We start from the raw sequence: 56,081 nt of genomic DNA, 5'->3' as shown, positions 1-56,081 counted from the left end.
AGGTGCCTGGTTCTGATTCTCAATGTCTGTCAATCCATTTCATTAGCACTTTTTCTTTTTTGGGTAATAAGTCAAGACTCGAGACTAATTTCCAAATAAGATAAACAAAATAAAGACAGCTCAAAGGTCTAAAAACAAATCCTTCTAGGAGTGGTCGGCCTAGAGAAAGAAAAGTCCTTTGCAAAGCCCAGTTCAGTTGCTGGGTTACATTATTTTACCTTGTGTTATTGGGCTATTTTAATGAAGTCACTATACAGTACACCTTCAAATATTATATTCTGCATGCCCCAGCTGGGTGGCATATATGGAAAATATCTAGTTTCACACACCTTTTTGCACATATTTTTACACGTGCAAAAGTGCAATTTTTGCATGTAAAATGTGTGCCACAAGTGTGTAATAAATACCACTTGACATATATGGACAGATTCTCATCGATGAGTGTAAATGAATTAAATTGTTTATTTCAGATTTGACTTGTTTACATTCTTTTTTTTAGAAACCCCAAGTTTCAGCCTAAGTTTGCGTTTGATTATTAAAGAAGTTGAGCTCAAACATATTACGTGCTTGTAAATAAGCTCGCGATTTTGAGGCTCAATTAAAGTGTGTGTATATATTGTAAATATGTATAAATATTTAAAATATACTTATAATCTTATATAGAGTGGAGATTGGATTACGTAAGTTTATTAATAAACTTAAAAGATATTAAATTATTATTTGTAATTAATCGATTGTATAAAAAATTCATTTTGTAGTAAAATTATATGTAATTTTTTAGCAATACAAGTTGGTGAATCTAATTCTTATAAGTTCATAAATAAAAATTATTCTATCAAATTAATTCAAATAATATAATTTCAACTACATTATTTTAGAAGCAACTACATTCTAGTTATTTACTTATTAGCATATATTTGTAAATGTGGAAAAATTATAGTTGTATTTACTATATATGGGAAAAGAATTAATTAATCAAGTAACTTGTAGGGATGAGAGCCCCAAATTAATATAGATATTAGGCTGTGAGTCGCGTCCGAGGACGTCAAATAGCTCGAGGACAGATAAGTACTAGCAAAGGCAAATAAATTGTTGGGCCAGGGAGCAATCCCTCTTTGGCTGACAGAGTGGAGACCTAATGTACAACCACCCATCAAGAACTAGGAAGTAGGCAACTGTGCTAGGAAGGATAAGTTTTAGAGAGGGATGAGTCAATAGAAAATTGATAAATATCTAGGTAGAAAGCTATTACCAATGTATTGAATACTCTACATCTAACCTCCTGGCTGCATTAATGTGAAAGTGATATCTTAATAGTAACTTTTAACCTTACAGCTACCCACAAAAATTTCAGGAAGGTGCTGATGGGACAAATATCAAGACTAGCAATCTGATCTATACACGTGGAGGGCTGAGATAATAGAGAGAAGGAAAATATAAAGGGGATGAACTCCCTTATAGGAGGGATCATAAAAAAAAACAGAGAAAGATCATTGTGTAACCAGGAATTGTAATTTTTGTATAAGTCTAAGATAAATATATAAAAATAGACCTTCCTCGAACTTGACCGAGGAGAACTTTTCTTGTTCAAACTGTTTATCTTGTTCATTCCAATGTTAACTAGCCTATTGTGATTAGTATCATCCTAACTCATTGAACGTTCAATATTAGACCCATTCTCTAACAAATTCATTGTTTTGAGCTCATTGGGCCATTGTCCAAACCATTTGGGCTGTGGAGCAAAATACATCCTTACATGACTCATAAGCAAGTTCGAGCTCTCTTGACAAAAAATATGAATACATCTTGAACATGTAATCAATTTGGTAATATTGAAGGACTCCAATGATGCTTCTATACAGAGATGGATTAGGAAATGAAGTAAAAGAGATTGCAGCAATGAGCTCGAAATCAACTCGCGTTAGAAACACAATTAAATGGACATTTCTAAACTTTTCATACTCGGTTTGGCTTGTTTACTTAGCTGCTGGACATTTGGTTGTCTTAAAACAACACGCTTGCTGCTTCCTCATCTATCTTTACAAACAAAATCAGTTCCACCATTACTTTCTTTGATTTCAATTAAACTTGATCATATCTAGTGGTACCCAAACAAATAATTGATCATAATATTAAAATTTTAAGATTCTCATTGCAGAGGATAAGTGCTTTCTGTTTCATCTGTCTTCCCTAATTCCTCTTAGCAAGGCTTGCACCTGCTTGGTTGGCAATATAGCATAGGAAAAGACCAGAAATTTGAACTATCGAATTATTGGGCCTCTGATACTTTTGAACTCTGGAAAGCTAGACACCTCTACTGAAACAAAAATATAGGTGATAGACTTAGTTGAGCCCAATATATGTAATTCTTTTGCTAAAAAGCACCCCCAAAAAAAGGGTAGAATTCAAGTTCTCTCTCTCTCTCTCTCTCTCTCTCTCTCTGTGATCAAATAAAAAAAACTTTTCCTTTTGAGACAACAGTCTGGGTCAAAAAAAAAAAAAAAAACTGGGGAGCACTTGTACCATATCCCATGGTCATTTTGTATTTTTCATTATCTAGTTCGCATGGAGCTTTCAGAAGTTATAATCAGTATATCACATCAATCACAATATTACATGGGCCTAACTTACACTTAATAATTCTTTCGCTTGTGAACCCGCCTTAGTAGGTATCGTAATCTCAAGAAAAATCTTTCTAGGTCCCATGACCATTAGAAAGCACACCTATTTTTTTTTAATAAAAAAATATTTATGAAATTACCTGTTATATTTCCTGCCCTACCCAATAATTTTTTATTTACCAAGATTGTTTCACTCTCTGTGCCCATTTCCTAGCTAAGTTTGGACATCAGTTAAAAAATATGTACACTTGATTTCCATGCTTTGTTGTGAGTGATATGTACGGAATATGAATATTGGAGTGTGAAACTATAATTAAAAAAAAAGATACAGCTTGCCGTACACTACTAATTATATGATAGGATGAAGTGGTGAGGTTGGGATGATAGTCTAAATAATTAAATTTTTACTACTATATTGTTATAATTTACAAGTTGAAATGTATATATTAACATATAAAAAATGTAATATGATAAGCCTAAAATTACATGAGATTTATTGATATATAAGAATTTGATAATTACAATGGTATTTGAAGGTAAGTTGGTAACAATGAGAAAGGAGGATTAAAACCTGATATTTTTTGTAAGTTGATAGTTAGGAAAGGAGAATGATGATTTGAACTACGATATTTCAATTAGAAATATCAGAATGTGCCAAAACCAATTATACTACAAAACTCTTGGGAACCCAAGCACACTTAAGGGTCTAATTGTTTCACAATATCAGGCTTCTTAAGCAATATAACATTTAAAGAAAATGAATGGTGCAAACCATTTTTTATTATTATATGTGCTTAGAAGAACAATGAAGTCGTAGGATCAGCAACATAAAGAGAGGAAAAGAGAGCAGTGTTGTTTTGAAAAATTGTCTTGAAAGCAATGCAGTACGCATTTCTTTCTTTTGGTCTCTTAGCTGCAACTTCAAGATAAAGTTCATGCTATAAAAGTCACCATTAACGACCCACTGGTATATCAACTTTTGAAACTGCCAAGGCAACAATACATGATGTATAATCCTAGAATCTGAAAATTTTAAAAAGAAATTTGCCCTAGATAATAAAAAAACTAAATACATAAAAGTACCCAGTTCGACACATGTTCAATAGCCAAAGAAGAAGGAGGACAAAGTTCCCTATTGTAAAAGAAGAAGAAAAAAAACTAATTATGAACAAAACGGAGAGAGCTAAATTTCCAAATATTGAAGAACGGAGAAATAGTATTTGGGCCAAATAATCTTCAATTGTTAATCTTCTATAGAAGATTGTGGTGGGCCTTTTTGCAACAAAGATCTAGTTGCTTCACATTTCACAATGACCGGTCATTGACTTGGATAAGTCCAAGATTTTAACCTAGCTTACAAAAACTTTTGGACAAAATTCTTCACATCCACCAGATTAAACGGCAATGGTGTTTTTAGGGTTCTTATCTCAATAGCATCTTCAAGCTTGAAATCTTTGAGAAGTCTCATACCTAAAGTTATTTGTTCACATATTTTGGTTTTGTTTGTATGGGAACAATTTATTTCTAGTACCTTATTTGCATAGTGTGAGACAAAAAACTACAAAATAGCTTATTTCGAAAAAAAGGGAATTTAGATTATTTGAAATAAAATTGAGAAAAAAAAATAAAAAAAACCAGAAAAAAAACTATAGCCAAACTCACTAACTTATTTTTTCTTAAAACCACTAAAAAGTAATAAAATATATTCTATCAACCCCAAGCTGCAATTGCTAAATTAGATAATTTAATCATCCTTTATATATATATATATATATATATCATAAAACTACAATAATAACTCATTTTATTACATAAAATCATAGTGTACGACATTTACAATTATTTTCATTGTGTAGATAGATGGAGTTTGCATTTTTTTTAAGAATCTATTTGATTGGAGTGAGAAAGGAGAGGGTGAAAAAATGAGGAGAGAATGGTTTGGGTGATTACCATTTTCCTCTGTTTGCTAAAAAAGAATACTCAACAAAAAGAAAGAGGTGGGGGAGGGTATTTTGACTATTTTCTTTGTAGACCAAATTTTTCCCCCACCTTCAAAAACGGAGAGTTAGGATTCGTTTGAATACAACTTATTTTTGCTGAAACTGAAAATTGAAAATATTGTAGCAAAATAATTTTTAAATGTATGAATAGTGCAGTGAGACCCATTTTTAATATTTTTTTCTGAATAAAGTGGCTGTGGGTCTCATGAACAGTGCGTGAATAGTACTGCTACAGTGCATGAACAGTGATAATTGTCTCTTAAAGCTGAAAACGCATGAAAAAAAAAAGAAAAAAGAAAAGAAAAGCAAAACACAAACGTGACGCAATATAATTCCTATCCAAACACTCACTTAATATTGGAGAAAAGAGTGCAAATTTACAATTTTGCCCCATCTATTAATTTGTTTATTAAACGGAGAGAAAACATTGGAGAAAGCTCCCCCGTTAAGAAAAAGAAATGCACATTTACAACTTTGCCCATCTTTTTAATTTGTTTATTAGGTGCGATTTTAACAAATTTAGTTAGTCAATTTTTTTTTTTTTTTTTTACTTATATAAAATAGATAAATTGAGAAAATAAAATAAAATAATAAATGTAATATGTATTTTTATAAGATATCATATTTACTAATTTTATAATTTATATGTTTATTATATAATAAAATGATTATTTCCTATGTAATAATATTATAATAATTAAAATTTATTGCCTTTCTTTTTTCCAACCAAGCCAATGAAAAATATATTTATTTTCTATTTTCTCTAACAAAACGAACATTTTCTTTCATCTTATTATTCTATTATTTTCATATCTTTCATCACTTCAATTTTGACCTATTCTTAAAGTCTTAACTAAACATACCCCTTGAACAAGTTATTTTTGGACAGAATCATTTAATGAGTTGGACTGACTTAAGATATATATACAGAATATAAAGGTGATGTGAAATGTCATAGGACAACGGATAATTTTTTTTTATAAAATACGACAACGAATAGTGTCAATCCGTACAATTATGCAAGCAAAAGTTTTCGTTTCCGTTTTCATGAATATGAACTCAAAGGAAACTTAATTAGGAGTCAAATAAATTGAATGAAACATAGCTTTCAAGTTGTTATGAGTTTATGACACCAAGCCTTCGATCTTTAATTCACCAGTACGTCGCTTAAATAAGACAGGTGGCGAACAGAAACGGTTCGACTGGTTGGTCCCCTCACTGTTTACCGTTTAGTGTTTACATGCATAGCGCCATTGACACCTTCACCATGGACTCATTCATGTACGAATTAATAGCAACTTCACTGGCTTTCCAAAACTTGAGTACAAAATCATTTGTATATGCCATTGACACGTTCACCATGGACTCGTGTACGAACTAATAGCAGCTTGACTGGTTTTCCAAAACTTAAAGAGTACAAAATCATTTATTTCATATATATATATATATATATATATATATATGTTGAGTTGGCAAGCATTAGCTAGCTATCATTTAGGCTCACTTATATATATATCACTTTTTTACTTACTACTAATAATCAGCCACATTAGCACTTTGTTAAATTTTTTATATCTCTAAACTTTATTTATCATATTAAGTATGTCACAGGTTTTTTTTTTCACAAAATTTTTTACAAGGTGATGAGTTGTAAATGATAACCAATAAAGTGATATTGGTAAAGACCTAAATCAAAATTAATAACCATGGTAGAACTTTATAAATGCAAGTTAAAGAGCCCTATATCTCAATTGCTACCTCTTGATGTTTCTAATATTTGGATTCAAATCCCCTATTACCCACAATTATCAAATTACCAAAAAAAAAAAAAAAAACTTAACAATTATGAAATATATTGTGTACTTTATCATTCTTCTTATGTCATATATCATATGAACATAATTATTCTCACACTTAATTTCAAGACTTGTTAACTTATGCAATTATGAGTGACCAACATAAAGTAGAGAGTTGCACAGGATAGAAAATGTTGACACTTACAATCAAAAAAGTTAAAAATTTATGAAATTAAGTGTGCGTTTGGCATGATGAAATTTGTCAATTTATTTTACTATTTAACTTATTTTTACTACTATTTATGATCCTACTGCACTTTTTAGTATTATTTACAGATCTTATTATACTATTTTAACTAATTTTTATTTTTATTTATAATATTTTTAATAAAAAAATTTTAATTTTAATAAAATAAACGAATTTTGAACAGACCGAAACGTGATTAATTGTCTCTCTTGAATTACACATCACATGCTAGTTCTTCGGATTCGTTTTGGAGGGTTATCTGTCACCCTTAGCTGTAATCCAAAAAAAGTAACTGGGACTACGCAAAATCTCCAATTATTTTTTTTCTTTATAATCTGGTTCTATCAACACTACAGTCACTTCGAAGTGACATGACGGGTTCTGATTGTTATAAAGAAAAGAGTGGTTCTGGTGCTAAAAGGCTTTGGCGAAATAAATCTTTGGTTGATTGTGAGCGGCAGATATGGCAACCGCGTCTAATTATAGCCTACCACATAAAATATTTGTGATAAAATATATATAAAAATATGTGGTATTAAGGTTATTGTTAAAATATTCTAGTATGATTCGAAATGGAGCAGTGACCGTACATACCAAAAAAGTCTAATCCAACCATTAAATGTACAAGTGAGTGGGACTAATACACCTCCAACGTCTAAGCGCATTCACATTAGTTTTACTATAGTTGACGTGAGTGCTGTCAAATTTAACTACTAAGTTTAATTTTTTCTAATATTCTTTGTAACAAGAAATGCTATATAGAATAATTTCATGATATATTTTAGGCAGTTAGTTATTATTGTGGGTAAAAATGTGATATTAGTGTTGAGGTTAAATTAAAATTAATAACGATCTACCATCTAGATTTATCACTTAAATTTGGTGAACGAAAAATTACTCTTTTATAATAATTAGGTATTTTTTTTAACCGGTTCTCATTTAGATTTATCACTTAATTTTTTTATTTGAGAGTAAGAATTTGTCACATTGATATTTTCAAACACAACAATATTTAATACTTACCACTAAATAATTTTTTTTATTTACTAATAATAACTTGACACATTGTTAATAATTCCAAACATAACAATTTTCACTATAGTTAAGTTGACACATTTTTATTGGTCTCATCTAAATCGATTACTAATGTTACTTTTTTTTTTAATCTACTAATAACAACTTATAACAATTTAGTACATGACAATTGTGGATATATATATATATATATATATATTTTAAATTCTGCAAGTGAACCAAATTGTTCTTGAGCTCAACTCAGCAAAACATTTGTTTATATTCGTTTGTTTGGCAAACAAGCCAAGCTCAAATCTAATTTTATGTTTGAATATTAAACAAACTAAATTCAAACATAGTAATGTGTTCATAAATAGTTTGTGAACATGAGGCTTGATTTAATACACACACTTGTCTAAAATTTACTTTAATAAACTTTTTTTTTTCTATAGAAAGTACTTATATAGACTTAAAATTGGATTATGCAAGTTTGTAAATATGTCCATTTGAAATCAAATTAAGAAACAATCCATTCATGGGAAAATTTCATAGATTTGTAAAAAGGTAAATATATATATATATATATTATGGTTTTACTTTTTTTTTTTTTTTTTTGGAGAAGGATATTTATGGTTTTACTTAGTAAAGGAAAAGAATAAGTTAATTAAATAACTCGTGAACAAGCTCAAACTTGTTTTAACATGAACTCAGCGGTGGCCCAAGGATCTGTTTCTAGAGTAGCCATTAAGAAACATAAATTATATAAAATTTAATAAAAAGAGAACTTGAATATATTGACATAATAAAAAAAAAATACATGAATTTTTACAATTTCCTTCTACCAATAAAATTAAAAAGCAAAAAGAGACTGATGAGAGATAAAGTGAGAATTGAAAATATTGAAATGAGAGTAATAAAGTGAGAAAAATCTAAAATAATGATATAAACGAGAGAGAGAGAGAGAGAGAGAGAGAGAGAGAGAGAGAGAGAGAGAGACGAATGATAGTTGCTGCGATTGTGAGCTAAGTCATCAAGGAGAATTCACAATCACAGTATCTCTCCTAATACTTTTTTTTAGTAAAATGAGATTAGAGATTATGTTTTATGGAATGAGTTGAACGAGTTACGAATCTGAATAATTAGGATTTTTTATTTTTTGTTTTTTAATGGGTTTTTTTTGTTAAACATTTTCTTTTTCAATTGTTTTTGTTTGGACTATTTTTGGACTTTTATTTTATTATTATTTTTTTGTTTAAGGGGTTAAGGATTATGTTTGGGAAGCAATATTATTTTTGTAAAAAATGCTATGTCCACAACATATTTAAGTGGCTAGCGGTTATTAATGGTTAAAAAAATTATGTTAGTAGTAGTAGACCTAATTTAAAACCAGTATTAGCTTTTTATCTAGAATTTATTGTGGACTTAGCATTATTATACTTTTGTTGAACCCAAATTTTTGGGATTTTCAAGTCAAAATGTTTAGTAATTTTTTTTTCAATAATACTATAAGTATAAACTATTGATATAACAAATTCTTACTTGTTTTTGTTTGAGCTCGTGGCTAACATGTTTTTTTATTCCCAATAACTACTCAATAGTTGGTAAAATAATGGGAAGGTTTAGCATTTTCTTTAATTTTTGAAAAAGAGAGAAAAAAAAATAAAAAAGGGCATGGAGGGTGGGAGTGGAACCCTACACCACAACCAGTGTCCGTGATCTTTAGAGTAAAAGAAATGATTTATTAGAATGAGGAAAAGCCAAGCCGAGAGAGGGGCATTGATGATGGGGACACAACACCAAGTTCGTGCGATTAACCTTCTTGGAGGTCCCAGTCCTTCCTCATCTAAAGGACGCCACGTGGCATGTCTACGTGGTGGTGGGCTAGTGAGTGAAATGAGGAGTGAAAAAGAAGGACGACCTCTCTCTCTCTCTGTGATATTGACGGAAGTGATGGGACTGTGTGTTTTGGGCATGTCACTGTAGCCGACATATGTGACAGCAGTACACGTGAGGTATTGCACGGTTGTGAGGGCCCATACCCCAGATTGGGTCCCACTTCACTTCTTTTCTTTTCATTTTTATATTATTTTATTGTAATATATTATATCTTTTTTGGTCAAAAATCAAAATGGTACGTCCCGTCAGATTGACCATAGAATGCGGATTTCTCGTACGAGAGATAAGGGCATTCCAACAGTAAACTTAAGTATATCAGTAGTATATGGAGATGCTACCTGTACAGTACTCTGTACTGAGATATTCTAATTCTACTGCACCTAAATCCAACATCAAATATATAATATAATTAATTAAGGACATTCTTTAGATACATTTTAATATTGCACTAAAGTTATTTTTATAAAAAGCCGAGCAATTTTCGAATTATTTTTTTTTTTAAGTGGGTTTCTTCAAAATAATTATAATTAAAATTAAAATTTAGGTGAAAATACAATTTTTGTTCTTATATTTTGAGATTATCAATATAGTTGATAATAGTCAATTTGATCCGTTATTTTCAACTTGCAGATAATTCATTGTTTACCCAATTCACTAACAAAAAAATTGCCGATATGTCAAATGAATTGCACAATTAAGGGTCTATTTTAGATACTATTTATTTTGCTGAAACTAAAAACTTATTGTTAAAAGTACAGTAGATAAAAGTAAAAGTTAACTGAAATAGTGCAGTGGGGCCATGAATAGTAGAAAAAATAAGCTGAATAGTGAAATAATTTTCATTTTTCATTAGTATCCAAACGGAGGCCAAGTTAATCTTTTTAATATCATATGTGTCAACTGTGTAATCTATTTTCCACATAAACATTTTCCGTTTGTAAGTTTACAATAAAGACTAAATTGATTGTAATTGTAAAATGATAAGGACCAAATAAATTGCTACCAAAATAACAAATTGAACTCCTCTCCTTTTATTCTCCCTCCTCGTTCATTTTGCCTCAGATCTCCCATCTCATCAGCTCTCCCATCTCAACTCCAATCATTCTCAGTTGCCTATTCTCTTCACCATAAAGCAAGAATGATCTAAACATAAAATTGACCAAAAATCAATAGAAATTCAAACTAAATTCAATGAAAAATTGCAGTAGCATTTCTCCTCAACCCTGAAAACCCATTTCACATCAACCCAACTTCATCTTGGCACATTTCATCTCAACCCAAAAACCCCATGTTCTGGTCATGTTTGAGATCAAGTAATAAACATAAAGAGAATCCCTGCCGTGGCACAATGCCTCCGTGATTCCTTAGAACTGTTGCCAATCAGATTGACAGAAAGAAGTTGGGTCTTGGCTAGGTTAGATCAAGAAAATGGTAGAGGACAATAGTAGGTTTAATGGTGGGTCAAATTGAAAGAGAGGGAGGACACATAGTCCAAGTGTGCCGTTTGTGTCCAACACTAGGGTGATGTGGATCTAAGTATATATTCATTATCTTCCTATTTTAGACTCATCACCAATTATTATGTTTTCTAGGTGTGATTGGTCACCTATATCTAGTTATTACCTAATTAGTTAAGAATTGCCCTTATGGTTTATAAGCTAAAAGGGTAAGGCAAAAATGTCTTGAAAATGTGAATTAGTGTGTAATTGTAGAGAGAGCTATATTTGTTTTTAGTAACTTTAAAAAATCAATATCTCTTTACGTAGAACCTTAGTCTAAAAGACCAACCATTGACTTAACCATCAATCTTGTATTTTGTTTTTTCCTAATAGTGACAATGCAATGTAAGTTTAAAAGACCACATTTAAAAGATAATTTTATACAAATCCCAAAACTCATTTAAGCATACAATGTTAGTTTGAGGGGAAAAAAGATTGATATCTTTCTTATTAGTATCTAACATCACAGCCCACATAATATATAGAATAACAAAAAAGAGAAATATAAATATAATCTAATATGAAATTCAACTCCTAAAGATATTAGTATTAGGTTCTGAATGCCCCGATTAACATAGCTTTTAAGACCCAAACACAATAGTTAAAAATCGAGTCTTATAATATTTATTACGAAAATTTAAAAAACACACACACACAATTTAAAACATATATGACATTCGAAAATTTCCATATAACAAGTTTGATCTTGGATTGGCCGAGAGTTTCCTCCAGTTGTATCTAAAAGAATAGCACACTAAAAATATGAAACACAAGTTAGAAATTAATTAGATCATATAGAAGAACATAAAAAATATGTTTAGTAAAACTGAAACAAGTGGTCAAATATTTAAAATAATGCTTAATGAACAAAAGGAAAGCAATAAAATGACAGTCGTATAGTCATAGACCATAGTCATCACGTAACTGTGACTGTGAGTACTACAATATTTTCCTTTATACCATATAACTAATGAGATTATTATAAATTATGTAAAATATATATTAAAGTCATTATAAGGCTATAGATTCAAACTATTTTAAATAAGATTGCTTACTTTTTTTTGAGAAACAAGACTTCCAATATTATTTAAACCAAGTTAGCCTTACCGGCATGAAGGATAGGATAAAGAGATGGTGGAACATCCTCCATTCACACAACAAAATTTGGAAAATTAATTGACAATCTCTCTTCATACGAGAGTAGAGCAATTTTGAGAAAAAACCAGAAAATAGATTTGCATCTTTTGCCAGCTACTCATATGAAGACAAACTTGTGTTGATTGCCTATATGCGCATTGCACTAACTTCCATTTCGGAGGGGTGGGTAGTATCCTCTAGACCATCCCTTCTGCTGGGGATGTTACTTTCTTTCTGGTCTTCCCTCTCCTATCCGCCCCCTGTTGGTAGGTGACTACCATTTTGCTCATCGACGTCCTGCTCGTCGCATTGGCCTTCTTGGCATCGCTTGTTCTTTTGGTTTAGCTGTTGCTCCAACTCATAATTGCGCTAGGTAAGTCGCTCTACCGCTACAGCCAAGGTTTGTACCTATCTTTCCAAGGCATTGGACGGATTCTCTGTTTCCTGGTTGATGGTAGCCATCGAACGTGTTTGGACCATGCAAATCTTTTGTCTCAGAGGCGGTGGTATGGCCAATCACAGTCATCCTTCCCCACAGACGGTGCCAATTGATGATGTACTAAAATCATCAGTGAGTTATAGGCCCCAAATCACACCAAACAGAAGGCACCGGTGTGATACCGGCCAAGAATCGTTCAAAGGTCAAGTTAGTGAATGAGAAATCTCTAAGAACTCTATAGTGAGAGAGTTAGAGATTTTTTGCGTACTTGAGGAAAGAGAAGGTCTGGTGCTTATATAGTAGCGAGTAGTGAGCCAAGATCCCTTGAAAGTAGAGATCTTTCCTTGTAGAGAAGATTTGGTATTAGGGTTTTCGAGATCCTAGGGTGTCTTTTTATATAGGGAAGATACGTATGTGATAAGGTCTTTGTGCGTGATGTACAAGGTATTTCCATATATGAGTATTCATGAGGACCAAGCAAGGGCACACAGGACTCGTTAGCTTTCCCACCCCATTGGCCTTATGGTCACCCATCGGTTTATGGTGGCATCATTAGTCGATAGTGTCGTCAGTTTACTAAAGATGTGTTTCCTCCGTCACCTTCTTGTGAAGTTGACGGTCTCACAGAGGTTGTTTGCTTTCCAAGCTTTCTGCTTTTGAGGCAACTTACTTTTGCCCAAAATATCCCTATTAGAAACCTTTAGGAACGCACCAATAGTGCTTTGAAGGTTCCACTCCTCTTAATTTATTAAATTCTTCAATCTTATTTTCAAAGCAAATAGAAAATGGGCGCTGTGTATTATCAAGTTTCAATGGGTGATGAGGAGAGATTTGAAGTGAAGAAGTATGGAAAAAGGTAGAGGTCATACACTATAAGTTTTCTCATACATTTCATAGCCAACGATTTTTTTTACTAGTTTAGAAACTATGTTGTTTTGAAGATAAATTTATAACAATAAGTTGTACTTAAAGATTTATGTCCTATATACATTTGAATGATTAGAAATATTTTAAATAAAGAAATTAATCAATAAATTGATTTATTATTAAAATATTTTTGTTGAATACGTGTTGATTAAGAAGCCTGACTTTTAGTAGTATGAGCATTTTATTTACCAAGTTGCTTTTTGTTTAAGTAATGCCTTCTAGTTAGGGTCGTTGGGTTTCATTAATAGTTTTTAAGTGAATATGTGATTTTTTTTTCAAAAGCCATGTATATTTGTAAGAGTGCAGTAACTTTTAAGTGAACATGTAAAAATGTATGATCCAAAAGCCACAATATCTTCTGTCGAGGTTCCTATTTTAAATGTTTTAAAAGAATATATTAGTTCAAAAGGAAAGATACATATCGTATATAGAGTTCAAATTATCATACTATTCCTTAACTAAAAGACAACATATTGAAAAAGTTATATATTGAAATTACTATTCAAAAACTTATGCTTGTGGAGAAGAACACGTATAAAAAAATGTTTGTTGAAAATTCCGGTAATGACAATTAATTTGAAGCTAGTGAGATAGAAAATATTGAAATATATCACTACAAGTGGCAGTTATCATTGAAACTATTTTACAACATTTCCCTAAGCAAAGTTTTATTTAAATAAAGGAAATGCTAACAAATGCCTTTAGGACATTGATTAACAATTCATTTTAGGAAAGTTTAAACATCACTTTTATAGGGAATAAAAAAGTTGTCAAAACATTAATTGATTTTTTTTCTTTTCTCATAAAAACTTTCTCTAATTGGATTATTAACTAATGCTCTAAGGACACTTGTTAGTATGACCCTAAATAAAAAAGTATGAATGGTGGCGTTTGAGAGAGAGAGAGAGAGGAAACATTTTCCTTAAAATAACGTCTCTTGGTAAGTGTCATAAACTTCTAGAGTAGTTATTATTACATAATTGGTGAATAACTTTTAGAAAAAGCTATCTAAACTCACAAGGCTTCAAGTGGTATCAACATGGATATATGAAGAGTTTCTTTTCAAAAGTTACAATATCTTATCGTTATTGTCGATACCAATTTTAATTTGAGCCCTAAGACAGATATTTGATTGGGATGAAAATCACGAAAAATCAAAGTTGAGCCGAAAGGACGTCAACTTAGTGCATTGACAACGGTCATTTGCCATAATTATATATATTTTTTAAGTCTATGAAGCACGGGTGCGTTTTGGGACTCGGGTGCTGGTGCGGATGCGGGACTCGGCAATTTTTGAAAAAGTAGGGTGCGAGTGTGACGGGACTTGGCGATTAAAAAATTATTAAAAATATTTTTATTTATATTTTCTATATATTTTTACTATTAAAATATTCTTAAAAAACACATTAATATACTTGATTCACAAAATAAAGAAAGAAGAAGGCAAGAAACACATTTGAGGTCAAAATTTCGGCTGCTTCGGTGAGTTTCAAAGCCGATTTCGGCCTATTTTGGCCGTATTGGTCGCCGGCCCATATGACCCGATATGGCCTGATTCTAGCCGAATCAGCCCAGTTCTGCGTGAATCGAGCCGCGTCAGCGCAAATCGAGCCGAGTCGACGTGAACCTGAGGAAAAAAAAAAAAAAAAACTCAGACGCAACACCGAAGCGCGGTCAACCGCGTCAGACTCGGGTGCGGCACCCTCCCAGCCGCATCCGTGCTTTCTAGATTTTAACGGTTTTGCTATTGCTCAACCTTGAACTTTGAGCGCTTGGTTGGAGGCCTTTCCGAACTCCAAATTGACTAATTTTGACGCGATTGGAAAGATCTTATATTGTAGTTTCTAAAGCTTCTAGTCTTGTAGCATTTGGAGTCTGGATGAGAGAGTTATATGTCTTAGAAGTTGGCCTTTCCGAACTCCAAATTGACTAATTTTTTGTGGTTTTTCTTTAAAGAAGAAATGGTTTTTCTTTAAAGAAGAAATGGTTTTCTACATAAAATTTTGTGTCCTTGTATGATTGATATCTTAGCTTAGTAAGTTTGGTGATAATATTTTTGGAAATTGGTTAAGATTTTGAATTGATTTTCTCAATTCACATAATACTAGATTGTGAACTAATAAGTGATATCAAAGCTTGGTTGTTTTAGTGATCAGGTATTTTTTTTATGTGAATTAAGATGGATGATAAGTTTGGTACCATGATTATATTGGTGGGTCCTAATGGAGTGTGAGAGAAGATTATATATTGGTACAAGTTAGCTTTTGTAGGTTCAAGGAAAGATTGCTTTTGTTTAAGGTGGAATTACCCCAAAAGGAAAGAACACCACTTAATGAAATGTGAGTCAATGTAGAGTTTGTTGGGAAATTACCACAAATTCCAATAATGACCTAGTTATTTAAGTCTTTTTGGTGAATAAGGAAATGAACTTGGTTATTTTTTGGGGTTACTTTTTGTGGGAAAAAAAGGCTATTCCTTAGAGTGGAAGGAAGTCTATTGATTTTTTTTTTTTAATTTTATTCATTGTCCACTATGCAAAAGGATTTTAGTTCTTATATATAGACAATGCTGTAAAGGATTTGGGCCAAGGGACTTCCATGTAGGGAGAGAAAAATAATCATAAGATCGATCAAGTGTAAAACCAGGAGAGAAGATAGTGGAATTTTGGTTTGGTTGGTAGCAAGAAGAGAGACAAGTTTTAGGTTTACTTTGAGGATTATTTAAAGTACCCAAATGAAGGATAATTTGTGACACTTGAATTAATCCAGAGAAATATGTAAAAAAAGGACCATGCGTGTGTGTGAGAGCAAAAAAATAATTGTCTTAGTGTATCGTGTAAATTCAAAAAAAAAAAAAAAAAAAAAAAGAAGAGTAGAATTTCTTTTGTAGTGAGACATATACAAATGAGAGAAAAATTGGGGTTTTCTCTATGGAAAGATTTTTGGGTGCTAAAATTACAAAGTTGTTATATTTAAAGTGAGTATTCTCATATGAGTACTTCATATGAATTTAAGATAAAAGATATTATTGTATATTTGGTATAAATCTTAATTAGGTATTAACTTGAGAAGATGTTGTGATTGATTTTATAATAGTGAATTTATTTGGAATTTGCCTCATGATTTTTTTTTTTCAACAAGAAATGGCTTTCCATGTAAATATTTGTGTTTTTGTATATGATTGATATGTTGGCTTCATAATTTTGGTGGATAATATTTTTTTTGAGATGTTAAAAATTTTATTTGATGTTTTTTTTTTTTAATTCACATCGAACTAGATTGTTACCCGCCAGATTTTGAATTCTTCCTCGTTTTTATAATGCCAATTCTTTGGGGTTCGATCTTCAAGCTAGAACCTAATTCTTTTTTCCTTAGCTATTCATTTTTATTGTCATAGCCTCCTTTGCCAATGAGTGCAGCATGCACTGAGAATATATGCAAGGTATTCCCTAAGCTTATTTGTAAAAAACACCTCAATCCCTCAAAATTCATGCTTGAACCTTCTGCATGAGATTAAAGCTTATTTTAGAGGCCTTTCCAATCCACTAATAATGGAACTTGTCAACGAATATAACTTCTTAAACAATAATGAGACTCTATTTTTTGCTGAATAAAAAAATGAGATCACTCATCACTATATATATAAATGGCACATGCATCCCACCTCTTATATTTTTCTTTTTCTTTTTTCTTCCTATTTTCCTCATTGGATCATTCAGAAGTGAGTTCAGAACTTAACAAAATCTTCCCACTAATTTAAAAAAAAAAAAAAAAAAACACGTTTAAACAATAGACATGTGTCTATGCCATTGAGAGAGTGAGAGTTTAATTTTTGCTGCAACATTTATTGTGAAGTTATAGACTGTATTTTGCAAGTACTGCAAATAACGTGGGAGGGGACAGTAGCTAGTCCTTTGGAGTAAACTTTTCTTCAGAGAAATTGCAGGCATAAGCTTAAATCATGCACTCATGGGGAAGGTAAATCTTTGCCAGCCTTTCTGCCAATTTTGGCTTCTATTGCCCGATTTATTCTGCTGCTCTGGAAGACACACGAAACAGTGAAAAAACGAAAAAGAAAACAGAAGAAGAAAAACATTATATATATATATATATATATATATATATATATATATGGAGTATGGACACAATCGATATATAGTTCAGATAAACTTTATAACTACATTTGTTTCTCAAAAAGTACGAGCGAATGAGAGAGGAGAGGAAAAGACCAAAAGACTTAACTTTTTTTTTTCTTTTTCTTTTTTTTGAATTATGCTTTTTTTTTTTTTTTAAGAAAAATGTTATATATATAACATTTCCACAACAAATCTTAAGTAGCAGATTATCATTTATTATTATTGGTAAGTAAGAAAATAATTTCAGTAGTGAATTTAAATTAAAAACCTGTAACAACTTGCCATCTAAAATTTTTTGTGAAAGTATTATAAAAATACTGTAAATATAACACTTTTTGTTTTTTAATAATAAGTTTTGAAGGCAAATTTTTATATAAAAAAAACCTACTTTTCCTAAGCCTTTTTTTTAAACATATTCAAAGTAAATTCCTTTTCACTAAATCACTTTTGTTCATGACTCATGTGGCAAAAGGGTCGGCTGAGGTAGGATAGTTTTGTAGTCTGAATACGAAAAAAGAAAAAGAAAAAGAAAGAAAGCATTTTTCTCTTCTATTTTCTTTGTTGCAAATTTCTCAATCCAATCATAGAATTAGATATATTCGGCATGAAAGATGATTTGAAATTTGTTTTAATTTTGGAAATTTGAACATGCATGTGTGAAGAACATTACTTTTTTTTTTTTTCAAATAAAAAAAATGTATGAATAAATGCCTATCAACCAATCATATTAATGCATATTTACCTTGCAACAAAATAAGGAATAAGAAAGTGTTAAAAGGTATTATATATCATTTAATATGCTGATTATTCTGATCAGTGGCTATCAACGCCATATTAAATACATTTTTTTAAGACATTTTTTAGTGATATTAGTAATACTACATATTTATTTCACATTAGTCTTACAAACTTTTTGGTTTGAGTGATGTTATCAAACGTATATATAAGTCACAAAACCTTAGATAAATACCAATAATTTTTAAAATTTAACATCACATAAAACCCGCCAAAGCCTTGTAGCTGAATTGGCACTTCCTTATGCACATAGTGCGGGGGGGTCTAGGGGGGAAAGGGTTCGAGTTGCGGAGTTAGTAACATGTTGTAATTATTTCTCAAAAAAAAAAAAAAAACATCACATAAAACCCTAGAACATTCTTGGTATGATAGAGGTAAGACCATGCCTATGACTTAATGGTTTGATTCGTTAAAAAAAAAAAAATTATTTGTATCATCTAGTGTATGTTTGGATAGTGCTGAAAAACATTTTTCAGCTGCATCTCATGTTTTCCAGTGGGTCCCATGCACTGTTCACAGGACCCGCAAGTACTTTTTTTCAACAAAAATATCTTCAAAACTAGGTCATACGATACTATTTACACATTTAAAAATTATGTTGTAATTATTTCTTCAAAAAAAAAAAAAAACATCACGTAAAACCCTAGAACATTCTTGGTATGGTAGAGGTAAGACCATGCCTATCATTTAATGGTTTGATTCGTTAAAAAAAAAAAATTATTTGTATCATCTAGTGTATGCTTGGATAGTGCTGAAAAACATTTTTCAGCTGCGTCTCATGTTTTCCTGTGGGTCCCATGCACTGTTCATAGGACCCGCAAGTACTTTTTTTCAACAAAAATATCTTCAAAACTGGGTCATACGATACTATTTACACATTTAAAAATTATGTTGTAATTATTTCTCCAAAAAAAAAAAAAAAATCACCTAAAACCCTAGAACATTCTTGGTATGGTAGAGGTAAGACCATGCCTATGATTTAATGGTTTGATTTGTAAAAAAAAAAAATTGTATCATCTAGTGTATGTTTGGATAGTGTTGAAAAACACTTTTTAGTTGTGTCTCATGTTTTCCAGTGGGTCCCATGCACTGTTTACAAGAGCCGCAAGTACTTTTTTTCAACAAAAATAACTTCAAAATTAGGTTCTACGATACTATTCACACATTTAAAAATTATTTTGCTACAACGTTTTTAGTTTTCAGTTTTCAGCAATAAGTGATATTCAAACACACTTCTAATATACTTTTGGAGCTTGTAGTGACTTTTTTCTTTAGCTAGGTTAATACTTATCTACTTGAGGGGATTCAAGCCCCCACCATACCCTCACCCACGTCCCATATACTTATGGGTATAGTTGAATCGTATGTGCAATTAAACTTTGATAAAAATTAAGAATATTGATTAAAAAAATTAAAAATTTATCATAGATACGTTCAATTTAAAATGTAAAAGAAAAAAAAAAAGCAAAATAGTCAATATTTAAGATAAAAGCATATTATTGTTCACAATATTAATTATTGAGCTCTCTTTGTACAAGATAAACATAAAGAGATCTCAAAATAATTTTACAAAAATGCTCAGCGATCAAATTCATAAATCATAGTATATAAATATATGATTTTAATGCTCAAACAATACATGTACAGGACAGTCAAATAATAAGATTGAGATTAACTTATTAAGTAATTAAGAATTAAGTCAAAATACATATTTTTCAATTACTTCAAAATAGTGCATACTAATTAGATTGGTTATATGATAAATTTTTTTTAATAATTAAAATATAAATAATAACTATTGGGGGTAAGTGTCATTTTTTTAGAAATAGGAGGACAGTTTTGACATTTCCTCACACTAACCTTAAAGGAAGTTGGTGTAATTTACCCAAAATATAATTATGAAAGAAATATTGGGCATATAGTAGGAAGTCCAATACAAATTGAAGTAGGAACAATTACTTTGTGGAAAAATATTATGAAAAATTTCAAAATTTTGAAATTAAAATAAGTGAAACAATTTTCAAACTTTTACAATTTTTTCAATAATAACTTCATATATATTAAGGGGTACTTTTGTGGAAAAAATTACAAATAAATCAAGGAAGATAGTGTGTCCTCAATTTCTTCCCTTAATATTAGGAATGACAACGAGTTGGGTTTGGGGTGGGTTTCTTTATCCCTGAACCCGCCCCTCAAAACCCAAACTCACCCGGTTAACTAAACGGATTTTTTTATATCCCTGCCCCGTCAAGCCCTACCCCACCATGCCAATTTAGGGCCCAATCTAAAGGCTCCTAAACCGTGGCTCAATCTAAAAATATATATATATATATATATATATATATATATATATATGTTTTCTAGAGAAGAAAGAAAAATCCGTAAATATTGAGAAAAAAGAATCACACTTTCAATATAAAGCAATTGGGTAACCCAAAAGATTGAGAAAAAAGAAAAATGATTCATTGATAAATAAATCTCCATTAGATAAGTATCTTATAGCCCAAACCATGCCTTACACACATAGCAACACAAACAACAAATCCAAGGAAATCTCAAATTAAATCCACCATACCCATTCAAATTTCTTATTCACAGAAACCAAATACATTTGAAATCAAAATCTAGACAAGCACATGCAAGGAACATCAAATCTTAACAACCAAAGCTAAATTCCCAAACCCACAGGTTAAACAAAGAGAATCTAAATCCCCAAACCCACTGATCAAATAAAGAGAAAATAGAAGAAGAACGTCAATAACCATTGCCGTAAATCACCTCGGTTGTGGTCATTGGGTTTAGCTATTACTAAACTTAGTGCAAAGCAAATAAAGGGAACAAGATTGAATGAAAGTGGGTGAGATTGGAGAGGCTTTGTAGTGAGGAATGAAGAAAACCACAGTGGAAGTGAAAGGGCATATGCCTACAGAAGAGAACCTTATTATAACACCCCCAAAAAAAAAAAAAAACAAATAGAAGAGAACCTTAGATTGTCATTTTCGTCTTCTTCAGCGGAGAGAGTGAGACTGAGAGGCTGAAAGCTTGAGAGAAGGGCAGCTGAGCTTGGGTGGCTAACAGCAAAGAGAGTGAGAGTGTGGGTGAAAGCTTGCCAATGATGAGTGAGAGTGGAAATGGGCTTGACGGCGATGTGGAGGGAGGGCTTAAGGGTGGTTGACGGTGGACTGAGATAGTGAAAGTGTGGGTGGGTTAGTGAGCATATAAGAGTAAGAGTGAGGGTTCGAGGCAGTTGAATGGCTGAGAGAAGAATTGATAGGGTTGGGATTAGAGTTTGATATAAGTGGTATATATATAGTTAGGTTTTTTTTTTTTTTTTGGTAATTTTAGTCTACCTAGGTTAGGTTCAGGGCGAGCATTACCCAACCCGATCCCACTTCAAGTTGGACAATAAAACCTAAACCTGGCCCTACCATTTCACAGGTCGAGTCGGGTACACTTGGGTTGGGGCATTTTGTCATCCCTACTTAATATAGAGAAACATTGGCAAATAGATAATTTGAAATACGTGAAAATACTTGGATGATTTTATACAGGAAAATACTATGATCACAACTTTTACTACAACTTGCTCATGTGACAAGTTGTATCTAGTGAAGTAAAAGTGATGAGTTTATATAGGTCTACGACTCTATCACTCATAACTAATCATGTTATAAGTTGGGACAAAAGTTGTGATTGTAACAAAAGTTGTGGTTCTGACATTACTTAAACGATTTAGTTAAAGATTTGGAGTGGCCTAGGCATCAATCCGACTGGCTAAATTGGTGTAAGTGTAAGAATTATACTTGTGGGATGTGGATGTGACATTTGACCACAAGGCCATTGGCTGTTAAAAAAAAAAAAAAGACTTAAAATGACCTTTAGTGCATGTCTAGCATGGCCATAAGAAGTAGAATTTGGAGTAGAGCATTTGTGATATATGGTTTTATGGTTTTAACAGATAAACTTTTCCATGTTTGAGAAATTATAATAAATAGTTCTTTAAAGTACTATATTTATAAAGGGTTTGGTTGATGTGTGCCTTAAGGGCATACATTAAACTATCCATTTTTAGAAACATTTTTTCGAGAATTGAAAAACCTGTCAATACTTTTTCAATTCTTGAGAAAATTTTTTTCAAAAATGATTTATTATTGTGTGCCCTTAGGGCACACATTAACAAAATCCATTTATAAAACATAAACAATGAATTGTAGAGCGTGTTCATGTAATTTCTTAATTTTAAGATTTAGCCTTAAAGCTGATTTCACCTTTATGGGATTCACTTTAAACACTATAGCAATAAAAGAATTATATGACTCTTTAAGAGCTATTTTAAGAATTCTAGTAGACTTACCCTTAATGTACAATGCTTCAATCAGAATTGACCATAGCTAGAATTCTCTTGTACTTTGTCGCAGCTTTCAATTTATGGAGATATAATTAGTAAACTCTGAAGTAGAACTGTGTGCTTTGGCATTTTCCTATAAGTAATATACATTGTACAAAGGAGAGAATTGGGAAGGTCAGTGCTTTAGCAGCATCTAAAAATGAGTGTTTGTCTACGTCAATCAATTTCAATAGCATCATGGATTGTGAGTTACTATTTAATCCGAATGTATCTGATTCATCAATCGCTTTTACCCTAGAAAAGAAAAAAGGTCATCCCTATCATATCCTTTTGTTCTGCTCAGATTGCTTAGAAATGCAAATACTCTTATTCTTGTTCAGTTCTCTTTGTTTCTCCACCTTTTATCCGTCATTTCAAGCACCACCACCAGCTTCTTATAAGTCACAATTCCTTATTGGTGGATATGCACTTGGCTTCAGTAAATTGGGGCAATGATTTCATTCATGAACAAGCAGCAAATTAATTTGGTCAATGACCTCGGATAATCAATCTCTAGTCATTCGAAAAGATTCTTTAGGGGATACTATCTTCACTACTGCTTGAAAAGCAAGGTCCATCTAGAAGTTGGTGGTGGTGGTGATGATGATGGTGATAGTGATGATAATGACAATGATGATAACAATAATGTGAGTAGCGCTAGACTATAGCTTCCTTCACATTTAACTTTCCACTTATATGCCTATAAAACCCAAAAAAAAAAGAAAGAAAAAAAAAACACTTCCCACTTATATGCTCCAATTTAGTGAAAATACAAGATGCTAAGCCAACTCAATATAATTTACACCAGGAAATTATAATGTATTTATGCATAAGTACCTGGAATTTAACTGTAGCGTAGAGATATGTGCTAGAAACGCATTGATGTAACTAGAAGAGGTTGACTCTTTTTGTCATTTGATCAATATATTCAAGAAGAGTTAAACTAAACGAGTCAATGCGGTCTATGAATCATGACTCACACTTGCATCTATATGTTTTTCCAGATAGCTTTTGCAACTAAAATAAGGCCTCTCTCTCTCTCTCTCTCTCCCTCTTTCTCAAGGTGCACACACAAACTTCATTTTTATGTAGAGGATCAATACAAAGATGATCCACTTGTGACATGTCTATGAAGAAAAAAAGTGAAGCTTCTATTTTGCTTCCTATATACAATACTTAAAAACATTTTCCGCATAGAATCCTCTCCCCCACTAGCATATTTTTCCTTTCAAATAATGACAATGCATATAAGCAGGCATGCAAATTACCTACATGCGCGTACAACAAACAATTGCACTAGCTAGATTACAAATGAAATTGGAAACCGCACCAAAAGGATACCTAGATTTCATCACTCTAAAAGCAGACACTGTAAAAGCAGATCGTTTATTAAGATGAGAGATAGTAAAGGATCTAACAACATACTTGGAATAAATGGAACTTTAAGTTTTACAACTAGTTTATTATGAGGTGTGAGAGATCAATAAAGTGGATAATTCCAAAAAAGAAAAATGAAGATCGATATTTAACAAAAATAAAAATAAAAAAGCATTCTCTTTGCAGCATTGATCTTAGATATTCATGCCAACTAAACGAACAGTAAAGGAAAGAAATCCAAATCCAATAGAAACACTTGATAAAGAAGACAAGTTCATGAAACAGGAATAACAATAATAAACTGCATAGAGATGACCTCTAATGCAATAAGATACATTTATATGGATTATAGATGATTTATAATTCCGCAAAACATACAATTAAACTTTCATTGTGATTGAAGCACAGTGGTCTACATCATTAAAGGCTAATTACGCCTTAAATAAAGATGAAAAAAAAAATAGAGAAAAGCAAATATTATAGTTGACAAATTAAGAACTTCAAGTTGCAAACTCAAGAAGCAAAATATTGTTCAAAGAAGAAAAAAATCAGTGCTTAATTAATTTGTGTCATGTATTAACCTTTACAGTTGGATAAACAAAAGAGGAGATAGTTGCTCAAGCAATGACTATCAAGTCACTATTAAATTCTTTAGTACATGGAATACCATCGAAAAGAAATTAAAACATATAGTTTTTGATCCTTTAAGATTGTTGGATTAGTTTATAAAAGATGAGAAAATTAAAATTTAAAATGTAAACAGGGAAAGCATTGACAAGGTTCATATAATGAAGCATAAAATCCCTCGTTGAGCTGACTCAACCACAAGCAATTCTTATAATTAGAGAATCAATCCTACTATATAATATTTACAGGCAGATTCTACAACTATATATGTTGACACCATGAAGGTAATAGATTTATCTTGTTTTACTATATTGAGGGCCCTTTCATTGAATTTTAAAGATGTTATAGCTAATCCTATGATTAACCCAAATGATTAGAAGGGCGAATAGATCCTCTATGCATCAAAGTGGTAGTTTCATACCCCACTAAAATCACTAAAAATAAAAGTTTCACTAGCATCTAGCCACTAATAGTTTTTTTTTTTTTTCCTTCTAGGTCCAAAGCCATGATGAGCAATTTCTCTTCAAGCATATAGGATTGTAGAGAATTATTCTTTTGAGCCAAGACTAAGAATATCATAGAGGGATGACCCAACATTATCCAATCACAGATGGGTTGTCGGCCAGATTGATTAAGAAAATTTTCCAGAAATCTCCATTAGTTGATTTTTTATTCTCCCTGGCGCAGTTTCTATTTTCTTATTCATTAGTGCATATATTTTCCCAATTAGGATCATTAATTAATGGATTTAAACTTGTTTTTTGTTTTTCTCCTATATATATATATATATATATATATATATATGTATATCTCTAAAGTATAGTTCCCATGATTGGAAGTCTTAACTAGATTTCCACCATTTCAACGTTCATGTGGGTGTAATTTCACTCACTGCTTTCACCTCTTTGTCTCTCTCCCTTTTTTTGGGTGCAATATATCTAGCTATTGTTTTACATATTCGGAAAATGACTGATGAAACTTTACAAGTAGATAGGTTAAAGTTTATTAACGCATGAGGTCAAACTAATAGTAACATTAAAACTGTTAAACTAGCTTATGACGAAGTTAACACTTGTCTGCCATTAATTTTTTTTTATTACTTCCTCCCTAGCTAGCAGGCAAATGAAATGACAGCACCAACAGAATAAATTGATATTAATTGAACAAAAGTCATAAGCACTCACAAGATTTCATTTACAAAAGCCCAAAATAATTAGCCTAAAAGAAACTTGTTATGATTGATCTTTAAAGGTTTATATTTCTTCCTTTACACTATATCTTCGTTCTCAGACAGTAAACTTATAAATGTGGCAACATAGAAGGGGGGAGAAAAGGAGTCAGAAATAAAGACTCTTACCACAAAAATGAATGAATGACCGCTGACGACTGACATGAAACACAGGTATAACACAAAGTATATGTATAGTGGTCGACATGTCTGACATATATAAGATCCTTATGTAGAGTAGTCATTTCAAGCCTTAGAAAACAATGTAACTGAATTTTCTGCAACACCCATTAAAGAAGGGGAGAAGAGAAACCAGCCTTCAGAAATGAGAGATGAAAGACATGAAATAATATGCAAATTTCTGGCTTGCCATACATGAATATATATATGCTCAGCTCAACATCAGAACATAATCACCATTCACTCTCCCCTACTGATCACTTTTTCCAGTGCCACTACTACTAGTCTACTATAAGTAATACTAACAGTACTGTTTGCATCAAAAGCAGAATAATAATATCTCAGATCCATGCCACTGCTTCGATAAAAGCAAACTGAATAAACAGACAGAGTTCAGTCTAGAATAGCTAGCAACTTTAGAAAATTAACTAACCCTAATGAAAATACACTAAAAACCTTAAAGCAAACAAGCAATATTAATAAGAGGAGGGACTGGTATTTGGAGAGTAGTTTTTTTTGATAGATAGATAGAGAATGGATTGGCTTATTGATGATGAGTTGCATGACCTGGTGGTGGTAGCAGCGGCGGTACCGATGGTGTCAACTGTTGCGGTGGGCGCTTCCGCTTCTTTTTCTCATAACTGATCCCTCTTGCTTTTGACTGTAAATCACGAACCTCACGGAGATACAGCCTAACAGCTCGAGCCCCAAATGGGTTTGCTTCTGGCTTCCCTCCGTTCTCTTCGAAGGCGGCTCGAAGGCGTCCGATGAGTGCGTCGAGGCTTCCCCACGCCTGTCGCAGTGGGCACGGGCAAGGCGCCGGAGGGTTAGGGTGCCCAAAGAAAGGGCAGATTGGAGTGTGCACCTTGGTCTTCCCAAATTGGTCAAGGTACCTGCAGTATATATAGTTCAAATGAGCCTAAGCTTTAAGCTTTCTTCACTGACAACAAGTCTAATATTTTAACTGATTTTGGGTTCAACACTATCTTATAAGACGCGCATGTGTGAGACGGAAACTCCACACGCGTATGAGGGAATAGTCAGGTTTTCGAAGAGTTTTGAAAAATTATGTTAACAAAAAGGGGAAAAGAAAAGTAGTCTAATAGTTTAAGCTTTAAGCTTCTAGTTAAATCTGATTATACCGGAGGAATTCAAGGACATGAGCACCGCTGCATCTTGAGAGTGAAAGAGGAGGGCGGTGGTTCTTGAGGTATTGGCCAAAGGTGTTCCAGTCACGGCGCTTCTGGTTTTCATAGCGGCTGCTGCTAGGAGCAGAAACTGGGGAAGAAGAGCTTGAGCCAACTAATACTGCGCTGTTATTGTTGTTGTTGGTGTTGGTATCAGTACTCATGCTTGTGTGCTCTGAGTTGGAACTCTCCATTAATTCCGGAATTGAATCCATGGATGGATCTCCTTTTTGGGTGTTTGTGTTTTCGATTGGTTAAAATGCCTTGGATCTCGAGAGCAACAATTAATGAGCCCTTGGTTCTTGGATATGGTGGGTGATCGATGTTGTATCTCTATCCAAGCTTTCTTCTTTTAGGGTTTTGCTTCTTAGAGCTATAGGATGATCTTAGGACAGTGAACTGAGAGAGAAAGAGAGAAAGAAGGGTTTAGTTGAAGAAAGGATGCTTAGCTCTCTATAGAGAGAGAGCTATAGGATGATTCTATTTTATTCCGTTCAGGTGTTACTGTTAATGAAAACAACAATACTGAAGGGAAAAAAGTAGAGAAAAAAATTAATAAAAAAATAGAAAGCAAGAATGACACAAGCTTTGATTACTGATTGATATTTACATAATTTCCATTTTTGAAGAAAGAGAGGAAGGGACTAAAACTGCAGACGGTGAAGCAAAAGAAGATTTTGATATTCCAACAAGTGAATATGTGATGAGATTGATTGGAGAGACTGAGAATACTGTTCCTCTTTCCTCTCCCTCTCTCTCTCTCTCTCCTCTTTTTTTCTATTTTGGAGTTTCTTTTTTTGAGCAATTAATACTAGAAAACGTGGAAGGATATTTCACATTTTCACTGAAGGAATTTTTCGGAAGCTTTGGTTTCTGAAAATGTTTTAAGGGATTGTGTCTTTTTTCTAAAAAAAGGTGAAGCGACTTATCTCTTGCTTGTTTTAATGGATTATTAAAACTATTCCTCTTCTTTGGGAGTGTGAGAGAGAGAAAGGAATTGTGTTAGGGCTTTTGTGGAAATGGCAAAGGAATTGGACGGTACAGTAGGTTGGGACTGTGACAGGAAAAAGTTTGAAGGGTAAAAATTAAGGGAATATGTGAAATAGGGGACATGATTTTTGTATCTTTGCGCTGTTCATTGAATGACAGTTCCATATGCAGTGACCAGAGTACCCTTTTGAAATTTCATTTTTCAATTTTCTTCCCCTAAAATTGAACTTTAATAAATTTCTGACACAAGACTTTGGCTTCATCTCACTTCTATAATACTTGATATGAATGTACCGGCACCGCCCATAGATTTCATGGGTTTTTTAGTTTTATTGCTTTTGAATTTCTTTTTTCTCTTTTGGCGCCAGACAACTGCAAATTTTATGCAAAAGAACTTTTTCAAAGCCCAATTTTATGTACAACTTATTTAATTAACAAATAGGGTCATAAAAATGAGGAAAAAAAAATTATGTTTATTTCCATGGATTTGGGAGATGTATAAGTCTTCGTTTGGATAGAGATGAAAAATTAAAATTATTTTATTATTTAGATTATTTTTGCTACTATTTATGAGGCCCATTACATTTTTTGGTACTATTCATAAGTTTCATTGTACTATTTCAACTAACTTTTATTTTTATCTACAGTATTTTTAATAATAAGTTTTCAGTTTCAGCAAAATAAGAAGTATTCAAATAGACCCTAAATGATGGATCCAAATCTACATGGGTTAGAAAGTAGAATCACCTTAAAGGAAGTGGCATCACCTTAAATAGACTAAATGAAAATTAAGATTGATGGTAGGTATTGTAACACTCAAGTGAAATACACATTGTCATGCTTCAAGCTACTCCAAACATACCCCCTCTAAAAAATGAAAAAAAAAAAAGTAGTGGCCCATTTGTTAGGGGGGGGGGGGGACATCCATTAGTTGACCCAAAAAAGTGTTTTACATTTCAACTAGGAAGATCGATCTAGTTAATGGAAAGATGCATTCTGATATCATGGCTAATTGATCAACTCTTCCCAATTCCCATTATAGGTTTCATTCTAGGTCACATGTTGGCGGCAGCTAGGGTTGTGCAGTGAACCCGCCAAAACCAACCCAATTCAACCTAACTTATAGTGTGGAGTTGATTTTCAAGGGTTGGTGGGTTAGGTTAAGTTATGAAATTTTTTTTACAGTGGGTCGGGTTGGGTTCAGGTCATGAGATTTACAAATCCACCTAACCCAACCCACCTATATTTAATATATTTTTTAAAATTTTAAAAATATGTATTATATAATTTTGTTATTTACTTTTTTGCCCCTCTTCCTAAATAAATCCCAAACCCTTAATTAATTTTTTTTTTTTTTCATATAGTTTGTGTTTTTATGGTGCTATGCTCATGATTATTTGGTCATAAATTTGCTATTATTTGTGGTAGTGATGTTCTTATGCTCAATTTAATAATAATAATAATAATAGTAATTAAAAAAAAAATGTCCAACTCATAGGTCTAACCCAATCCACGTGAGTTGGGTTGAGTTGGACCCCTGTGATCTGTTGGGTTTGGTTGAATTTTTTTAACCCACTATGGTGGGTTGGATTGAAAAAACTCCTCAACCCGACCCATGTACACCTCTAGCGGCTGCCATAGTTAGTGTTGCTATTGTCCTTTATATTGAAATAGGAAAAAGAAAATAATGTAGAAAAGAAAGCAAAAACAAGAAAATTAATGTGATTCGATTTGATGGATTATGTCTGCAATAAAAAAAAACCTTTAGCAATTACATATGCATGATGTTGAACTATGTTAAATGGTGTATTACAATGAATTCAATGTATATGTTAATAGAAATACATTACGATTATAGTATAGAAGATATACATTGTATCCATCGGTATTATAGAAAATATTAGCTTATGTTATTTATGGTAATATCTTGATATATAATATCCTAATATATTCTAACACCCATCAAACACTAGGAGGAGGCATAATGAAAATTTGAGTGCAATGAAGATTTTCAAATGAATTAGGAGCCACCAAGAAATGTTATAAAAAAAGATTTTAAAAATAGTACCACTATCAAAGAGGAAGAAACCCATGAAGTTTGTAATTCATATGGAACATATCAAAGGAGCTTTAGCACGAGAGCGTAAGAAGGCACGTCTCCTATACATGTAAGAGATCATTTAATATTTTGATAATAGAATTTCATTTATAGTAAACTATCTTAATAATTGAATATGTTAGGTTCTATAAGTTTAGAATAATTGGCAAATTGTGAGCGCAAACTTGTCTAGATATAGATCTTAGAGTCTATAGGATTTATTAGACAATACTCAAGGTGTTGCAAGTCAGAATACAAGAAAAAGGAAGCTGCAAGTTCAGGAATTCGAAACATGCTAGGTTCCACCGATTGAGAGAACAGGTTCGACCAATTGAAAGACGTATTCTACAAAATTTAATTAAAGCTCAACAGCCCGTTAAGCCCATTAAGTGATTAGGATTTCAGATCTAATTCTCCTAGTACTTAAAGGAAACCCTAAGACACATTTTGATATGACTTTGGAGGTGCTCTTTTGAGATCTAAAAGGCATTGTGCTTTCTCCTTTCAAAGTCACTACTAGAAAACATTCTCATACTATTAGAATCGGTAGATTTAAAGTTGCTGCTATAAGATCAACAATTGCAGATGATTTAAATCTTTGAGTGAGATCTCAAAGTCATAAAAGTGGCTGTTTGTGCACAGCAAATTTAGATTGAGTCCATGGAGTCAGAGCTGCACATGGTCGTGTGAATAAGTTCTACATGAGGTAACTTTATATTTTAGGAAGAAAATCTATTATTAACTTTCATTCTATCATAGTGAATTTGTTTATCTTGGGGATAGCTAGGTTAAATCCTTATCAGGTTTTTTACCTTAAAACGATTGGTTTCATTGGTTTTCCTAGGTCATCATATTGCTGTCTTATTTGTTTTTCCGCACCAAGTAATATGATTGCATGAGTTTAACCTAGATGTGAACAATTAATCTGAGTAACTACTTGCTAATTAATTAGGTTAAACAAATCTGGTTTGTAGGGGTCTAAACAGAAAAAACAAATGATATCAAAGCGGGTTCACTCTAATTAGATTAACGTCCTGAGTGAGATCCTTGATCCCTATTATCATAGATAATTTTAAGTGCCTTATTGCTTTTAGCTGTGATGGTTTGAATAAAAAGGAAACTGATGTTTCTATTGATTTTATTGATGTCTATGAAACTCTCCGTAAGGAATTATTTAAATCTACGAAAATTGCTAAGAAATTCAAGGAAGAGTTAAAATTGGCTAATCTTGAAAAAGAGGAATTGATTGTGAGATTAGATGAATCTAATAAAAAGAATGAATTTTTGAGAAATCAATTTTCCTCTCAAGATGAAATGATGAAAAGTTTGAAACAAAAGTTAGCTGAGTCTAAAGCTAAACTTGAAAATTTATCTAATACCAAACTTGCTATTAATAACAGATCTGTTTCTGTTTTTGTTCCTCTTAAGCCTAAATATGACAAAGTTTATGTTCCTCTTTTCAAGAGGAATCATAAAGATAAGGCTTATTTTGTTAGGTTAGACAAAAGTAAAAGTTCTTATATAGACTCTAAAGTTTCTAAACCTCTGTCTAAACCTACTGTTAGATTGCAGGAGAAATATATTTTTGTGCCTACCTATCACCTTTGTGGTGTTGCTGGTCATATTAAACCAAATTGTTCTTTGTTGAGGCAAAAACCAAAACTTGAGACTAGATTTGCTGTTAGGAATACAGATGTTCCTAAATTTTTTCATGTTTGTCACTTTTGTGGTGTCCGTGGTTACATTCGTCCTAACTATCATAAATTGAAATTTAAGCATTTTGTGTTTTAGTATAGGATATGTGATGATATTACTCCTGTTACAAGTCCTCATAAATTGTTTTATATGCTTTTGAAAAATTTAAGTTTGTTGGGTTGTGAAAGTAGATTGCAAGATTTTAGTCTTTCTCATAAAAATTGTGTAATCCTTCAAATACACTCTATTTCTCATGGTTTTTCACCTACAAAGCCAAAGATGCGTGTTGTATGGGTGAGAAAAGATTTGCTAAGGTGAGTGTTGTTTACTTGTCTTTGATTAATTCTTTTTCTTATTTGTGGACATGTTTTCTTTCAGTTTTTTGTTGTTTTGTTTTCAGTTTGTTTTAATTATTAAAAAAAATCCAAAAACATTGAAAATTTTCAAAAAGACAAAAATATTTTATTTTGTATCTAGTTTTATTTTTATTGAAGATTACATGAATTATGATATCTCTTTCTTGACTTAGAACATGCTTGATATTGTGAAGAAATATAGAAAGTATGTGTTGCATAATTGAGTGCATAAACTATTTTTGATTTTGTATGAGTATGTACTAGATGGTATATGTACTCATGGGTTAATTAAGAAATTGAATTTTCTTGTTTATGCGCTCTCTATAGCTTAGTTGAGCTTTGTTAATGCATTATGTGTTGTCATGCATTGCTTTTGCATTTTATTCTTTTAGCATAATGTGTGCTTTTTTATTTTTGGGAAAAACATAAACAGTTTTTTTTTTTTTTTTTTTTTTGGGGGGGGGGGGGGTATTGCACACCACTAAGTGTGTAATTAAGGTTGGCCAATGAAATTTGCATTTCATGACTACGTACCTTATTTAGCTTTGATCAGCTATTTTTTACATTTTGCTAGTTTGTGCTATGTAGTGCTTAATTGTATGAGTTGTTTATAGTCTTTAAACAAACGATCTTGATTTTGATGTCACATTATTTTGATCGTAAGGATTAGAAAATCCTAGGAGAAATGCATAAATAACCATCTCACCACTATTACTCGATCGCCAATCATGAACACATGTGTAAATCATAAAAGTCATGCTCGATAAGGTGTAGCACTTGCATAGCAAGATAAAATAAGGTGTTATCTTTAAAAAAAAAAAGTTTGTGATAAGGGTATTTCTTTTATATCTCCTATATGCCCATGCATGATATCTTTGATTGTGATCAATAGAAAAATTTTAAAAAAAAATCAAAAGAAAAAGAAAAAGCAAAAGGAATCAAAATACTTTTACATGATTTCAAGTGTGTTTTCTAGGAGATGTGAGAGTTAAATGATGTAACTTTTTAAGTGATAGTCATTTTAAAACCAATGAGATTGATGACGTAGAAAATTTGTTTGATTACTATTTACATATAACTTTTTCTATACTTTGTACACTTACTAGTTGCACACACTACATGCAAATCTTTGCTAAATCAAGTGCATGAGATTGTGTGTTGTCTAATTCGACCATCTTTAATTGCATATGAACAAATGTGTAAATGCAATTTTTGTTTTGGGTGAAAATTTGAAGAAAAATAAGATTTTCAGGTTTTAGAAGTTTAAATTTTGTGATTTTAACTTCTTGATTGGTTTTGATATTTGCATTTAAGAGGCATCATGTTTTTAAAACTTTTCTAGACCATGTTCATCTGCATTGAGTCATAAAAACTGCTTTCAAGTTGTTTTTCTGCATAAAATTTCTAGATTTTTAAGTTATAAAAATTTTCACTGTTTCGACAGATCAAAAATGTTCAAGTTTTAAAGCAAAAACTCTCTTCCTGATTCGATTAATGCTCAATTCCTTTAGACCGATCGAACTTTAAAAAATTTCGATTTTTTTTTAAGGTCCTTAACCGATTAGTCTTCATGCATCATTTGTGATATATATGATTCACATGCATTGCACATATAGATTAGGACATGCATTACATTGTTTTATTCACACCCATCTTGCATTTTTGCAGTCATATCTCTCATTGTTTACACACAACACGCATACACTTTGCTAAATTGGGTACTCAACTTGATTTAAAAATTAATTGATTAATTTTTGAGTTCTGTATATTTTAGTTTATGCTATTTTTTCTAAATGTGTGAACTACTAAAAATTGGGAATTTTTTAAAGAGATATGGTGGATAATAAATGTGCAAATATTTTCTCTATTCTTGAGGTTGATTTGAATTCAAAATACCTTGACACATGAAAACACATTGCATGCTAAATTTTTATTTCATTGAGATCTATATTGTATAGTCTTAACCGATTGTGCCTAAAATGTTTGGATGCATTTGTTTATGGGTCACATAGTGTCAAGTTTGCATTTTGAAAGAGAGAATATTTGTATTCAAGTGAATCCTCAACTTATTATTTTTTTTAAAGTTAGGTTTGTGTTTCTTTAGTTTTCCCCACCTTCTAAATTTTTTCCAAAATTATTTTTCCCAAAACTTGTTTTGTTTTTCCTATATTTTTATATGGGGAGAATGCTGTTTTTAAAACCTATGTTATTCATAGGGGGTGTTGTTGCACTTCATAGGGGGAGTTGCCTCTATTTTTTATAGAGTGTAACTCCATTTTCTATAGAGCGTATTTCTTTTGTATTCCTTTGATACTCTATTTTCTCTTACCCTTAGTTGTGTATGTTTACTGTCTACCTTTTGATTGGGTTGTCTTTGTCAATACGTGACAAAAAGGGGGGAGAAATAGATAAAATTTGGGAAATCATGTTTAAAAGGTTTTTAACTATTTTTATTTAGGGGGAGATGAAATTGTTTTTGAAAGGGGGAGAAAATAAATTTTTTTGATGTATCTAACTTAGGGGGAGAGTTAGTTTGAATCTTTACCGCATACTTGATTTATGCTTACATCGTTATTCATTTATCTGTCTTTATTTCCACTCATGCGTTAATGTGCTCTTTTGAGTGTTTCAGGAAAGACAGATACATTTCGATCAAGTCCTTCTACTTCTTCTTGCAACTTTTGGGTTAGAAGTATTAGATTGGAATTTGTGATGTGTTTGGGCATTTTATTGTAATATGGCTGTTATTGTATCTGAGCATTTCATTGTGTATGTAAGTTTTGTCACGGATTGCCAAAGGGGGAGATTTTAAGATTCTAAAAGTTTAAAACAATTGGGTTAGAAGTATTAGATTGGAATTTGTGATGTGTTTGGGCATTTTATTGTAATATGGCTGTTCTTGTATTTGAGCATTTCATTATGTATGTAAGTTTTGTCACGAATTGCCAAATGGGGAGATTGTTAGATTTTAAAAGTTTAAAACAATTGGCAAATCGTGAGCACAACCTTGTCTAGATATAGATCTTAGAGTGTATATGATTTATTAAACAATGTTCAAGGTGTTACAAGTCAAAATACAAGAAAAAGGAAGTTGTAGGTTCAATATTTCAAAACATGCCAGGTTCGACTGATCTAGAGAACAAGTTCGACTAATTGAAAGACAGATTTTACAAAATTTAATTAAAGCCCAACAGCCAATTAAGTGATTAGGGTTTCAGATCTAATTCTCCTAGTATTTAAACAAAACCCTAAGGCACGTTTTGATATGACTTTGGAGATGCTCTTTTGAGATTTAAAAAGTACTGTGCCTTCTCCTTTCAAATTCACTATCGGAAATCATTCTCATACTATTAAACTCGGTAGATCCAAAGTTACTGCTACAAGATCAAAAACTACTGATGATCTAAACTTTTAACTAGGATCTCAAAGTCACAAACATGGGTGTTTATGTACAGCAAATTCAAATAGAAGAGTCTGTGGAGTTGGAGTTGCATGTGATCATGTGAGTAAGTTCTACATGAGATAGCTTTAGATTTTAGGGAGAAAATCTATTGTAAACTTCCATTCTATCATAGTGAATTTGTTTACGTTGAGGATAGGTAAGTTAAATCCTTCATAGGTTTTTTACCTTAAAACGATTGGTTTCATTAGTATTCTTGAGTCATCATATTGCTGTCTTATTTATTTTTTCGCACTAAGTAATATGATTGCATGAGTTTAATCTAGTTTTGAATAATTAATCTAAGTAACTACTTGACTAATTAATTAGGTTAAACAAATCCAGTTTGTAGGGGTCTAAACAAAACAAATAGAATAGCAATATGGTAAAAGTCTATTATAAAACATGTAACACATACGTTGATATAACCTAATTTGTACAACCCAATATTTTAAGACCCTAGTTTTATTAGACAGAATATGATATATACATTATGCACAACTACTTCCAAATATGATGAAATTCGAATCCAAGTTCTCTTTATAAAAAAAATTGGACAATATACCAAAGCACTTTTGGCAACATGATGAGCGCCCCCCCCCCCCCCCCCTCAACAGGCTTACAGAAAATATATATTAGTTTGGCTTATAAGGTGGAGCGTTGTAGTTTATTTATCTAAGAGCACTAAAAAGTGCTCAAAGCAGAGAATATAAACTTATAGGCAAATCCAAGCACTACAAAAAAATCGTCCTGTCCCAGCGTTTTTTTCCCGGCGTTTTTACAAACCGCCGTAATAGATAAGCCTATACCAGCACTTTTTGTCGGCGCTTTACAAAGCGTTGCCATAGGAGGCCTATAGCGGCGTTTTTCAAAAACGCTGGTATAGGAAGCTCAAAAGCGCTGGGATAGGGTTACTGATTTCCATTATGGAGAATGAGAAAGGCCTGTCCCAGCGCTTTTAAAAGCGCTGGAACAGCTCATTCTCCATACGGAAATGGAGAGACCTGTCCCAGCGCTTTTAAAAGCGCTGGGATAGGTCTTTCTCATTCCCTTATGAGAACGACCTATCCCAGCACTTTTAAAAGCGCTGGGACAGGTCTTTCTCATATCCTTATAAGAATGACCTGTCCTAGCGCTTTTAAAAGCGCTGGGACAGGTCTCTCCATTTCCGTATGGAGAATGAGCTATCCCAGTGCTTTTAAAAGCGCTGGGACAGGTCTTTCTCATTCCCTTATAAGAATGACCTGTCCCAGCGCTTTTAAAAGCGCTGGAATAGGGTCCACCTATTCCAGCGCTTCTAAAAGCGCTGGGACAAGCCTCTCCAAAACGCTGGGATAAGTCCCTCATACCACTTAAAAATTTTCAGACTTCCCACTTATTTTTTTCACCTTCCCACAACTTTGGCCTCTCGTTTTTGGTCTCCCTCTTCTTTGCTTCAGATATTTTCCTCTCACCCACATTTTCTCTCCCTCTCCCTCTCCCTCTCTCTCTTCCTTAACCCATTTCCCCTCCTCCTCTCTTCTTCTTTACTCAAAACCCACCATTTTTTTTCCAAAATTTCAAACACAAAAATATTACCCAAAACCACAAACCCTACCCAAAGCAAGGTAAGTCTCTCTAGCTCTCATTTCTATTTTGTAGCAATATTTGTATATATATTTTTTTGTTAAATTTTTGGTTTTTTATTTTTGATTTTGGTTGAAGTTTGGTTTGGGTTATGTGTATATTTTTGTGTAACTGTTGGTTGATTGTATGGGTTTTAATTTTGGTTTTGGTTAAAGTTTAGTTCATTTTGTGGCTTTTCATTTTTGATTTTGGTTAAAGTTTGCTTTATTTTGGAGGAAATGTAGGTGGCAGTAGTGCTAACAAAAATTTTCTCTAAGGTTTACATCAAAAATCGTTAATATGCCTCTGTACAAAGCAAGGTAAGTCTCTCTTGCTCTCATTTCTATTTTGTAGCAATATTTGTATATATATTTGTTGTTAAATTTCTGGTTTTTTATTTTTGATTTTGGTTGAAGTTTGGTTTGGGTTATGTGTATATTTTTGTGTAACTGTTGGTTGATTGTATGGGTTTTAATTTTGGTTTTGGTTAAAGTTTAGTTCATTTTGTGGCTTTTTATTTTTGATTTTGGTTAAAGTTTGCTTTATTTTGGAGGAACTGTAGGTGGCAGTAGTGCTAACAAAATTTTTCTCTAAGGTTTACATTAGAAATCGTTAATCTGCCTCTGTACAAAGCAAGGTAAGTCTCTCTAGCTCTCATTTCTATTTTGTAGCAATATTTGTATATATATTTGTTGTTAAATTTCTGGTTTTTTATTTTTGATTTTGGTTGAAGTTTGGTTTGGATTATGTGTATATTTTTGTGTAACTATTGGTTGATTGTGTGGGTTTTAGTTTTGGTTTTGGTTAAAGTTTAGTTCATTTTGTGGCTTTTTATTTTTTATTTTGGTTAAAGTTTGCTCTATTTTGGAGGAACTGTAGGTGGCAGTAGTGCTAACAAAAATTTTCTCTAAGGTTTACATCAAAAATCGTTAATATGCCTCTGTACATTTTTTTTTTTTTTTAATTTCGATTCTCTGATATAAGGAAATTGGTATAACTTAAAATATTTCATCTATCTGATTATTACACTTAAAATCATTACCCTGTTGCTTGAAATCGTGTAGTTGGTAGTCATTTTCCCTTGCAAATATTGTCTTGATGGTGGCTTTGGTTGCTTGGCTCTACCTTGCAGATCTATTTGAGCCTTGTTTAGGGGCATTATGAGGCAATATGACAGCTGCAAATGCACTAGTGGAAACATATTATCTCTATTTAACTTATTATCCTCATTGTTTGTTAACCATCCTTTGTGTGATTATTGTTATTAATCCTCGAAAAACATATTTAATCTGGACTGGTTGATACTATGTTATAAGACTGCTATGTTAATCATTAGGAGATAGATTGTTGCATAATTTTCTGCAAATAATTTTAATTTTGAGATTGCTTTATACTGAAATACAGGGCAGGCTTTTATTTCTTACTTGGCAACTGTAGTTTATATTTGCTATGTTGTATTGTAGGCTATTTCTGTGGCTGAAAGAGTTGTTGATGAGTGTTGTGAACCTTCACCAGGTTAGGATGGTTCTTTGGTTGGTTATCAAGTCCGTCTTGATAGTGCAAGGTGTTTATATGCCTGCTGCACTAATTGTTTTTTAATGGTGCTTATAATATCAGAGGCATCATCTTATATTGCTTTGACTGCATTTTGTTGTTATTTTCTCAGTATTCTATAGTTTGACACAATCCATTTCACTTATCTTAAATCTTTTTCAAAGACATACAGTTTTGGAGTTCAGTTGTGATTTCAAATCCTGCCTTATGTGTCTTTCTTTTTGGGTTTTTCTTTTGTTAGTAATCTGATGTTGACGTGTTTGGCTGAGATGTTCTTTATAGTATATATAATCAAGTGTTTGATGATTTGTTTGGTGTGGGTATATAAACTAGCAGAGAGAGTTACTGATCACCATCAGTATACTTAGGACTAAACTGAAGTAGTAATCATGTTAGCAGTGTCAATTAAAATGTACCTTTCACGTTATATATATATATATATATATATGTCAACTGTATCACTTATATTTGCTTTAATTTTGTGATCTCAGGAGTGAAAAAACAAAGCTTCTTTTTTGTACCACGGGCATTCTTCTTAGAAAATTTGCCGTATGTCCTTCTGTCTGATTGGGTGATATTACTGAATCTATTGTAATCTCTTTGGTACTCATGCTAATTTTTGATTTCATATCAGATCTAAATTTTGATTGTCAAGTTGTTACCTATCCAAAAAAAATAAAATTATTGTTATGTTGTGGTGGTGGTTGTTTTGGTTCTAGTACTATAATTTTTCATGTCTATAAATTGTGTAGATGCTTGAAATGCTTTACTTCACGAACTCTTACCGATCTATTAATGGCAACCTAGCTATTTTAAATTATCATTATTTTGTCTGATGTATTTCTCTCTCTCTCTCTCCCCCCCCCCCCCCAAATTTTAGTGGATAAATCACAAGTCACTAATCTTTCTCTTTGTCATTCGCTTTCTTGCTACAGCCTTAAAAATCTAGTATGCTTAAGGGGTATTAAATATCATTCAAAGTGGAGTGAACATAACATTTATTTAAGATACTTCTTTGATTTAGATAAAAAGAAAAGCATATACTTGAAATGCCACTCCACTTTTTTTTTTAATGATTAAATGTCATTTAGAATATACTATTTTCTTTCATTTTAATTAAAGGATTATCCTAAATTAATTAATTGGTATAAGACTTAGTTTAGTTAAGTTGGTTGTGTTTCATACATTACCTTTAATGATACATAATAATTATTTCACCAAATTGTTTCAGATTAATGAATTTCTTGTGATTACAGCCATTATTAGTATAGTTAAAAGTAGTCTTTAGAAGTGATTGCAGTCACTTCTAAAGACTATAGAAAAGTGGTCTATCATATTGATAAATAAATAGGCAACAAATATCAATAAATCTTAGAGCAAATTACATTTTAAACCCTATACTTCAGAGGTGGTTCAAATTAAGGGGTGAAATTTTTTAGCATGTGTGTTTGTGTGTTGTGGACTTATCTTGTCTTTTGGATTCATAATGAGCTGTTGAGGGTTCAGGCTAAAGCTTCCCTTTCCCACAATGATTTAAATTTTGTTTTTATGTTTTTTAATTTGTTATAATTGATATGCTATTCTCTTAAGATATAGATAAAGATTTAGAAAGAGAACTTGTAACCTACTGATTGTTGAATAGAATAAATCATGACAGTATGAGTATCAGATTACTAGCTAGTTCTTATTGACAATTTATTTTTACCTCTAATACATACATATATTTGATTAACTCTGCAGACTGACATTACAACCATAGATAAAACAGTAACGATTGTGTTGGATATTGAGAGTCTTGCACAATCCTCAGATAGAGGTTCGGGGAGCCCAAAAGTGACTGTGAGTAGCAAATCCCCTACATTGAAATCTTCACTACTCAACTTGCATGAACTATAATTCAACAACTACTCTCTCACCTCTATTGTTTTAATCACATACCTTGTGCTTTAAGATTGGTTAAATTATTTAACTAAAAAAAAGAAGATTGGTTTAATTACAAACCTTTTTTTTTAATCCATATGCTATTAACAATAATTAATATAGGTGTGTCACATAAATGCCATGTGACTTATAAAAGTTATAAACCAATAATGGCCAGCATAATACGTCTTGAATAAAGTTTAGCACTCTTGTACTATCATCATTGTGTTATTTTAGTTTAATTTTTTTTTATAATGACAATACTTGATCCATTATATTTTCCAATTAGGAATTGCTGAAGCTTATAGTTTAAATTATTTAGAATTTATGAATGAACGCTTATACTATATGTGTTCAAAATTTCAAATTACTATATGTGTTCAAAATTTTAAATTAACTATCTCTTGAAGAATATTATTGGACTTCTTCTATTTCTATGATATTATTGGAATTATATTCACTTAAGTATTTAAAATCATTTGAACTAAACAAAACATTAAACTTTTTACTACTAAACCTAGGACTCTTTAGTCTTTGCTTATAAGTTAGACACAGAAGTCTCATATAATGGTTTTTGTGTTATGAAATTGTATGATAAATTTCCCTTCTTCCATCACAAAAATTTGGAAAGCTTGAACTACAATTTAATTAAGGTGAAAATACATAAGTGAGTTTATGTTTATCCACATTTGTTTTTAGGATTCCCTATGAGTTTGGATTATTGGAATGACATGTGTTCATCTTAGCATCAATTATTTGATAATTATGAATTTGTGTGTTTGAAGTTCTATTAATTGTGTGTGACATATAGAAACTTTACCCTAGGTTGGGTAGGTTTTTTTAATAAATTACAATTTATTTCTCTCTGTTTCTTAAAATTAGTGTTTTGCTTTTATTTCTCTATTGAAATTATAGAGATTATTGGTGTTTGCTTTGTTTTGCACGTTCTGTTTCATGCCCAAAACCATGTTGTGCCTTATGGAATGTTGGAAAGGGGTGGGTTGGAAAAGGAAAGGGTAGCTTTGTTGCACAATTGTCCCACTGTGTTTGATGTGGTGCATTTGGAATGAGGGAAGTACACATGAAGTGATTTGAAGAGATGTTTAAAAATTTTAGGGGATATTGGATACTATATGTTTAAATATGCTACCATTATTTAGGTTTGAATGCATGTAGTGGAAGCATGAGAACTAAGTTTATATTGAAAGTAAGCTCATTAATACATAAAATGATCTTGCGCATTACGCAGGTTAAAAGCTAGTTGGATTAATTTACGTCATTTAAGTTATCATAGTAGTGAGCAATGGTCATTTCTCTTTTGCAGGAGTGGCAGCTTGTTTGAAGTTTACATTCTTCTTTCCATGGGCAAACACTGGGATTGCTAAAGGGTGAGTAAGATCTACTTCTTAATTCCCTTAAATTGTAAAATAATGTGGTGGGTTGTTGTTTAGGAGCAAGCAGGTGGCTTGCATGGAGAGAAAAGGTGGAATATATTGGGAGTGTTGTTTGTTTTGTGAATGTTAACATATTGTTGTCAATTTCTTGTATTTTGTCTAAGTAAATACATATAGTATGCTGTGGTGGGTGGTTGTTGGAGAGAAAAGGTGGAGTATTTTCTATTAGGAGTATTGTTTGTTTTGTGACTTATATTTTTGAAACTCAATGTGCAATGGTGAAATTGTAGTGTAGGTGCGCCTCATAACATCCTAGACACTTGGGATGTTTTATTTTGTGTATATATAACATTCTAGACATTTGGGATGTAATTATAGATATGGTGTAATTAAATATATTTAGTTTCTTGGTTTAATGTGTTATTGTATTTGCTATTGGAAAATATGAATTGTGGTTCATTACCGTTGCTATAAAATAGGTATTGGAAAATATGTATTGTAGGTACATTACAGGTGCTCAAAAAATAAAAATTTTATTTTTTTTTTTTTTAAATGACCTATCCCAGCGCTTTGAAAACCGCTGGAATAGGGTTTGGAATTTTTTTTTTTTTTTTTTAAAATGACCTATCCCAGCGCTTTTGAGAGTGCTGGAATAGGTACCGCCTATGCCAGCGCTTTTGAAAGCGCTGGTATAGGCCTTTTAAATTTTATTCATCCATGACCTATACCAGCGCTTTCAAACAGCGCTGGCACAAGTAGTAAAAACGCTGGTATAGGTTATATTCACATTTTCATAAAGACTGTCCCAACACAAGTAAAAACGCCGGAACAGGGTTTGAAAGCGCCGGGACCTATCCCAGCGCTTTTGAAAAGCACTGGTACAGGTCCGCGTGACCCTATCCCCACACTCAAAAGCCAGCGGTTTGAAGCGCCGGGAAAAAAAACGCCTGGATAGGAATTTTGACCCTATCCCAGCGCTTTTTAGGGCTATCCCAGCGGTTTTGAAATCGCTGGGATAGCCCCATTTTTTTGTAGTGAAGCCTTTATTTGCTTCAATTATACTAAATTAAAGACGTACCAATAACCTTTTACTAAGCTTTGAGCATTATTAAGTCAATTTTGAAAAATAAAATATTTTTTGTTGAGTTCACAAGAGGCAAAATTTAGCGGTTTACTCATTGCTTTTGGAAATTTAAAGAATATCAAAGAAGTTTAATCATTTTAATTAAGAGTGGTTTTCCAAAATAAGAAGAGAAATAGGAAGGTCTGATAGTTCCTATGGATAGAATTATATTGTAGTTTTTGTTGTTTGCAATTCTTTTAGAAACAAAGAAATTTAAGAAACTAACATATAATTTGGAATTTTAGAGCATCTGGGGTGTAGTCCAAATAAAATTGTGGTAGAAATATATCATATATATGAGAAGAATTATGATAGGGAGAAATTAAGGCCAAAGTCTAGATCAAGGAAAAGGAAGGATATTAATGATATGGAGTGCTATCGTTGTTACAAGATGAAACAATATTAGGACAAAATGGGCTTTTGTCCTTTTCAGGCAAATTAATTAGCTTTATACCCCCTTTCCCAAACTAAGTAGGAAAATGTTCCTTTTTTAAAACTCGATTTATGATAAATCGAGTTAGGAAAAAAAAAATTCTGAAGCCCTATAGTGATGTTTTTTTAACTCGACTTCAATGAAATCGAGTTATAGGCAATTTTTTTTACCTATAACTCGATTTCATTGAGGTCGAGTTAAAATACGTCACTATAGGTCTTAAAAAAGTCACTATAGGCTGCTTAAAACGCCACTATAGGGCCTAACTCAATTTATCATAAATCAAGTTTTAAAAGAGGGGCATTTTCCTACTTAGTTTAGGAAATGGGGTATAAAACTAATTAATTTGCCCGAAAAGGGCAAAAGCCCATTTTGTCCAACAATATTAGTAGTAACGCTTGTAGTTGATAGTTGAGTTCATGAAGTTTAATTATGATGAAAAAAGTTTTTTTAAACCCCTATGCACAGCTAACCACCAATCACCAATCAATCAATATATATATAATAGCAAAAGCCTTTTCTGCAATTAAGGAGGTGCTGCCACATTAGGAAAGATGCCCCCTTAAAAACTTGCCACGTCTACAATTTATACTTTAAAATACCGTATGGTGCATTAGGAAGACTCACTTTCATCAAAGGTATTTCTATAAATAAATAAATAAATAAATAAAAGCCGCTTATCCACCAAAAAAAAAAAAAACGCAAACCCTATTTCTATAAAAACATCAAGCTGCCTATCAAAAAAAGAAAAAAAAAAAGAAACACAAACCCTAAAATGCAAACTCCATATTTCCTGATCAAAAGTTCACACTCACTCTGACTTTCACCTCATCGCTACAACTCCATAGACACATAGATCAAAATACTGTGTTCCAGACCAACAAGCATACAAAAAAAGAAAATCCAAAAGGAAGCGAAAACTCTGTTCGTTCTCTACAACAGTGAAAAATGAAAAAGTTTGTTCGTCCTTTGCAACAACAGGTGATTCAGAAGCGATTTAGAAGATAATTCAGAAGGTAGGCATTTTTCCCCCTTTTTTGTTTTCTATTCAGAAGTGAAATCTCTGTTTCTCCATTACTTTCTTTGGGGCTTGATTTAATTTTTATTTGATTTAAAGTTTGGTTGAGTGGGTTGTTAGGCTATGAGTTTGTAGAGATCTCATGCAGGAAAGCATGAGGTTCTGCCATGTGGTGCACTCTATGAAGATATTTTTTTTTTTTTTTTTTTTTTGAGAAACCTATGAAGAGAGTTGAAATACTCCTAAGCCATATTAGAGATAAGAACAAATTTAAAAATAAAGATTCTTTATTTCCTTTGGTTCAATGTTTCTAGCAAAGAGAATTGAAATATTCTCAAGTGTTATATCAGAGATAAGAACAAATTAGATATTGACTTTTGTTTCATTTGGTTCAATGTTTTAAGACTTTTCTAATTAAAAAATAAATATTCTTTGTATTTTTTGGTTCAATGTTTCTAGCTAGACTTTTCATCCCTCACATATACACACAAAACTTTTTACATTTTAATTCACAATTTTCACCTCTTACACTTCTATACCCCTTTATATATATACCTACTCATAACTCTTCATGTCATCCAATGTCAAATACATAAAGACCAAAAACGATGTCATTTATGTTCAATCTTTCGACAACACCTACTTAGCTCTAACATTGTTGTTTCATCTAATCCTAACCCGTATAAGTTGGCTACAACTAAGGAAGGGAGCTTGCATTTAATATTACGCGACAACTGCAATTACAATTTTGATGTTAAGGATGAATGTTGTAAATTTGTGGGTTTTGTAAATGATGTGATTAACTGTGGGTGTTTGGGATGTGTAATTACAACTAAAATGAAATTAAAAACATGAAAATATGCAATTACAAATATCCTAACATATGAAAAGTCGTAGTAGTCAAAAGTGGTTGGAATGATTACTACATAAATAGTGTTAAACAAGATGATGCAAATGATGTCGTTTCCCTTAGAACCAAAGCCAAAGATGTAAAATAATCGCATGACACCGTTTCACTTAATCTATATATATATATATATATATATAAAACCGAAGCCTTTGCAGGCACCACAATTTTCCACATCAGCACAATATTTAAAAAATAAAAAATAAAAACAAAAACATTATAACTCCTCAAAACCCTAGCAACCTTACCCCTCTCTCAAGTTAAGAAATATAAAGCCACGGTTTCTGCAAACTCTCAAAATAAAAATATTATAACTCCTCAAAACCCTAGCAACTTTATCCCTCTCAAGTTAAGAAATATAAAACCATGGTTTCTGCAAACTCTCTCTCTCCAGACGTAGAAAGCCCTAAACGCACGATATAACATTCAAGATCTACAATGCACAGTATAGATTTTAGCTTATAAAGTTCAGCTTTTGTAAGGTTAGTTTTGTTTATATATTAATTAATACATAGTACTTTGTTCACCATTGAATACTCATATAATCAATTTCCAATTTAGTGTTCAAGAATTAAACCAAAATTCTAACTGCGCTATCATAAAATATTATTATTAGTATGAATTTTATAGAGTTGCAATGTTTAGGAATTAAACCAAAATTCTTTTAAATTATATATAATATTTTGTCCTGCGAAAATTTTCTCTCTTTGATTTTAGTATATTGTGTTTCTTAAGCTATAGAGAGATTTTCTTTGGTTTCTGTAAACTCTCTCTCTCCAGATGTAGGAAGCCCTAAATGCACAGTATAGCATTCAAGATCTACAACTCACGGTATAGATTTTAGCTTATAAAGTTCAGCTTTTGTAAGGTTAGTTTGTTTATATATTTTGATAGAGAAACATGTTCAATGTGGTAGGCTTAATAATCACATTAATAGCCAATAGCTAATACCATTTGCAAATTCAATTCATGGAGTTGCAATTTTCATTAAATCTTTCTATGGCTTGAAGCACTTGCATTTCAACAAATTGGACATGTCTTTAAAGTCCTTTTATTTCTTTGGGGGGAAAAAAAAGGAGAGGATATGTTAAAACTTGGCATCATCAACTTATAAGAGAGGATATGTTCTTAGATGGTAGGAATAGGACAAAATGGTTACACGTTTGTTACGCCTGATTGCCAAAAATTGCTCATAAAGATGTATGCACATGATCTACTTCCCTTTGCTTTTAGTGAAAGATTAAATGCACGCCAATGTTGAGATCAACCACTCTAAAAAAATAGTCTATGCAATCATAAAATATTATTATTAGTATGAATTTTATGGAGTTGCGGTGTTCAAAATTAAATTTTAAGGCTCAGTTGCATAATATGTGTAAATTCTTCAGAAGGCTACTTTAAATAGTAAGTCAATGTGTCTCTTATATTTAGGTATTAGTTAGAATTGTTTTCAAATGATTGTACCAATAAAGGTGAATGTATATAAATTTTGTTTAACTATCCCGTGCATCGCACGGGTTAGCGACTAGTGAATTATATAGAGGAAACGGTGTTGTTATATTTCAAGAAGCTTGCTTAGTCACTTATCCAAACAGTGTCATTCTAGTTTTTAGTTAATTTTGTTAGTTTAGTTTGTTACAAAGAGCGGGAATTGATGTTAGAAGTTTGTTAAGCATCCTGAGTTTTTAGGGATTTGTTACTAGTCTCTTAGGCCTAATTTGTTAGGTAATTATGTATAAAAATCAGTCTATGTGTATTACTTTTCATTCAAGCAAGGTTAATAATATTTTTCCTCTCTCTCTCTCTCTCTCTCTCTCTCTCTCTCTCTCTCCTCTGAATTGGTTTTGGTTCATATAAACCTTGCTTTTCATCATGGAATCAAAACCTATGATTTGTGCTAACAATAGTTCGTCAATGGCGGCTTCAAGTGCCGCAACTTCATTCTCTACAATGGCTCCAACAACTTCATCAGTTAACTTGATGAATCAATCTCTTTTGCTCTTGTCAAACATGGCTAACATGATAACAGTCAGGCTTGACATCATGAACTATATAGTTTGGAAACACCAGATTAAAATGGTGTTAGAGACCTATTCTTGTTTGAGCTTTTGGATGAGCCCCAATCAACTCCTGATAAGTTTCTTAAGGATATTTCAGGAAATATCGCTGCTATAGTGAATCCAGATTATCTGGTTTGGAGATCAAAAGAGAAAGCTTTACATACTTTCATGAATTCCATGCTTTCTCTTTCAATTCTTGCTTTAACAGTTGGTTGTACTTCTGCAATTAATGTGTGGAAGGTCTTGGAAAACAGGTTCTCATCCATTTCTAGGTCTCATGTGATGAAACTCAAGGGAGAATCACACAACATGAAGAAAGGTTCTGATTCTGTAGATGTGTATCTGCAGAAGATCAAAGTTGTGAGAGGCAAATTGCTAGTTGTTAGTGTGATCTTGGATGATGAGGAACTTCTTCATATTGCAATTAAAGGTCTACCTAAGGAGTATAATGCTTTTAGGTTTAATTTGTAGTAGGAGTGTACAATTAAGCTTTGATGAACTTGCTACAATGCTTAATGCTAAGGAAGAATCACTGAATGAAGGGTTATAGATCAAAGATCCTACATTTGTTATGGTTGTGAGCTCTAATCAAAGGCCTAACAGCAATAATAGCTACAATCAACCTTACAACAGAGGCAGAGGAAGGAATAACAACAATAGCAATAGAGAAGGTCAAGGAAGAGGATCACCTTTACAACCAAACCAGTTTTCCAATCAATGCAATCAGTTTTCTTGAAATCAATCTTCTAGTTCAAGATCTAAGAGGCCTACATGTTAAAGCTATGGAAAACTTGGTCACCTAGCCATTGATTGCTGTCATCGCATAGATTATGCATATCAAGGCAAACACTCTCCAACCAAACTTGCAACAACGGTCACAACTTCTAATGCTTGTATCACACAAGACCAACATTGATTTGCTAACAGTGCTGCTACAGACCATGTGACTAGTCTCGATCACCTCGGCTTTACATAGCCTTACAATGGCCAAGATCACCTCACTATAGGTAATGGCCAAAACCTTCCCATCACTCACATAGGTAAATCTCTAATCTCTTCTTCCAACTCTGACCTTCATCTTAAAAATGTCTTAAGAGTTGCCTCAATAGCCTCCAATTTTGCTTCTTTTCACAAGATTTGTCATGATAATCACTATTGGTGTTATTTTGATGAAAATATACTCTTTATCCAAGCCACAAGGAATGTTCTCTACTAGGGCAAGAGTGAAGGGGCTGTTAGGGGTGACAATTCGTGTTCGCATGTCGAGTTCATGTCGGGTTGAGGTGTGAGTATTATGTTATATGGGTCAACTTGAACCCGACCTGTTTAGTAATCGGGTCAGGATTCCTCAACCCTAACACGACCTGTATATTAAACGGGTAACCCGACACGAAACATTTAACCCGTTTAATTAGTAGGTCAAGTTAAGATCAACACAAATAACCTGTTAATAACCTGTTTGATTATGACCCGAACAACCTGTTTAATTAAACTTAACCCGAATAACCTGCTATCAACTCCCATGTATCTAAATTTATAATTCAACCATAAATCAAGTAATAAAAATTCAAATAATAACAATAGCAACTAATTCTTTCATTTCTTCAAAATAAAATTACTAGTCCAAAAGGTTCCAACCTCCATAAAATCAAATTCAAATTCAATAATATGTCAATGTTCCATAATAAAAAGCCAAGATTATTAAATGGCATCCAAGTGCCATCTCAAAAACTAAAAGACAAACCAAAATAATTACATGGCAGATCAATATTTCCATGATGGCAAAAAAATCCAAGTCCAACCATCCAAGTGCCACATCAAAAAGTAAAAGACATCGCTGATTAAGAAACTGGATTAGAAGAGGTTAAGGGTCTCATTGAAGAGGCGTCTTCCATGTGCTCATCCTTATTGATATTCATGTCCATTATATCTTTAGTGAGCTCTTCCAACTATGATTGTGCAAGTTCTACATCAAAAAATTTAATCAAACATTAAAAACTTATCAAAGCATTATAAATAAGAAATTTAGAAACTGTGGGTAATCAAGCAATTGAAGCAATTGAATCAATTAAGTAAATAATAGTAATTCACATAGTAGTAATTACTAGTAATGAACTTGGATAAATGTGGATAAAAATACAGTTGTACCTAGACAAATTTAAGTTTTAAAAATTAATACATATCAACTCTGCATTAAGCAGAACTTAACCTGTGAGTTTTTAAAGCTGAAAAGAGCTTTACAAGGAAATACTGAAATTTGAAACTTTTAGAAAAGCTCCATAAAATTTAGAGTTCGTATTTTATAAATTAATAGCTATAAAACACTAATTTCATAGGTAAAGTTTTAGTTTCTACCACAATGTCATAAAGAGAAAAGGAGAAGAAATTTCATGATCCTACATAGATATTGACAGCTAAGTTGGACAACAATGATAGGATAACACATCATAGATATTGTCTACTGTCTGCCAAGTCTGCCAAATAACATCTATAAACTATTATATTCTGTCCATAGAGCAACGTTTCTGCCATTTAAAGTTGACATAATATGGGACATCTGACATATATATATATATATATATATTATTTTCTTTTTAAAAATCATCATAAAACTTATAACTCATTCAGCCAACATGTAAATAAAAAATACATTACCTATATTTGCATATAACCAATCTCTACTACAAACCAATGCCTCCACAACATCAGGTTTAAGTGCACTCCTGAATTGATCAATGACTCGTCCCCTAACACTAAAAGTGGATTCTGAAGCAACGGTAGAAACAGGAATGCTCAAAACATCACGAGCCATAGCAGCAAGTTCAGGATACCGAAATTCATTTCCTTTCCAAAAAGCAAGAATGTCTAATTTTGCATTCCTATCTACTCTTGGTTCATCCAAGTAGAGCTCCAATTGAGTTTTTTGTGCCTGCCTACACATATCCATACTATGAAAAGAATCAAATTCCTACATACAAAAACAACATAATAGATATTAATTTAGGCAAAATATAAATAACATAATATAAATAAATAAACAAGAAAAAAAAAAAACATACTTGCATCATATACAAAGATCCCTTATTAGCATATTGTTCTTCAGTTTCTTGAGTAGCTTGACCAGCCATTTCAGAAGATATTGAAGGTGCAGAAACATTATTCACATATTCCCCAAACAAAGCAAATAATTTTTCACGAATCTTCAAATATTGGAGTGAACTAGCATACCCATAAAGCTTCTGATAGCACCAATCAACAAAAGGTAGTTTATACCTAGGGTCCAAGACCACTGCTATGGCCAACACAATACTAAATTCTATCCAATACTTCTCAAATTTCACAAGCATTTGATCTGCCATTTTCTCATGTACTCATCCTCACTATCACTTTCTTTCTTCAAGGTAAAATAAACAATGAAAACTTGTGGAAAATATAAGTTAGCTGTGGGATATTTTGTGCCAGAAAAGACCAATGTTGAATCATAAAAAACAGCCAAAAACTTTTTAATTTTTTCTGCCTTTTCCCACTCACCACCAGTAGGACAGTGCTTAAAATTGTAATCAGTTAACTTTAGGTGTTGAAAAGCACATCTATAAGAGAGAGCACTTTGAAGCATTAAAAAGTTGAATTCCATCTAGTAGGCACATCTTGCCTTAAACCTTTCTTACCATCCAAATCCATTTGCTTAACAAATTCGTAAAAACTTTTTTTTCCTCCCTTGTGAGCCTCTTACATACTTAATGCTTTCACAAATTTTTTGAACAACAACATCAATTTCTTTCAAACCATCTTGTACAACCAAATTGAGAATATGAGCACAACAACGAAGATGAAAAAAAATTCACCATTACAAACAAGTGCTTTCTTATTTTTCAATTGAGTTCTAAGCATGCCAACAGAAATATCATTGGAAGAAGCATTGTCCAACATCACACAAAAAATCTTATTCTCAATGCCCCACATAGATAGCAATTTATAGACTTTTTCAAACAAAGACACACCATTATATGGTGGTGGCATAAAGCAAAAGTTCAACACTCTTTTCTATAAGACCCAATTAGCATCAATAAAATGAGCTGTAACACATATAACCATCAGTTGCTATAGAAGTCCACAAATCAGATGTCAAACAAACTCTACCAGGAATAGATGTCAACACAGATTTCATCCTTTCTTTTTCCCTCTTATACATCTTAACCATATCATTTTTAGTAGTATTTCTACAGACATACTCAACAAACCGGAAAAGTAATTCATGCATTATAATTGCAGCACATAACAACTCCCTAAATGTTGCAAGATCAAATTTAGGTGAACTTACAGACATTGCATTTTGGCCAAGTATAAGCTACCCAACATCAGTTGTGTCTTTTCTTGGACATACCTTCAAATGCCACTTCAAATTTCCAATACCATATGCTCTGGCAGCAATATATACATTTCCACACTTCTTGCATTTGCATGTAGGCTTTTCTTCATCTTTTGTGGGAAGCATCTGAAAGAAACACCAAATGGTTGAAGTCCTCCTCCTTTTCTTGTCTTCGTTGTTTGCCTTATTCTTAGACTTAGTCTTAGCCTTCTTTGGTGGAGGAAGTTCAGCCACTTCATCAAGTTCACCTTCCAAGTCAAGGTCTTCTCTTTCATACTCAATGTCAATAGGAATCAGCTCATCACTTTCCATCTAGACCAATTTAAAGAAAAATTATTGATCAGAAATTTAGTAATTCTAAGAAGACAAAAACAAATAAACTTGAAAAGAAATCATAAAGAACAACAAATAAATTTAAAATCAAACAAAACAAACAAACAAATCTACTATAACATTACAATGATTAACACAAAAAACAAATGGATCTTCAAGACAAATTATTTTAAATCAACAAAAAATAAACATATCTACTTTTATTTTTTATATTAGTAAAAAAGATCTCCTATTATGTACTAAAAATCAACAATATAGTGACTACTAGTATACTAAACAGTGCAACAAGAGTGACAAATATTTTCTGCACAATGGTGTTTTTCTGCACAATGTTTAGTATACTAGTAATCACTATAAACTTGAAAAGAAATCATAAAGAACAACAAATAAATTTAAAATCAACAAAACAAACAAACAAATCTACTATAATATTACAGTGATTAACACAAAAAACAAATGGATCTTCAATTATTTATTTTAAGATGATAGAAACAGAAAACACTTGAAATTAAATCATAGAGCAAGACAAATTATTTTAAATCAACAAAAAATCAACATATCTACTTTTATTTTTTATATCAGTAAAAAAATCTCCTATTATGTACTAAAAATCAACAATATAGTGATTACTAGTATACTAAACAGTGCAACAAGAGTGACAAATATTTTTCTACACAGTGGTGTTTTCTGCACAATGGTATTTTTCTACAGTGTAGTTTTTCTTCACATTGGTGTTTTTCTGCACAATGTTATTTTTCTGCAGTGTAGTTTTTCTGCACAATGTTATTTTTCTGCTATGTTTGTTTTCTGCGGTATTTATTTTTCTGCAAAATAAATCTGGTTTTCCCCTATTTTGATGTTACATGGACTGCTTATCATATAGTATCTAATAAAATTTCTATCTTTTATCTATAAAAATAAATAAATAAAAAAGAAGAAGAAACAATCAACATGATAGTGATTTAAATGAGCAGATCTACAATTATTTTATTTTAAGATGACAAATACAAAGAAACTTGAAAAGAAATCATAGAGCAAGATCTAGTTATTTTAAGATCAACAAAAAGAATACAAACAAGTAAGAAAACAAAAAGAAAATATATAACATATATACCTTCCTAGGGGATTCGGTGGTTGAAAGTTGAAGAAAAAGAACTTGTGAAGCTGTGACGTTGTGAAGGAGAACAGAGAGCAGAGATGGCAGCCACGGTTTTGAGGGGAAGAGATATTAGAGGGGTTGGCTAGGGATTTGAGGGGAAGAGAGTATAGGGTTGAGAGACATGAGGCGGCTAGGGTTTTGATTTTATAATGTAGATTGTAGAATCTGTATCTGTAGGAGAGGCTGGAGTTTTGAGGAGAAGAAGAAGAGTCGGAGGAGATAGAGTAGTGACTGTTGATGAAAACGAAGAGACACAAGGTTCAGTAGAGAGGCATTAGGTCTGGTTTTAAGGAGAATAAATCATAGCTAAGCTTATATACCTAGGTTTTAAAGGTAAAATTGTAAAATTACCTTTATAAGCTAATCGGGACAAACAAGTTCAATAGGTTGAACATGAACACGACTCGATTAATAAACAGGTTAGTCATGTCAATCCGAATTTGATCCGAACCTGTTTAGCCTCAACTCATGACCTATTTATAAACGGGTTAGCCATGTCGGGTTCACGGGTCGTGTCGGATTTTGCCACCCCTAGGGGCTATATACCCTATCTATCCTCACAAAGCTTCTGTACTTTCCCTTCCTTCTAAGGTCTTCAACAATGTTGCTACTACACCTAAGTATAGCTAGTTTGTCTCTTTGGCATAAGAGACTTGGTCTTCCTCATGATCAAGTACTCCATACTTTGTTTCTCAGGTTTCATTTTTCTACTTCAAATAAGTGTACTTTTGTTAATTCTTGTATGCATTGCTTGCATGATAAAATGCATAAGTTACCATTTCCTAAGTCTCAATTTTCTACTAAATCACAAATTGAACTTGTTCACACTGACCTTTAGGGTTCTGCACCTGTAAATTTTATCAATGGATTCAAATATTATGTTCTTTTCATTGATCATTTTATTTGTTTTATTTGGCTTTACCATCTTATTAACTGACGATGCTGAAAATCGTCAATAAGTCACACAGTCCTCATGTGCTCAAGACAACACTTGCGCAACACAGAAAAAGAAGACCTTAAGAAAATACCAGTGTGATACCGGCCAAATACCCTCTGAAGGTCAAGTTAGAGAACTTTCACAACTCTAAAGTGCTAAAGTTGAGAGAAATTATGCGTATCTTGATTTGTGAGGGTTTTGGAGTTTTTATAGTAGGTAGGGTTGACATTCATTCCTTGGCATAGAGGGCTTTTCTTTGTGGGGAAGATCTTCATTAATGTGTGTATCTTGCTAGATCCTTTCCTTGTAGGAATCCCCTCGATTAGGGTTAGTCGTGAAGCACAAGATGTTTCCTTATATATTCATGTGTGGGGGCCAAGCAAGGCCACATCAAATCCCTCAAAAGTTTACTTATCCCCTTCAGCTTCCTTCTGTCAGCTTCTTATTCCGTCTATGCATTCTAGTCTTCTCATTCGAGGCGCACCCATCGGCTTTGAGGTGGAACCACCGGCTCTATGGTGTCATTGTTTACGAATGCACAAGCAAGGTCGTCGGGTTCATTAGGTCTGTCAGCTTTGCCTTTTTTTTATCAAACTTTCAGAATTACCCTTATCATTAACAAATCCAAAGTGTTTGACAAATTTTTGCAATTTAAGGCCATGGTTGAAACTTAGTTCTTTGTTAAAATAAAAACATTGAGGTCTGATGGAGGGGATGAATACTTTGCAGCCTTTAAGTCTTTTCTCCGTGTCTCTCAAAACCAAAGCCAAAGATGTAAAACAATCACACGACACTGTTTCACTTAATGAATTATAAAGAGGAAACAGTGTTATTTTAGTTCAAGAAGCTTGCTTTAGTCACTTATCCAAACAGTGTCGTACCAATTGTTAGTTTATTTTGTTACAAAGAGCGGGAATTACCGTGAGCTGTTTGTTAAGCATTCTCGAGTTTTTAGGGATTTCTTATTGTTCTCTTAGGCCTAATCTGTTAGGTAATTATGTATAAATATCAGTCTATGTGTATTATTTTTCATTCAATCAAGGTTAATAATATTTTTCCTCATTAAAATCTCTCTCTCTCTCTCTCTCTCTCTCTCTCTCTCTCTCTCACATTTCCTCTTAATTGCTTTTGGTTCATACAATAAAGACACTGATGATGATCTTATGGATAGAAAAGATATGGATTCAATTAAGATTTCA

General features: G+C 32.3%; 1 protein-coding gene across 1 annotated transcript; it reads right to left on the bottom strand.

Moving 5' to 3' along the window:
* Nucleotides 1-26,458: 26,458 nt before the first annotated feature.
* Nucleotides 26,459-28,436, bottom strand: LOC115960451 (protein LIGHT-DEPENDENT SHORT HYPOCOTYLS 4-like). The gene is made up of 2 exons (XM_031079370.1): nucleotides 27,448-28,436; nucleotides 26,459-27,198 (listed from the first exon to the last, which is right to left on the bottom strand). The coding sequence occupies exons 1-2, from the start codon at nucleotides 27,705-27,707 to the stop codon at nucleotides 26,850-26,852; spliced, it is 609 nt and encodes a 202-aa protein (XP_030935230.1). The 5' UTR covers nucleotides 27,708-28,436; the 3' UTR covers nucleotides 26,459-26,849.
* Nucleotides 28,437-56,081: the final 27,645 nt, after the last annotated feature.

Source organism: Quercus lobata, chromosome 9, assembly GCF_001633185.2.
Source record: "Quercus lobata isolate SW786 chromosome 9, ValleyOak3.0 Primary Assembly, whole genome shotgun sequence".
NCBI lineage: Eukaryota > Viridiplantae > Streptophyta > Magnoliopsida > Fagales > Fagaceae > Quercus > Quercus lobata.
This window is presented reverse-complemented; position numbering and strand designations above follow the sequence as displayed.

What these genes read in the sequence shown, in the direction of transcription:
- LOC115960451 (XM_031079370.1), bottom strand. Translation starts at nt 27,707, where the DNA reads ATGGATTCAATTCCGGAATTAATGGAGAGTTCCAACTCAGAGCACACA. An exon ending in CATGTCCTTGAATTCCTCCG is followed by an intron (nt 27,199 to 27,447) that starts GTATAATCAGAT and finishes TATATACTGCAG; the next exon opens with GTACCTTGACCAATTTGGGA.